Source organism: Aegilops tauschii, chromosome 7, assembly GCF_002575655.3.
Source record: "Aegilops tauschii subsp. strangulata cultivar AL8/78 chromosome 7, Aet v6.0, whole genome shotgun sequence".
NCBI lineage: Eukaryota > Viridiplantae > Streptophyta > Magnoliopsida > Poales > Poaceae > Aegilops > Aegilops tauschii.
Genome location: NC_053041.3, coordinates 550854199 through 550926287, shown reverse-complemented (window position 1 = coordinate 550926287; position 72089 = coordinate 550854199). Strand labels below are relative to the sequence as shown.

The 72089-nt window shown below is 49.2% G+C and overlaps 3 protein-coding genes across 3 annotated transcripts; 1 reads left to right on the top strand and 2 right to left on the bottom strand.

Annotated features, from left to right (window-relative positions):
* Window positions 1-32950: 32950 nt before the first annotated feature.
* On the bottom strand, window positions 32951-34005 carry LOC120969557 (probable mediator of RNA polymerase II transcription subunit 26a). Its single transcript, XM_040396782.2, has one exon. It carries the CDS (start codon window positions 33809-33811, stop codon window positions 32951-32953), a length of 861 nt encoding a protein of 286 aa, XP_040252716.1. The 5' UTR covers window positions 33812-34005.
* An 83-nt stretch (window positions 34006-34088) lies between these two features.
* LOC109782487 (putative cyclin-dependent kinase F-2) lies at window positions 34089-35117 on the top strand. The gene has a single exon (XM_020341107.3). It carries the CDS (start codon window positions 34089-34091, stop codon window positions 35115-35117), a length of 1029 nt encoding a protein of 342 aa, XP_020196696.1.
* A 337-nt stretch (window positions 35118-35454) lies between these two features.
* Window positions 35455-40807, bottom strand: LOC109782490 (adagio-like protein 1). Its single transcript, XM_020341110.4, has 2 exons — window positions 40227-40807; window positions 35455-37501 (listed from the first exon to the last, which is right to left on the bottom strand). Exons 1-2 carry the CDS (start codon window positions 40535-40537, stop codon window positions 35890-35892), a joined length of 1923 nt encoding a protein of 640 aa, XP_020196699.1. The 5' UTR covers window positions 40538-40807; the 3' UTR covers window positions 35455-35889.
* Window positions 40808-72089: the final 31282 nt, after the last annotated feature.

Here is a 72089-nt window from a genome sequence, read left to right as displayed (position 1 = left end):
AATGAGACGTGTTAGGTGTCGGTCACTGGCGCTTGATCGACGGGCTAGGCTGATAGGTTGGGCTCTGCCGAAAGGCGTCGGGTCACTGTGGGGCTATCTTACGCGAGAAGCTCGGCCGAGGTTAGGTTAAGGTCTGGTGGTTTGGTTAACCTAGGTTTATTGACCTGGCTAAGATAGGATTAGCCAATGGTCAGCCTGGCTCTGATACCAAGTCTGTTAGGACCGGGTTTTTCGGGATATTAATTTCCCAGAAAACGGCCTTTGTGCTCACCAGCCCCAGGGTTTCTGTTAGCTGATGAGGCACCAACTTGATACAAGAATTCCAAGCAAAGTACAAAATATGTAGTACAAGACCATTGTGGCCTAGGAGTACAACACTTGGTTTCTAGTGGATGATGGCAGAAGCGGTTTGTGGTACATCTGCGTCTATGGGACTCCATTTCCTCACAAGAACAGCTGACCAGGATAACTCCTATCTTCGCGAGGCTCCTATCACCTTAACATGGGTTCCGGGGCTGTCGTCGCAAAGCTCTCTCCGCGCAAGAAATCTGGCCAAGACAATAACCAGGGACAAGCCAGTGAGTACGTTTGAATGTACTCGCAAATATTAAGAACACGGGTATAATATAACAAGGGATAATCATGCTCTGAAATATTCATGATCATAACGTCTGTCACGAACTAGACGAAAATATGTGATGCACGCATGCAGGAAAAATATGAACATGCAATACGGGAGTAAAAATAGAATGCACTGACCGAGTGTCTGGAATGACTCCTCGATAGGTTGCAAATAAATTAACAATGCCTCAGTCGGGCATCTGAGCGACGCCACATAAAGGGCTCATGAAGAATAATTAAATAACCAGCATGCCGTCATCGGGCGTCTGAGCGACGCCACATAAAGGGCTTATAAATAGTAAAGAAATGACAAACATGCCGCAGTCGGGCGTCTGAGCGACGCCACATAAAGGGCTTATAAATAATAAATAAACAACAAGCATGCCGCAGTCGGGCGTCTGAGCGACACCACATAAAGGGCTTATAAAGGATAATTAAATAACAAGCCTGCCGCAGTCGGGCGTCTGAGCGACACCACCGAGAGGGCTTATATAAGAATAATCACAGTGAATATCCAGGAGGTAGAACCGTCCCAGGGATACTCAATAATTCAAATAAAGTACTGGTTAGTCCACAATAATAATAAACATAATCCTCATATGTCATAGGTCATAAACAAAGTTCTAGTCTAGCCGTTTCTCCATCTGAAGTCCGTCACTAGGTTCTAGTTTAGCCGTTTCTCCATCCGAAAACCGTCACTAGACTCTTCTCAGACCGAAGTCCTTACCCATGAACATGGCTATCCAAAAAGATATGACCTCTGCAGAGGGTGTACTCTTTACCCACGAGTAACGGATTTATTTAGTCCATCGGGACTAATTCCGCCTATGGCCTTTTTATTGAAAACACGCCTGACCTGCACACACCAGCTTAACTTACCGGTGTCTAGAATCACCCACGACACCTGTCAAGCAAAACTCTAAGTGAGGAGGCTACAACCTCGATGTAGCATGGGATCAAATTTATATCGCGTGCTCTAAGGGGTGCCCCCCTCTCGGTCCCAACCGGAAACACCCATGCCCCCGGACCAGGTGGCATGCCTACCGGATGCATCCGGTATCTTCCACCATGGCCTCTCTGTACGGTGTGTGCCTTGGTAAGGGGTTGACAACTTACTGAACCGTACCGTACCTGCGGCAGGGACAAGTGGTAGTACAAAACAAGTAGGGGAAGTTACTGAACAAGACTCGACCTACGGCCGTCTCAGGACGTCCAAGTATTCTCCGAATGATTAGCATAACCAAAATGTTTCCAATAAAAGACAGAATCACCGCTCACCAAGCCTCATCATACCATACCGGACACACTCGTCCCGACGAGGAACTAGGGACAAGCTCGTGTCTACCCAAGACCACGACTCTCCCGGCTTCCTGCCGGTATGCATGAAAAGCTTGCGAGAATGATCACTATCACCAGCATAACCATTTTAACAGTAAAGCATCTCCAATATGCACTCATGTGTGTGACTTTATCGTTACATAAAAAAATACGCATGCTCCAAGTCAAAGTGGTGTTGTAACCGTATCAAAACACCACACAAAAATATTATGCCAGAGTTCAGAATGCTTGCCTTCAAGAGTATGCAAGGGGGTGCACTTTTTGAAAGTTTACTTCTCTCTCCATTTCCTATTTTGAAAAATATTCAAATAAAAAATATTTCAAAAACAGTACAAAAAGTTGTTCCAAATATTTTTGAAATAAATCTTAAAATAAACTAGATGAAATTTGAGAGAGGTAGGAAAAGGAATCAACTCATTTGGAGTTTTATTTTAAAAGATATAGCCAGCCAAAGTGTGGTCAAAGTTCTGTTTTAAAATAAAACAGAAAAAGAAAACGTTTCGGAGGGGCTTACGCTTTCTGTTCAGCGAAGACGTATTTTGCGAAACACGTCTCCACTTAAAATACGCGTCGGCGGGGCTGGGTCGCTGACAGTGGGTCCAGGGGGCCCACTGGTCAGGTTTGACTATTCCCCCCTCTCCCTCCTCTTCCTCTGCCTGAACGGGGCGGGACTCCGGCGATCGCTGTCGACGAACGGCAGCTCTCCACGGATATCCGAGGGTGGGGATGGGCCTGCCAGACCGGGGCGGTCCTCTCGGTGGTCGTTGGGTCGACAGAGGTGGAGGGAGTCGCCGGCGGCGAGCTCCACGGCGGAGGGGGCTACGGGAGTGAAGGGGGTTTTGGGCTCTGGTGGTTTCCGATCGAGGCTGAGGCGCTGGGCAGCTCCGCAAGAACCAGGGGAAGCGAGTGGTGGCGCTGGATGGGTGGGGGAGTGTCTGGTTGCGACGAATGGCACCGGAAGGCAGCGGCGGCCGAACTGGCCGGAGGTGGGGGAGATGGCTTCTTCCGGTCAATCCACGGCTAGGGGGGCACTAGGTGGAAGGCCTGAGGTCGCCTGAGCGCTCGGAGGGGCTCGGGGTCTCCTTTTATAGGCGTTCGGGGCTGGTCCCGCAGTGGCCGTGGATAAGAACGCCGGCGACCACCGTGCTGTAGCTGCAGGGCGACGTGTCGGTGACGAGCGCGTGCCGACGGGTTCTGGATAAGCTCGAGCTGCTCCAGGGGGCAGCTGGCGCGCTGGTGTGGCTTGGGCGGCACCGTCCGTGGCAGGAGCTCACTGCCGACGCCGGTGTGTCGCCAAGGCTTCTGACGGCGGCGCTGTAGGGCGCCAGGGGCGGCTTGGAGGGTTCTGGCGAGTGGGCGAGTGTAGTGCGCGGCTCTGCAGGCGGGCAAGGGCTAGGGGCGGGACGTGGCGAGGGCGGCAGTGCGACGCGGCGGCTCGGTGCGCGCGCGTGCAAAACATGCGCTCTGGGCGCGCCCAGAGCACGCACGGGACATGTTCGACGAAATGCCAGGGCAGCCTAGAGTGCGCGAGGGAAGCTGGCAAATAACAGGACAGAGATAGGGATAGCTGGGAGCTTAGTAGACAAGGTTGCTGGGTCAGTGGAACAAGATCATAATGCAAACTAGAAACTCATGTCAAAACTGACTGTGCACACCAAGTGTTCGACAGAATGTTAAGTGCATTTAGGAAACTCTTGGAGTGGCCAAAACCTCCAGATCAGGGTCTCTCTAGATGTAGGTGATGATGGCAAGATCATTTGGGCAAAACCAGAAACTTGCTAGTGCAAGTTTTGCAAAACTACAGTTTTGGACAGAAAGAAAAAGGTCTCATTGCATGCACTTAAAATCCTCCAATGGGTCTACTCTCCTGGGCTTAAGGGTTTTGTAGGGAGGGCTACAAGCAGGAAAAAGCTCAGGGGCACTAGAGTAAAATAAACTAGGGTTGCAGTACAAATCATCAAACTGGACCAGAATGAACAAGAGGTTGGTGTAGAGCTCAAAATCTCCAATAACCAAAAGATATTTTTGCATAAAAGTGATGTGGAAACATCACATGACATCCCCAAATTTTGGTGGAAATTTTAAAGGCATTTGCCAAAAGGTTGCAGTGCAAAACAGGCTCCAAATTTATGAAAAAAACATTTTAAAAGAATAAAGCTCTGGGAAAAGCCAATCTTGCAATTTAAATCCACTGATAAAGAATTGTTTCATAGAGAGAGTATATAAGTCCAATAATACCTTTGGAAAGTTCCCACTTGAGGTAAAACCCACAATATCAAAAGGGTAAATCTAGACAAAAGGAAAAATTCAATTTCCTGGCAAATTTTAATTAATAAAACAAGGTCAAAAATTTTGGGGTGTCACAGCGTTATTCAATGACACGCAGGTCATACAAAAAATAAAGACAACTCCTATGGCTCCTGCCGGTTGTCATACTCATCGACATGCAAGTCGTGATTCCTATTACAAGAACATGATCAATCTCATACATCACATATATCATTCATCACATCCTTTTGGCCATATCACATCACACGCATATGCTGCAAAAACAAGTTAGACGTCCTCTAGTTGTTGTTGCAAGTTTTACGTGGCTGCTATAGGTTTCTTAGCAAGAACGTTTCTTACCTATGCCAAAACCACAACGTGATATGCCAATTTCTATTTACCCTTCATAAGGACCCTTTTCATCAAATCCGTTCCAACTAAAGTGGGAGAGACAGACACCCGCTAGCCACCTTATGCAACTAGTGCATGTCAGTCGGTGGAACCTATCTCACATAAGCGTACGTGTAAGGTCGGTCCAGGCCGCTTCATCCCACAATGCCGCCGAAACAAGATAAGACTAGTAGTGGCAAGAAAATTGACAACATCTACGCCCACAACAAGTTTGTGTTCTACTCGTGCATAGAAACTACGCATAGGCCTGGCTCTGATACACTGTTGGGGATCGTTGCAGAAATTTAAAATTTTCTACGCATCACCAAGATCCATCTATGGAGTTTACTAGCAACAAGAGGGAAGGAGTGCATCTACATACCCTTATAGATCGCAAGCGGAAGCGTTCAAGTGAACGGGGTTGATGGAGTCGTACTCGTCGTGATCCAAATCACCGATGACCGAGCGCCGAACGGACGGCACCTCCGCGTTCAACACACGTACGGAGCAGCGACGTCTCCTCCTTCTTGATCCAGCATGGGGGAAGGAGAGGTTGATGCAGATCCAGCAGCACGACGGCGTGGTGGTGGAAGTAGCGGGGATCTCGGCACGGCTTCGCCAAGCTCAGCGAGAGGGAGAGGTGTTACGGGAGGGAGAGGGAGGCGCCAGGGGCTGTGGTGCGGCTGCCCTCCCTCCCCTCCACTATATATAGGGGCCCTGGGGGGCGCCGGCCCCTGGGAGATCCAATCTCCAGGGGGGGCACCGGCCCCTGGGAGATCCAATCTCCAGGGGGGGCGGCGGCCAAGGGGTGGCTTCCCCCCCCCCCCAAGCCAAGTGGGGGGCGCCCCACCCCTAGGGTTTCCAACCCTAGGCGCAGGGGAGGCCCAAAGGGGGGGCGCACCAGCCCACCAGGGGCTGGTTCCCCTCCCACTTCAGCCCATGGGGCCCTCCGGGACAGGTGACCCCACCCGGTGGACCCCCGGGACCCTTCCGGTGGTCCCGGTACAATACCGGTGACCCCCGAAACTTTCCCGATGGCCGAAACTAGACTTCCTATATATAATTCTTCACCTCCGGACCATTCCGGAACTCCTCCTGATGTCCGAGATCTCATCCGGGACTCCGAACAACTTTCGGGTTACCGCATACTAATATCTCTACAACCCTAGCGTCACCGAACCTTAAGTGTGTAGACCCTACGGGTTCGGGAGACATGCAGACATGACCGAGACGACTCTCCGGTCAATAACCAACAGCGGGATCTGGATACCAATGTTGGCTCCCACATGTTCCATGATGATCTCATCGGATGAACCACGATGTCGCGGATTCAATCAATCCCGTATACAATTCCCTTTGTCAATCGGTACGTTACTTGCCCGAGATTCGATCATCGGTATCCCAATACCTCGTTCAATCTCGTTACCGGCAAGTCACTTTACTCGTACCGTAATGCATGATCCCGTGACCAAACACTTGGTCACATTGAGCTCATTATGATGATATATTACCGAGTGGGCCCAGAGATACCTCTCCGTCATACGGAGTGACAAATCCCAGTCTCGATCCGTGCCAACCCAACAGACACTTTCGGAGATACCCGTAGTGCACCTTTATAGTCACCCAGTTACGTTGTGACGTTTGGTACACCCAAAGCACTCCTACGGCATCCGGGAGTTACACGATCTCACGGTCTAAGGAAATGATACTTGACATTGGAAAAGCTCTAGCAAACGAACTACACGATCTTTGTGCTATGCTTAGGATTGGGTCTTGTCCATCACATCATTCTCCTAATGATGTGATCCCGTTATCAATGACATCCAATGTCCATAGTCAGGAAACCATGACTATCTGTTGATCAACGAGCTAGTCAACTAGAGGCTCACTAGGGACATGTTGTGGTCTATGTATTCACACATGTATTACAATTTCCGGATAACACAATTATAGCATGAACAATAGACAATTATCATGAACAAGGAAATATAATAATAACCATTTTATTATTGCCTCTAGGGCATATTTCCAACAACCACACCGTACGGCATGTATGAGGGCCCGGTGCGATGCTCCGGTGGCATTGCTACCCCCAGGGCCCACGTCCCGCCTAACCCTGTAGCGTTTGAGCACGGGATTTAGCCCTTTGACTTTGCACGGACGGGCTTTGACCAGTGGAACTCTCCACCCGGTTGTGTTAGGTCAGCCCAAAGGAACACTTTGGAGCAACATCCGGGCCAAAGCCACAGCAAGACCCCATCCGTGTAGACCCGACGCGTCCGTTTCTCCCCTCCAGGTGCCGGCGGCGGCGCCGTCCGTGAGGGGGGACACACCACGGAGACGCGGGCCGGGCGTTTCCAACCGACACAACACTTCCAGACTTGTGAGAGGCCGCCTACGCAAGATTTGGCGGCATGTGCTAGCCCCCGGAGGCCGCCGGCCACAGTCGTAGACACGCGAAGAGCAATCCGCGGAGAGGGAAGTGTTCAGATACTTCTCCATCACCAAAAATTATCGCACTCTGAGTATTTAATAATATTCACACCGCATCATTACGCAGAACGTCTACTACTATGTCATCGCCGTCCGTGAGGGGGGGCACACCCCGGAGACGTGTGCCGCCTCTTCGGACATGCCACCACACCGTACGGCATGTTTGAGGGCCCGGTGCGATGCTCCAGTGGCATTGCTACCCCCCCCCCCCCAGGGCCCGTGTCTCGCCTAACCCTGTAGCGTTTGACCACAGGATCTAGCCCTTTGACTTTGCACGGACAGGCTTTGACCAATGGAACTCTCCACCCGGTTGTGTTAGGTCAGCCCATAGGAACACTTTGGAGCAACATCCGGGCCAAATCCACAGCAAGACCCCATCCGTCTAGACCCGACGCGTCCGTTTCCCCCATCCATGTGCCGGCGGCGGCGCCGTCCGTGAGGGGGACACACCCCGGAGACGCGGGTCGGGCGTTTGCAACCGCCACAACACTTCTAGACTTGTGAGAGGCCGCCTTTGCAAGATTTGGCGGTATGTGCTAGCCCCCAGAGGCCGCCGGCCACAGTCGTAGACATGCGAAGAGCAATCCGCGGAGAGGGAAGTGTTCACATACTTCTCCATCACCAAAAATTATCGCACTCTGAGTATTTAATAATATTCACACCGCATCGTTACGCAGAACGTCTACTACCGTGTCATCGCCGTCCGTGAGGGGGGCACACCCCGGAGACGTGTGCCGCCTCTTCGGACATGCCACCACACCGTACGGCATGTTTGAGGGCCCGGTGCGATGCTCCAGTGGCATTGCTACCCACCCCCCCCCCCAGGGCCCGTGTCTCGCCTAACCCTGTAGCGTTTGACCACGGGATCTAGCCCTTTGACTTTGCACGGACAGGCTTTGACCAGTGGAACTCTCCACCCAGTTGTGTTAGGTCAGCCCATAGGAACACTTTGGAGAAACCTCCGGGCCAAAGCCACAGCAAGACCCCATCCGTGTAGACCCCACGCGAGCGTTTCCCCCATCCAGGTGCCGGCGGCGGCACCGTCCGTGAGGGGGGACACACCTCGGAGACGCGGGTCGGGCGTTTGCAACCGCCACAACACTTCTAGACTTGTGAGAGGCCGCCTATGCAAGATTTGGCGGTATGTGCTAGCCCCCGGAGGCCGCCGGCCACAGTCGTAGACACGCGAAGAGCAATCCGCGGAGAGGGAAGTGTTCAGATACTTCTCCATCACCAAAAATTATGAAAAATTACCATCAGTCCAATAGCACGTGTGCCCACGTCGTGTAAAAAACTCATGATTTTATTGCGCTCCGAGTATTTAATAATATTCACACCGCATCGTTACCGCAGAACGGCTACTACTGTGTCATCGCCGTCCGTGAGGGGGGCCACACCCCAGAGACGCGTGCCGCCTCTTCGGACATGCCACCACACCGTACGGCATGTATGAGGGCCCGGTGCGATGCTCCGGTGGCATTGCTACCCCCAGGGCCCCCGTCCCGCCTAACCCTGTAGCGTTTGACCACGGGATCTAGCCCTTTGACTTTGCACGGACGGGCTTTGACCAGTGGAACTCTCCACCCGGTTGTGTTAGGTCAGCCCAAAGGAACACTTTGGAGCAACATCCGGGCCAAAGCCACAGCAAGACCCCATCCGTGTAGACCCGACGCGTCCATTTCCCCCCTCCAGGTGCCGGCGGCGGCGCCGGCTATGTGGGGGCACACCCCGGAGACGCGTGCCGGGCGTTTGCAACCGCCACAACACTTCCAGACTTGTGAGAGGCCGCCTACGCAAGATTTGGCGGCATGTGCTAGCCCCCGGAGTCCGCCGGCCACAGTCGTAGACACGCGAAGAGCAATCCGCGGTGAGGAAGTGTTCAGATACTTCTCCATCACCAAAAATTATGAAAAATTACAATGAGTCCTATCGCACATGTGCCCACGTCGTGTAAAAAACTCATGATTTTATCGCGCTCCGAGTATTTAATAATATTCACGGCGCATCGTTACCACAAAACGTCTACTACTGTGTCATCGCCGTCCGTGAGGGGGCCCGGTGCGATGCTCCGGTGGCATTGCTACCCCCAGGGCCCCCGTCCCGCCTAACCCTATAGCGTTTGAGCACGGGATCTAGCCCTTTGACTTTGCACGGACGGGCTTTGACCAGTGGAACTCTCCACCCGGTTGTGTTAGGTCAGCCCAAAGGAACACTTTGGAGCAACATCCGGGCCAAAGCCACAGCAAGACCCCATCCGTGTAGACCCGACGCGTCCGTTTCCCCCCTCCAGGTGCCGGCGGCGGCGCCGTCCGTGAGGGGTGACACACCACGGAGACGCGGGCCGGGCGTTTCCAACCGACACAACACTTCCAGACTTGTGAGAGGCCGCCTACGCAAGATTTGGCGGCATGTGCTAGCCCCCGGAGGCCGCCGGCCACAGTCGTAGACACGCGAAGAGCAATCCGCGGAGTGGGAAGTGTTCAGATACTTCTCCATCACCAAAAATTATCGCACTCTGAGTATTTAATAATATTCACACCGCATCATTACGCAGAACGTCTACTACTGTGTCATCGCCGTCCGTGAGGGGGGGCACACCCCGGAGACGTGTGCCGCCTCTTCGGACATGCCACCACACCGTACGGCATGTTTGAGGGCCCGGTGCGATGCTCCAGTGGCATTGCTACCCCCCCCCCCAGGGGCCGTGTCTCGCCTAACCCTGTAGCGTTTGACCACAGGATCTAGCCCTTTGACTTTGCACGGACAGGCTTTGACCAATGGAACTCTCCACCCGGTTGTGTTAGGTCAGCCCATAGGAACACTTTGGAGCAACATCCGGGCCAAATCCACAGCAAGACCCCATCCGTCTAGACCCGACGCGTCCGTTTCCCCCATCCAGGTGCCGGCGGCGGCGCCGTCCGTGAGGGGGGACACACCCCGGAGACGCGGGTCGGGCGTTTGCAACCGCCACAACACTTCTAGACTTGTGAGAGGCCGCCTTTGCAAGATTTGGCGGTATGTGCTAGCCCCCAGAGGCCGCCGGCCACAGTCGTAGACATGCGAAGAGCAATCCGCGGAGAGGGAAGTGTTCACATACTTCTCCATCACCAAAAATTATCGCACTCTGAGTATTTAATAATATTCACACCGCATCGTTACGCAGAACGTCTACTACCGTGTCATCGCCGTCCGTGAGGGGGGCACACCCCGGAGACGTGTGCCGCCTCTTCGGACATGCCACCACACCGTACGGCATGTTTGAGGGCCCGGTGCGATGCTCCAGTGGCATTGCTACCCACCCCCCCCCCCCAGGGCCCGTGTCTCGCCTAACCCTGTAGCGTTTGACCACGGGATCTAGGCCTTTGACTTTGCACGGACAGGCTTTGACCAGTAGAACTCTCCACCCGGTTGTGTTAGGTCAGCCCATAGGAACACTTTGGAGAAACCTCCGGGCCAAAGCCACAGCAAGACCCCATCCGTGTAGACCCCACGCGAGCGTTTGCCCCATCCAGGTGCCGGCGGCAGCACCGTCCGTGAGGGGGGACACACCTCGGAGACGCGGGTCGGGCGTTTGCAACCGCCACAACACTTCTAGACTTGTGAGAGGCCGCCTATGCAAGATTTGGCGGTATGTGCTAGCCCCCGGAGGCCGCCGGCCACAGTCGTAGACACGCGAAGAGCAATCCGCGGAGAGGGAAGTGTTCAGATACTTCTCCATCACCAAAAATTATGAAAAATTACCATCAGTCCTATAGCACATGTGCCCACGTCGTGTAAAAAACTCATGATTTTATTGCGCTCCGAGTATTTAATAATATTCACACCGCATCGTTACCGCAGAACGGCTACTACTGTGTCATCGCCATCCGTGAGGGGGGCCACACCCCAGAGACGCGTGCCGCCTCTTCGGACATGCCACCACACCGTACGGCATGTATGAGGGCCCGGTGCGATGCTCCGGTGGCATTGCTACCCCCAGGGCCCCCGTCCCGCCTAACCCTGTAGCGTTTGACCACGGGATCTAGCCCTTTGACTTTGCACGGACGGGCTTTGACCAGTGGAACTCTCCACCCGGTTGTGTTAGGTCAGCCCATAGGAACACTTTGGAGCAACATCTGGGCCAAAGCCACAGCAAGAGCCGATCCACGTAGACCCGACGCGTCTGTTTCCCCCCTCCAGGTACCGGCGGCGGCGCCGTCCGTGAGGGGGGCACACCCCGGAGACGCGGGCCAGGTGTTTGCAACCGCCACAACACTTCCAGACTTGTGAGAGTTAGCCTGCGCAAGATTTGGCGGCATGTGCTAGCCCCAGAGGCCGCCGGCCACAGTCGTAGACACGCGAAGAGCAATCCGCGGAGAGAGAAATGTTCAGATACTTCTCCATCACCAAAAACAATGAAAAATTACCATCAGTCCTATAGCACATGTGCCCACGTCGTGTAAAAAACTCATGATTTTATCGCGCTCTGAGTATTTAATAATATTCACGCCGCATCGTTACCGCAGAATGTCTACTACTATGTCATCGCCGTCCGTGAGGGGGGCCACACCCCGGAGACGCGTGCCGCCTCTTCGGACATGCCACCACACCGTACGGCATGTATGAGGGCCCGGTGCGATGCTCCTGTGGCATTGCTACCCACCCAGGGCCCCCGTCCTGCCTAACCCTGTAGCGTTTGACCACGGGATCTAGCCCTTTGACTTTGCACGGACGGGCTTTGACCAGTGGAACTCTCCACCCGGTTGTGTTAGGTCAGCCCATAGGAACACTTTGGAGCAAGATCCGGGCCAAAGCCGCAGCAAGACCCGATCCACGTAGACCCGACGCATCCATTTCCCCCCTCCAGGTGTCGGCGGCGGCGCCGTCCGTGAGGGGGGCACACCCCGGAGACGCGGGCCGGGCATTTGCAACCGCCACAACACTTCCAGACTTGTGAGAGTTAGACTACGCAAGATTTGGCGGCATGTGCTAGCCCCGCGAGAGAGGATAGGTGAAGGAAATATGCCCTAGAGGCAATAATAAAGTTACTATTTATTTCCTTATATCATGATAAATGTTTATTATTCATGCTAGAATTGTATTAACCGGAAACATGATACATGTGTGAATACATAGACAAACAGAGTGTCACTAGTATGCCTCTATTTTACTAGCTCGTTAATCAAAGATGGTTATGTTTCCTAGCCATAGACATAAGTTGTCATTTGATTAACGGGATCATATCATTAGGAGAATGATGTGATTGACTTGACCCATTCCATTAGCTTAGCACTCGATCGTTTAGTATGTTGCTATTGCTTTCTTCATGACTTATACATGTTCCTATGACTATGAGATTATGCAACTCCCGTTTACCGGAGGAACACTTTGTGTGCTACCAAACGTCACAACGTAACTGGGTGATTATAAAGGTGCTCTATAGGTGTCTCCGAAGGTACTTGTTGGGTTGGCGTATTTCGAGATTAGGATTTGTCACTCCGATTGTCGGAGAGGTATCTCTGGGCCCACTCGGTAATGCACATCACTATAAGCCTTGCAAGCATTGCAACTAATGAGCTAGTTGCGGGATGATGTATTACGGAACGAGTAAAGAGACTTGCCGGTAACGAGATTGAACTAGGTATCGAGATACCGACGATCGAATCTCGGGCAAGTAACATACCGATGACAAAGGGAACAACGTATGTTGTTATGCGGTCTGACCGACAAAGATCTTCGTAGAATATGTGGGAGCCAATATGAGCATCCAGGTTCCGCTATTGGTTATTGACCGGAGAGGTGTCTCGGTCATGTCTACATAGTTCTCGAACCCGTAGGGTCCGCACGCTTAACGTTACGATGACGGTTATATTATGAGTTTATATGTTTTGATTTACCGAAGGAGTTCTGAGTCCCGGATGAGATCGGGGACATGACGAGGAGTCTCGAAATGGCCGAGACGTAAAGATCGATATATTGGACGACTATATCGGACTTCGGAAAGGTTCCGAGTGATTCGGGTATTTTTCGAAGTACCGGAGAGTTACGGGAATTCGTATTGGGCCTTAATGGGCCATACGGGAAAGGAGAGTAAGGCCCCAAAGGGAGGCCGCACCCCTCCCCATGGACTAGTCCGAATTGGACTAGGGAGGGGGGCGCCCCCTTCCTTCCTTCTCCTTCTCCCTTCCCTTCTCCTACTCCAACAAGGAAAGGAGGAGTCCTACTCCCCGTGGGAGTAGGACTCCCCCCTTGGCGCGCCTTCCTCCTAGGCCGGCCGCCTCCCCCCTTGCTCCTTTATATACGGGGGCAGAGGGCACCCCATAGACACAACAATTGATCCTTTGGATCTCTTAGCCGTGTGCGGTGCCCCCCTCCACCATATTACACCTCGATAATATCGTAGCGGTGCTTAGGCAAAGCCCTGCGTCGGTAGAACATCATCATCGTCACCACGCCGTCGTGCTGACGAAACTCTCCCTCAATACTCGGCTGGATCGGAGTTCGAGGGACGTCATCGGGCTGAACGTGTGCTGAACTCGGAGGTGCCGTGCGTTCGGTACTTGATCGGTCGGATCGTGAAGACGTACGACTACATCAACCGCGTTGTGCTAACGCTTCCGCTTTCGGTCTACGAGGGTACGTGGACACACTCTCCCCTCTCGTTGCTATGCATCACCATGATCTTGCGTGTGCGTAGGAAATTTTTGAAATTACTACGTTCCCCAACAGTAGGCCACGGTCAACAACTGCTTCTTCTCATGTTTTTTACTTTACACTCTTTAAAGTTGAGTTTTGAAAAAAAATCATCAAAAGTCATGGAATTTATAAACTTTGGTCGTAAAAGGATATGAAATATGAGATACAAAAAAGATAGTGCAAAACAAAGACAAAAAGAGAAGGGAAAAAATATTAGAGCAGTACTTACCGAGGGTCGACTACCGGCCCTCGGGAATGTCTACTTTTTCCGAGGGTGACTCTCGGTAAAGCATCTAACCTAGATCTAGGGGGACGTATTTTCCGAGAGCTGCTCTCGGTAAATCATCTAACCTAGATCTATAGTTGATTTCTTTTCTGAGGGCCGCACCGACAAGCACTCGGTAAATGTGACGTCGACTACTTAAGCATATTCCCCCCATGTTGTTTCTTCTCTCAGCTCCCCACCGACCGGCGCCCCTCCTCCTCTGCTCCCCACCGACCGGCGCCCCTCCACCGCCACCCCCCACACCACACCGAGCTCCTCCCTCCGGTGAGCCCCCCTCCTCCTCTCCATGTGTGTATAGATAGATGGATTGATAGATGGAGGCATAGATAGATGGATGGATTGATAGATGGATGCATAGATAGATGGATGGACTGATAGATGGATGCATAGATAGATGGATGGATTGATAGATGGGTGCATAGATAGATGGATGGATCGAGAGGGAATGTGTCCGGTTTGTGCAGGAAGTGCGGGTCCTGTTGCTCCGTTGGCCTCGAAACTTCTTGTGCTCTCAAAGGAGGCCATCGAATGTATATGCATGGGCTATCCGGTGTTCCCGGTGGTCTAGGAAGTTGGCCGGCACCGAGAGAGGGGGTAGGCCACGGTCAACAACTGCTTCTTCTCATGTTTATTACTTTACACTCTTTAAAGTTCTCTCTCGGTGCCGGCCTAGAAAGTTGACCGGCACCGAGAGAGGGGGTAGGCCACGGTCAACAACTGCTTCTTCTCATGTTTATTACTTTACACTCTTTAAAGTTGAGTTTTGAAATAATTCATCAAAAGTCATGGAATTTATAAACTTTGGTTGTAAAAGCATATGAAATATTAGATACAAAAAAGATAGTGCAAAACAAAGACAAAAAGAGAAGGGGAAAAAATTAGAGTGGTTACCGAGAGTCGATTCTCGGCCCTCGGTAATGGCCACCTTTTCCGAGAGTTGCTCTCGGTAAAGCATCTAACCTAGATCTCTTTCCTTCTTGTGCATTCTCGATAATATGTATTATACTTTTTTTTGTTGTTTTGTTTCATGCTTGGCAAACAACCTTAGCACATCATAATTACCGTCTTGTGTTTTCTTCTTCGGATGGGCCTCGTCCGGTTCTAGAGACCGGCACCCCTTCGGTGGCCCCGGCGGTCTAGGGCGTTGTTCGGCACCTAGAGGGGGTAGGCCACGGGGAATAACTGCTTCTTCGTGTTAGTGCATGTCATCGCGAGATGACAGACCAAGTCTAGCCCGTTCTGTCACGGGATCGCACACCGAAGACTCTGTCTCGGGGACGAACGCAGCCGGTCCTCGACGTTCCCGCCCGTGTGTGTGGTTTGTGAGGCACGTGCCACGTAAAGGATGTGCGCTGCTTATTCAAATAGCACTCCACCCCTGCATGCATATGCATGGGCCACGTTGCGTATAGGGGTGCCCTCCCCCCCTCGGGCGGTCTCCATATCGAGCACCCATCCGGTAGCCCCGGCGGTCTAGGGCGTTATTCGGCACCGAGAGGTTGTAGTCCACGGAGAATAACTGCTTCTCCGTGTTAGTGCATGTCATCGCGAGTTGACAGACCAAGTCTAGGCTCGTTCTGTCACGGGATCACCCACCGAAGATTCTGTCTCGGGGACGGATGCAGCCGGTCCTCGACGTTCCCGCCCGTGTGTGTGGTTTGTGAGGCACGTGTCACGTCAAGGACGTGTGTTGCTTATGCAAATAGCACACCACCCCTGCATGCATATGCATGGGCCACACGCATGTAGGGGTGCCCTCCCCCCCCTCGGGCGGTCTCCATATCGAGCACCCATCCGGTGGCCCCGGCGGTCTAGGGCATTATTCGGAACCGAGAGGGTGTAGTCCACGGTGAATAACTGCTTCTCCGTGTTAGTGCATGTCATCGCGAGATGACAGACCAAGTCTAGGCCCATTCTTCGAGATAGTCTATGGGTATCGAGAGGGAATGTGTCCAGTTTGTGCAGGAAGTGCGGGTCCTGTTGCTCCGTTGGCCTCAAAACTTCTTGTGCTCTCAAAGGAGGCCATCGCATGTATATGCATGGGCTATCCGGTGGCCCCGGCGGTCTAGGAAGTTGACCAGCACCGAGAGAGGGGGTAGGCCACGGTCAACAACTGCTTCTTCTCATGTTTATTACTTTACACTCTTTAAAGTTCTCTCTCGGTGCCGGTCTAGAAAGTTGACCGGCACCGAGATTGGGGGTAGGCCACGGTCAACAACTGCTTCTTCTCATGTTTATTACTTTACACTCTTTAAAGTTGAGTTTTGAAATAATTCATCAAAAGTCATGGAATTTATAAACTTTGGTCGTAAAAGCATATGAAATATGAGATACAAAAAAAGATAGTGCAAAACAAAGACAAAAAGGGAAGGGGAAAAATTAGAGCAGTGGTTACCGAGGGTCGATTCTCGGCTCTCGGTAATGGCCACCTTTTGCGAGAGTTGCTCTCGGTAAAGCATCTAACCTAGATCTCTTTCCTTCTTGTGCATTCTCGATAATATGTATTATACTTTTTGTTGTTGTTTTCTTTCATGCCTGGCAAACAACCTTAGCACATCATAATTACTCTCTTGTGTTTTCTTCTTCGGATGGGCCTCGCCCGGTTCTAGAGACCGGCACCCCTCCGGTGGCCCCGGCGGTCTAGGGCGGTGTTCGGCACCTAGAGGGGGTAGGCCACGGGGAATAACTGCTTCTTCGTGTTAGTGCATGTCATCGCGAGATGACAGACCAAGTCTAGGCCCGTTCTGTCACGGGATCGCACAACGAAGACTCTGTCTCGGGGACGAACGCAGCCGGTCCTCGACGTTCCCGCCCGTGTGTGTGGTTTGTGAGCCACGTGCCACGTAAAGGATGTGCGTTGCTTATTCAAATAGCACACCACCCCTGCATGCATATGCATGGGCCACGTTGCATGTAGGGGTGCCCTCCCCCCCTCGGGCGGTCTCCATATCGAGCACCCATCCGGTGGCCCCGGCGGTCTAGGGCGTTATTCGGCACCGAGAGGTTGTAGTCCACGGTGAATAACTGCTTCTCCGTGTTAGTGCATGTCATCGCGAGTTGACAGACCAAGTCTAGGCTCGTTCTGTCACGGGATCACCCACCGAAGATTCTGTCTCGGGGACGGATGCAGCCGGTCCTCGACGTTCCCGCCCGTGTGTGTGGTTTGTGAGGCACGTGTCACGTCAAGGACGTGTGTTGCTTATTCAAATAGCACACCACCCCTGCATGCATATGCATGGGCCACACGCATGTAGGGGTGCCCTCCCCCCCCTCGAGTGGTCTCCATATCGAGCACCCATCCGGTGGCCCCGGCGGTCTAGGGCATTATTCGGCACCGAGAGGGTGTAGTCCATGGTGAATAACTGCTTCTCCGTGTTAATGCATGTCATCGCGAGATGACAGACCAAGTCTAGGCCCGTTCTTTGAGATAGTCTATGGGTATCGGGAGGGAATGTGTCCAGTTTGTGCAGGAAGTGTGGGTCCTGTTGCTCCGTTGGCCTCGAAACTTTTGTGCTCTCAAAGGAGGCCATCGCATGTATATGCATGGGCTACCCGATGGCCCCGGCGGTCTAGGAAGTTGACCAGCACCGAGAGAGGGGGTAGGCCACGGTCAACAACTGCTTCTTCTCATGTTTATTACTTTACACTCTTTAAAGTTCTCTCTCGGTGCCGGTCTAGAAAGTTGACCGGCACCGAGATTGGGGGTAGGCCACGGTCAACAACTGCTTCTTCTCATGTTTATTACTTTACACTCTTTAAAGTTGAGTTTTGAAATAATTCATCAAAAGTCATGGAATTTATAAACTTTGGTCGTAAAAGCATATGAAATATGAGATACAAAAAAGATAGTGCGGAACAAAGACAAAAAGAGAAGGGGAAAAAATTAGAGCAGTGGTTACCGAGGGTCGATTCTCGGCTCTCGGTAATGGCCACCTTTTCCGAGAGTTGCTCTCGGTAAAGCATCTAACCTAGATCTCTTTCCTTCTTGTGCATTCTCGATAATATGTATTATACTTTTTTTGTTGTTTTCTTTCATGCTTGGCAAACAACCTTAGCACATCATAATTACCGTCTTGTGTTTTCTTCTTCGGATGGGCCTCGTCCGGTTCTAGAGACCGGCACGCCTCCGGTGGCCCCGGCGGTCTAGGGCGTTGTTCCGCACCTAGAGGGGGTAGGCCACGGGGAATAACTGCTTCTTCGTGTTAGTGCATGTCATCGCGAGATGACAGACCAAGTCTAGGCCCGTTCTGTCACGGGATCGCACACCGAAGACTCTGTCTCGGGGACTAACACAACCGGTCCTCGACGTTCCCGCCCGTGTGTGCGGTTTGTTAGGCACGTGCCACGTCAAGGACGTGTGTTGCTTATTCAAATAGCACACCACCCCTGCATGCATATGCATGGGCCACGCGCATGTAGGGGTGCCCTCCCCCTCCCCCCTCGGGAGGTCTCCATATCGAGCACCCATCCGGTGGCCCCGGCGGTCTAGGGCGTTATTCGGCACCGAGAGGTTGTAGTCCATGGTGAATAACTGCTTCTCCGTGTTAGTGCATGTCATCGCGAGTTGACAGACCAAGTCTAGGCTTGTTCTGTCACGGGATCACCCACCGAAGATTCTGTCTCGGGGACGGACGCAGCCGGTCCTCGACGTTCCCGCCCGTGTGTGTGGTTTGTGAGGCACGTGTCACGTCAAGGACGTGCGTTGCTTATTCAAATAGCACACCACCCCTGCATGCATATGCATGGGCCACACGCATGTAGGGGCGCCCTCCCCCCCCCCCTCGGGCGGTCTCCATATTGAGCACCCATCCGGTGGCCCCGACGGTCTAGGGCATTATTCGGCACCGAGTGGGTGTAGTCCACGGTGAATAACTGCTTCTCCGTGTTAGTGCATGTCATCGTGAGATGACAGACCAAGCCTAGGCCCATTCTTCGAGATAGTCTATGGGTATCGAGAGGGAATGTGTCTGGTTTGTGCAGGAAGTGCGGGTCCTGTTGCTCCGTTGGCCTCGAAACTTCTTGTGCTCTCAAAGGAGGCCATCGCATGTATATGCATGGGCTATCCGGTGGCCCCGTCGGTCTAGGAAGTTGACCGGCACCGAGAGAGGGGGTAGGCCATGGTCAACAACTGCTTCTTCTCATGTTTATTACTTTACACTCTTTAAAGTTCTCTCCCGGTGCCAGTCTAGAAAGTTGACCGGCACCGAGAGAGGGGGTAGGCCACGGTCAACAACTGGTTCTTCTTATGTTTAATACTTTACACTCTTTAAAGTTGAGTTTTGAAATAATTCATCAAAAGTCATGGAATTTATAAACTTTGGTCGTAAAAGCATATGAAATATGAGATACAAAAAAGATAGTGCAAAACAAAGACAAAAAGAGAAGGGAAAAAATTAGACCAGTGGTTACCGAGGGTCGATTCTCGGCTCTCGGTAATGGCCACCTTTTCTGAGAGTTGCTCTCGGTAAAGCATATAACCTAGATCTCTTTCCTTCTTATGCATCCTCGATAATATGTATTATATTTTTTTTGTTTTCTTTCATGCTTGGCAAACAACCTTAGCACATCATAATTACCGTCTTGTGTTTTCTTCTTCGGATGGGCCTCGTCCTGTTCTAGAGACCGGCACCCCTCCGGTGGCCCCGGCGGTCTAGGTCTTTGTTCGGCACCTAGAGGGGGTAGGCCATGGGGAATAACTGCTTCTTCGTGTTAGTGCATGTCATCGCGAGATGACAGACCAAGTCTAGACCCGTTCTGTCACGGGATCGCCCACCGAAGACTCTGTCTCGGGGACGAACGCAGCCGGTCCTCGACGTTCCCGCCCGTGTGTGTGGTTTGTGAGGCACGTGCCACGTCAAGGGCGTGCGTTGCTTATTCAAATAGCACACCACCCCTGCATGCATATGCATGGGCCACGCGCATGTAGGGGTGCCCTCCCCCCCCCCGGGCGGTCTCCATATCGAGCACCCATCCGATGGCCCCGGCGGTCTAGCGCGTTATTCGGCACCGAGAGGGTGTAGTCCACGGTGAATAACTGCTTCTCCGTGTTAGTGTATGTCATCGCGAGTTGACAGACCAAGTCTAGGCTTGTTCTGTCACGGGATCACCCACCGAAGATTCTGTCTCGGGGACGGACGGAGCCGGTCCTCGACGTTCCCGCCCGTGTGTGTGGTTTGTGAGGCACGTGTCACGTCAAGGACGTGCGTTGCTTATTCAAATAGCACACCACCCCTGCATGCATATGCATGGGCCACACACATGTAGGGGTGCCCTCCCCCCCTCGGGCGGTCTCTATATCGAGCACCCATCCGGTGGCCCCGGCGGTCTAGGGCATTATTCGGCACCGAGAGGGTGTAGTCCACGGTGAATAACTGCTTCTCCGTGTTAGTGCATGTCATCGCGAGATGGCAGACCAAGTCTAGGCCCATTCTTCGAGATAGTCTGTGGGTATCGAGAGGGAATGTGTCCGGTTTGTGCAGGAAGTGCGTGTCCTGTTGCTCCGTTGGCCTCAAAACTTCTTGTGCTCTCAAAGGAGGCCATCACATGTATATGCATGGGCTATCCAGTGGCCCCGGCGGTCTAGAGCAATTGCCAATTGATGTAGGAGATAAATATCCTTCGAAAGCAATCCAAGACTTGTCTATTGGCAAGATCCGTCCAACAGGGGTGAAGGAGAGTACCTCGTCCATCCAAGTGGAAGCTTGTACCTCACGACAAGGAGAACCAAGAGTTGATACGGAAGCATCCACGAGTGGGACATGTCAAGATGAAGAAAACGAGGAAGTACACCAAGATGAACCTCATCAACCTCCTTCTCCACCACGACAAGAGAACGACGACGTCAACAATGAAGAAGTCCACGGTCAACAACTGCTTCTTCTCATGTTTTTTTTACTTTACACTCTTTAAAGTTGAGTTTTGAACAAATCTAACCCAAAAAGCATATATATATCTATGAGTGCATCAAAAGTCTTTTATCGAAAAAATTCATCAAAAGTCATGGCATTTTCAAATTTTGGTCGTAAAAACATATGAAATATCAGATATAAAAAAGATACTGCCAAACAAAAACACAAAGAGAAGGAAAACAAAAAATTAGAGCAGTTGTTACCGAGGGTTGATTATCGGCTCTCGCTAATGGCCGCTTTTTCCGAGAGTCACTCTCGGTAAAGAATCTAACCTAGATCTTAACTGTTCCCCTTTCTTTCTATCTTCATTCTTCTCCTCTCTGTTCCCCGCGCCGCCGCCGCCGCCGCCGAAATCGCCACCGCCACCCTCAACCACCACCAACTGCCGCCGCCACCCCTCCTCCATCGCCCCCAACTGCAGCCACCGCCACCCCTCCTCCACCACCACCAACTGCGGCCACCGCCCCCAACTGTTGTCGCCACCAAGCTTCATGGCCGGCGGCCGGTGCGGTGGTTCTTCGATGCGGCCCAAGGACGGCCGCCACAACGGAGCTCCTCGGGTAGCGCGACAGCTGGAGATGCCCTCAGGTTAGTACAAAACCGGCCCCTCCTCCCTCTCTCGTCTCTTCCTCTTGTCCTCCTCCGCCGTTGAGAGTCGTGGTGGCAGGGGCATCCTCTTTCTCAGGCAATGCCTCTGGTGGAGCAGGCATAGGTGTCTGTATTGTCATGCCATGATCACTAGTTAGTGAATAAATATTCAATGCCATTAGTGAATGTTACTTGCAGGTATAGGGCGATTCCAGTAGTGAATGTACATGCAATCTGCAATGATGAAACAGATTTTCAATGCCATTTGCCACATTCATTTGTTTTACAAGTTTGTAGTTTTGGATGTGCGAAAATCTTGCCTCATGAGTTAAATTCGCCTCCTTTATATAAGTAGGATTGAATGCACCTGCAAGGAATCATACATTATTTGGTTTCAAAGTCGAACCATGGATAAATTGCTTGCTTGTGTAACGAAGTTTGGAATAGACCACAACAATTAAGCATTGTAGCTTTCAGCCATCTATCCAAATCTGGGGTCCTTCTAAGAGTACTTGAAAGTCCATGGTGCCATAATCCACATATGTTGAGTGAACTTTAATCTCCGCCTATCATCAAGAACAATGAAATACATGTTGTTATTGTGTCGGGATTTAGAGGAGCATGTTGCGAACTCTATATCCAAGTTAGATTTGATAAGATCTAAAGAGTGGGAATCATATATGAATTATGCTTGTTGGCATATATTACATCCAGTTAAAATGAAGCTTGAATAAACCATGGAGTATGCTTCAATACTTTTTATTGAACATTTTGGTTGTGCTTATACTCTTCTTTCATGTTGGCTTGGTTTGGTTTAATGAAAATCGGAAGGGGAAAACCCTTCTTTGATAAAAAAAAGTTTGATGCCTATTGAAGTAGTGTGGTTAATATTCACCATATTTATTTTGTTTTTCAGATTCTGATGGGGGCACTAGTAAGTACCGGAGAGTCCCGATTGGTAGGACCGAGTCGTCCGCCTCCCACCAGTCCACTCCCGACGACGAGTCATCATCGGATGGCGATGTCGGAGTGGACTTAGATGGACCAGATCCGCTCGCTACCGAGTCGGGCGACATGGAGACCTCGGACGGCTCGGGGTCTACCTCGAGCAACATTTCCAAGAGGAAGAAATCCGGGCGTGGTCTGGGGAAGGTCCCGGAACCCACTGCTGCCAGCAACCGTCCTGTCATTTGCCCAACAGGAGTGGGGTAAGCAAGCATTTCATTTCCATCATATTTTGGATGCCACAGCTTTGACACTCGCATATGCTTGTCTTTTATATCATGCAGTCAGTGGGAATTTATCCCGACACAACCTAAGGGGGCACGCCCGCCGAACCACGTCATTGGCTCCCTCTTGAGGAAGCACTTCCCTGGATTGTCCAAGCCGGGTGATGACGATCCGCCGTCACCAGGTTTGACCTGGGAGCATTACCTACACAACAAGGATGAGCACGATGTCACCATGGCCACTCGGGTCATCAATGCTTTTTTTGTAAGTATCTTCGCTCCGACCACTGCATTTTTCCATATCCAAATCCTTGCTTGCATGGATGGTGAGAAGATGTCATATGCTTTCTTGTAGCAAACATTTTCTTGCGTGGATGGTGAGAAGCAGAAGGCGGTCAAAGGCATCGTGAAATCTGCCCGAAAGATACTCTCTGACACCAAGCACACGCTGCGGTACAAAGCCGTGATGCAGTGTCGGCCGCTCGATGAGAAGGGGGAGAAGATGACAAGGAAGACTGCTTGCCAGACCAACTTGTCGCGAGAAGAATACCTGTCAGTGGTAAGTGACTACATCGGTTGCTAGTACTTTGATTCATCCCTCTTGTTCCTCAATTATTCGATTTTGTCTGACTAGGTGAAGGAACCCTGGATGAAGGAGGGTTGTTGGGAGGCCCTGGTTGACATGTGGTGTGACCCAGCATAGCAGGCGCAGCATGTGGAGAAAGGAAACGAACGAGCCAAAATGTCAGGCCCGGCTCATGTCCAGGGGAGCCGGAACCTAACCGCTCTCAAGCAACACATGGTATGTGGATTAAGAAGTTAACTTTTTCGCACGGTGCATCTTGGTTCATTCAACTTGATGGTTAATTTTGCAGGAGGCGAAGGTTGGTCGCGTGGTCCACATCCTGGAAGCCTGGAGAGAAGGCCACAAGGGGAAGGATGGCGCCGAGTTCTGCAGTGAGTCGGCGGAGGAGAAGTGGGGGACCTTCAAAGAGGTCTTCCAGGAGGTGCACGGGCAGGAAGCCGAACCTACGTCCAAGCCCCTTGATCCTGAGCTTCTCATCATTGCTAGCGAGGGGAAGGGCCATGGCAGCCACCTCCTTTGCAATGGGGCGATCGCCACCTCCTCGCATCGCAAGCTGCACGAGATACGCGCGTCGAGCACCAGCTCAACTCCGTCCATACGGAGTCGCCCAACCGCCGCATCACGTGAGATAGCGCGTCTCAAGGTTAGCATCCTAACCTTTCATTTATGTCCATGCCTCGAAATAGCACCGTTCCAGCCTATATGAGCCTAATGCCATGTTACAGGATTTAATGGCGCGGCGGGCTATTGAAGAGGAGCAAAGGCGGCAGGCTGAGCAGGAGTCCAGAGAAAAGAAACGGGAAGACACGAACAAGAGGTTGAAGCTGCTTGAGGATCAACTACAGGTAGAACATTATCTAAACTAGAGTAGAAGATTCATTACATAGGGACGAACCACCCTCACGTGACTCTCATCTTATAGGTTCTTATGCAATCTCGAAGCAGTGCAAGTGATGCCCCTCCTCCTCCTCCGGAATGTTAACCCGATGGCCTCTCCTCCTCAAGTTGATCTATATATGAACAAGTGTACTTCTATTGTGTCGTGCACGTGTTTTGCAAGTAGTGACAATATGTATGAATTTGCGACTTGTGTGTGACGTCTACTAGGATAATACATTCGACTTGTGTGTGACAATATGTGGACTATCCCTAATTATGCCTATATATGTGTGGACTAGATCAAATTATGCCTATGTATGATCAAATTGCACTGTAGTTGTTTTTATCTGCAGGGATCAGAAAAGAAATAGCTTGACAGCAGAATGGATGGGAAATATTTCCGAGAGCAACGCTCGGAAAACAATATACTACCGAGAGCTCCTCTCGGAAACATGGTCGTCTGGGACACTACTGTTGTGCCACAACTTTTCCGAGAGCAGCTCTCGGAAAAGAAGGCGAGCATTGCCGAGACTAGCTCTCGGCAAAGCTATGTAAAGTGTCAGCCCCCATGTGGGCCACGCTGTCGTACTGGTCAGAAGGATTGCCGAGAGCAGCTCTCGGCAAAGATACCGTCATTTTTTTTTAAATATTTAGCAAGTTATTTAAAACTTTTACTGATAAATGTGACCAGTGGGACCACATGTCAGTTAGAAAGAACACACACAAAAATACTCCCTCCGTCCCAAAATTCTTGTCTTAGATTTGTCTAAATACAGATATATCAAGTCACGTTTTAGTATTAGATACACCCGTATCTAGACAAATTTAAGACAAGAATTTTGGGACGGAGGGAGTAGGATGTTGCATATGCTTTGTCGAGAGTGACACTCGGCAAAGTACGCAGTAACTGACGGAGCCGTCAGTTGCGGACGGGCATGCCACGTGGCTCCTCTTTGCCGTGAGCGGCTCTCGGCGTGTGCAACTTTGCCGTGCGGTGCCTCTTTGCCGTGAGGCAGTGACGGCAAAGATGGCAGTTTGCCGTGACGATGGGTTTGCCGAGAGTGACAGTCGGCAAAGCTAGAGCATTTCACCCGGCGTACATCAAAATTCCAGCAGTGAGTGACTGAGTGTACGCTATGGTCAAATCCAGGTGGCCGGTAGAGCTATATATATACACCAGCCTCTCACAGCCCATCAGCACCGGCATACCCACCCATGCACCGCCGCGCTATATTTGCCAACTAGGCCGGCAATGGCCGCCGGCCTGGGCAGTCTTCCGCTCCCTGAAGCTAGCGACCAGCATGCATACTCCCCCAGCATATACACAGCCTCTACGGCTATATAATACCGCCATTGTTGCGCTCCTAAGATCCATCCAACCACAACAAGTCCCATCCACCACACCTGCTACTCACACACAAATCAATCAGTTTCCGGCTAGCTAGGTTGGAGTTCAATGGAGGGAGGTGGCCTCAGCAAGGCGGGCTCGCCGGAGGACAGCGCTGCGAGGCGGGCTCGGGAGTCTCACCTGTGCCGCATCTGCAAGAGGGGCTTCACCACCGCCCAGGCGCTCGGCGGGCACATGAACGTCCACCGCCGCCGCGAGGCCGAGGAACCGCCGGCTGCAGGCGCTCAAGTCGACAGTGGCCGCGCCGGTGGCGGTGGATCGCAGAAGGCAGGTACCGGGGTCAACGTCGACAAGGTGGACTTGGAGCTGAGGCTCTGGTTTTAGCCTCTGATCATCCGTTCGTCATTTCGGTTTACCAGCGACTCATATCTACAAGTTGATGCCTTAGTAATTCCTCGTGAATTCCCTAAACTCCTCCTTTATTTTCCGTGTAAATATGTGTGTGGACATACGTGGTCAACGTAGTGTACATAGTGTAGAAAGGTATACCAGCTCTGTACATATAGATGTGCTTCACCTCTGTAAATATGTGTGGAAATACGTGGTTGGAAAGGTATACCAGCTCTCTACATATATAGCTGAAGAATTTCTGGAGAGGAACGCTATTGATGCTTGTACAAATTAATATGTGAGATTTATTATATGATTCCTAAATGCAGCATTGTGATTCACCGCATCAGCTATATCCAGCTCTCTTGCTGGATCACCACCCCTAAGAGAGAAGAAAACCACCCTCAAAAAAAAGAGAGAGAGAGAAGAAAACCCATTCTGGTTGCGAAACAATAACAAATTACACGTCTCCACAACACGCAGATGCTCAAAAGATAGGGCTTAAAGAGGACGTTTGTTTTCTGCTTCTGTATGATAAGCAAACCAAACCTTCGTAGTACGTGCAAGGTATACTGCTCCTGGAGTTTTTCTTATGGAATATTTTGCAGGCCAGGTGCTAGCTATCTTGCTTCTTGCAAGAGGATTTTTTTTTTAGTTGTTATATGCTTCACTTAGGACTACTATAAGAATCCTACAGAGAACTACCGTTTTTTTTCTGATAAAAGCTTTTATAAATTCTTGCGCATGTGCAACTCTTTAGGATGATGTATATGTACAAGCACAAAAATATTCCACCTCGGGTCGGATATGCATATATAACCCACATGTACAAACACACAAAATGAGAAAAAATCTGATAAAAGTTTTAGTTACAAAAGGATCGAACAAGAAAAGACGCACTCCTAGTGCCACCAGAAGGATGTTGAGCAAATCAGCACAGAGGGTCTACCACAACAAGCGAGCGTTTCACTACAGAGGCGACTGTCAAAGCGATTGGCAAACAACCACAGGGTCTAAGGTTTCTTCGTTCGGGGGGCGTCTGATCTTTGGCTGCGGTGGCGGTTGTTGTAGCGTGGTCCTCCCTGAGGACTGGATTGGTGTTCTCTCCTCGGCCTGTGATTATGTGCTTGTAGGAGGTGTGGAGTATGGCAACCCCGACTAGGAGGCAGGAAAGAGAGATGGCAACAAGGGACCAATCTTGCGCCAGGTGAGATCATCTCTATCGATCCCCTATAATTCAAGAGTGGCCTTTTCTTAAAATTTGCTTCCCTATTTGGCCTAAAATAAAACTTTCTTCCCTATTTGACACCTAAAGTAATTTTCATTCCTTATATGACACTTCCGTCCATTTTAAGCACTAACGGGATTAAGTGTGACATGAAAGGACCATTTTGCCCCTAGTGCATTTTGTAACTATCTTGGATGTAGTTAAAAATCAATCAGTTCACCCATGTTTTAGGGATGTTGAACAGATGCTGTGCATGTATATGTATACTTCAATATTTTGTTTCTTTCTTTTTGCGATGAAATATTTTGTTTCTTAGATAAACTGGTACGTGCGCCTAAAAGCCATACAATACATCTATGATTACTTTTTTTGCGGATAAATACAGTGCCATATAAATACTTTCCGGCAAGATGCATGTGCTTTTGGACGAGACGTAGCTTGTAATACAGTCGAGTACTTTCCGGGGAGATGCAGTACGAGCTAGCCGTGGCTGATTACTTTCCGGCCGCCAATCGGGAGACTCGCGTACAAGTACATAAGCAGCTGGATCGATTTGCACTAGAATGCACTTGCACGTACTAAGTACAAGTCGCCGACTAGTAGATCGATGGCACAACTCGAGACACAGACACGCGAGAACAGGGGACGCCGCCAGATTGCCACGGGAGCGTGTCGCTCTCATTAATCTCTTCATTGCCTTTCTCTCACGGTATACAAGTTATCACATATATATACTAGCAGTATATAACTAGCTTATATATGATTTAGTTGTATGTGACTGTGTAATTCTATACTTTGCAACGTGTAATCAAATCCAGGACAAAGCGCTAATTGGAGGATTTAGTGGTATGTGACTATGTGTAATACTGTGCTTTAGAACATGTTGAACTAATCAAAATATGGTACTGTACTGATCATAGATGTGCTAGTACAAATTCTATGGATGTTTTGTACGGCTTTTACACACACAGACCAGATTACCTAAGACAAAATAGTGGAGCATACATATACATGTGCAGCATCCTTTAAACATCCCTAAAACATGGGTGAACTGATTGCTCTTTTACTTCACCTTGGACAGTTAGTGCACTAGGGGCAAAATAGTCCTTTCATCTCACAGTTAACGCCATTAGTGCCTAAAATGGACAAAAGTGTCATATAAGGAACAAAAATTACTTTACGTGTCAAATAAGGAAGAAATTTTATTTTGGGCCAAATAAGGAAGCAAATTTTAAGAAAGGGCCAAATAAGGAATTCTCTCATAATTCAAAGGAGCAAACGACAGTATATCTGCTCCTCTAAAACAATGTCGTTTCTAACCAAATTCCCAAACTTAACTCATCAAAAAAATGAACACAATTTCGGTGCAAATTTCATCCAAACAACTTCATCAACTTGATTCGAACACGATTCAACCAGTTGCATAAACTATTTTACATAAATTAAACAAAATTTAAATTAGATTGCATAAAAACTAAAAAATCTACTCGCTATCACTCTCATTCATCAACCTCTCCCGGTCCGATTCGGTCATGGCCTCCTCGCCCGCTCTACCGCCGCTACCACCCAGCCATCGGAGCAGGAGCCTGCGCTGGAGCAAAGGTCGATGGCCTTCGTCACCATGGACTTGTACATCTCGTACAACCGGCGCACCTCCTCGGCATGCTCCAGGTATGGACGGTGGAACTGCGCCATGTACGCCTCGCCGGCTTGTTATGCCTCGAGGCGTTTGCAGGCCTCCAAGTCTTCCCGCATCTCACGTGCAGTGGCCACCAAGGGGTTGACGGGCGCCAACTGCCGCAGACCATCGGGGAAGTTGCGTTGGGCATTGGCGCCTTGAAGGCGCACCAAATTATGTCGTATTCCTGTGCCTCCTGCACCGTCAAGTGGAAAGATCAAATGCAAATATTCTCATGTGTTTCACGGTTGGTGATCTCCGCGAACCACATCCCCCACCACGAATGTCGCATGTCAAGGTATTTCCCATGTAGCGGCGATGACGCTGGGAGGTTGGGAAAGCGGGAAGCACCACCGTGGGAGGAGGAAGTGTCATCACGACCATGGGCTCGGGACGGCTCGTGGCAGTATTGATCCGCGCTGCGGATCGGCAGTGGCTGGACCCGGCCATTTTGGCGGCGGCAGAGTGGATGGAGGCGTGTCGGCAGGGATTGTGCCGCGGCGGAATGGAAGAGGAGGGGAAGTGTGGTGTGGGGAATTTTTACTCCACGGGTGGGCGGTCTCCGCGGAGTAAATATCCTCCACTAACAGTTTTAAGGGTTCAACTAAGTGCAGTTTAGAGGTGAAAAAGTGAATTTACCCTCCTCTAACGAATTATAAGGGATCGATTAGAAATGCTCCCAGGCAAAATAACCAGACAAATCAATTAGTCTCTTGGCTCGACTTCTGGGTCCGGTTTTGATTGAAAATGAGACAACTGGGCTGATCTTCGAGGATCCAGAGAAGGGTCACCCTAGATCCTAGAAATGGGCAGCGGTGGGTTACATGTTCTCACCGCACCCTCATAACATTTGTGCCCTCGAAAGGGCTATGCAAGGGCTTGGGGCATGCACCGTGATGCGAAGTTCTAGGACATAGGCGACAATATCTTCGTGCTAAGGTTTGGCAGCAAAGGAGATTGGAACCATGCACTTCAGAACGGGCCATGTCAATCTTAGTGTTGAAGAACTATGATCGAAATACATGGTCCTCAGAGATGATCCTTGAAACTATTGAGGCATGGGTCCACTGGATAAGAGAACCGAGGCCATGACAATTTTATTTTCCTGTTTTGAAGTTGAATTTAATTTTTGAATCAGCCAATTCAATTTGGATAATTATAAAAATTCAGAGATATCAAATATATAATAGTTGGAGCCCGGGAAAAGTATTTCCAGCCCAAATATTAACTGAAATACATATAATAATTTTATGGACCCTACTTTGACCAATATAGATATTTTCGTAAATTTAAATTAGGTTTCTAAATTATTTGCAAAATGTTTTTGAACTCCAAATAAATAACTAAATAACAATCAAAGTATTTCCAACCTCTTAATTTAAATAAGCAAATAATAGTAAGTTTTTTATCCAATTTTTTGCTTTAAATGTTTTAATGATCCAAATTAAAATCCAAAACGAATAATTGGGAAGTGCTCTTATTCCTTGTCAATTTAAATATTCAATTAAAATCTTCAAATCCTACTCAAATTAGTTAAACTCAAGAAACACAAACATGTTTTAATTAAATCTATTTGGGATGTTACAACTAGTTATTCAACCACCCTACAAAATATTTACTCCACAATGGAGGCCCGGACGTGGGTAAATTCCCCGTGCGACCTCCAATCTGTTACTTGCAGCCACACTAGGTATCCTACTGATGATACTAATGGAAATCTGCACCGTCCGGCTCCGCCTCGGTTTTAGGTGTGCCGGAGATGTTGGCGTCCTACGTGGTGGCAGTGGCCCTGGCTCCCGCAAAGCCCCCTCTAGTTTGTATCTGGTTTGCGAGAAAACGGACACTCGGACGCGTCCGTAAACAAATATAGATCCGCGTTCGATGGCAAAGTGTGTCCGAACAGCCTGATACGGATGTTTGCGGGCTGTGTTGGAGAAAGCTCCTATACGCTGCTCATTGCAGCAAACAGTCGACCTTCCACACAGGGAATGAAACACAAACTGGCCCATGCAAAATTGCAAAAGGTGTGTTGTTGCAAGGAACTCGCGACGTGAAACACTTCTAAGCGTGCTGCTAGCCACTAAACATTATACCTGGTGGTGACAAATGAAAAAGGCGAACGTTTAAAATAACAATGAGTAGCGGAATATTTATTGTAGCACGCTATTTACTATACCATGTACTGTGGTGTATTGTGTATAGATTTTTGAATTATTTGAACACATTTCGGAAAACTAAAATCTTTTTTTAAAATATGAACAAAATTTGAAATTCCAAAATAGTTTTTGAAAAGCACGAACCTTAATAATTTCGAACAATTTTTTTATAAAATGTAAACATTTTTCTAAAGAAAAAAGAACAAAATTTCTAAACCTGAAGTTTTCTAAAATTCCGAACATTTCTGAATTTGTTTTTGAAAATTGGAACGTATTTTGAAAAGTGATTTTTTTAAATAATTAACATTTATTAAAAAAGTTAACAAAAACTTCTAACTCTGAACATTTTTGTCGTTTTTGAACAAATTTTGAAGATTTGAACATTTTTTGAAAACAAAGAACAATTTTAGTAATTCTGATCATTTTTATAAAATGCGAATAATTTTTCTGAAATTCCTAAACTGTTTTGTGAAGAAGGGAACACTTTTCAAATTCAGATCATTTTTTGAAATTTGGACCTTTTTGAAATTTTTGAATTTATAAAAAATAAAAAGGTAAATAGAAATAAAAAATGAGAGAAAGAAAGAAAGAAATGAGAAAATTTCTAAAAAGAAAAAAAATGAGTGGATCGATCAAACTGCACGAGGTTGTTGCATCCCGGGCAGTGGCGGAGCTATGTGCAAGCCTGGGGTGCTGTGGCCCCCCCAACTTTGGACCAAACTATGAAGATTTTTTTTTTTGAGGAAAGGACTTAGATGATTTTTTTTAGCAGTTTACACCCTCAAACAGCCATGATTTAGCCTCGGCCCCCCAGCAGTTCCTACCTAGCTCCGCCGGTGATCCCGGGTCGCCTGTCTCAAGCGAAACGAGAGGTGGTGGAGGTGCTGTTTGCGCCTTTAGGTTTCTCGAGTCGAGATTTGTGGCCTACTGGTATACATTAGGAGTTGTACTATTTTGAGTCAAGTATGTACTTTCATTTGAGCTGAAGTGCAATTTTGTACTCTCACGCTCAAAGTTTGGTCTAACCATTTTGCCATAATTATTGAAAACATCCTTCTATAACGAAAAGGAGGGTAAATTCGCCGTTTCCACATTGATCAATGCGCACAACCATTTTATGTGTGCACATTCATGTGTTCTCATTTCTTTCCCCTGCATCCGTCGAGCCAATTTCCTGTAAATTTGTTAGCCTGAAAAGACATGTCATTCACAATTGGAACGAGAGAGTTTATACTCCATTTTTACATACATGTGTACCGTGAGATTCTTAGGTCCATCTGAACCTATGTACAACAGAACATTATGCTAACAGCCAAATTTCGGTGTGATTTTTTTTCGCATGAGGAAACAGCCAACATCACAAGTTGGAGGATGACACACTTGCGAAGCCAGCGTTGCAGCGTTGGGTTCAGTCAACTCCAAGGATGAAAATCAGTCCAATTTTATAGAGTAAATTGCTGCTCATTACCAAATTTGCACTGGTAATGAAACCCACAGGCATCACCTCTGTTCCAAATGCTGCGAAGGCTTCTCCTCAGCCATCTCCAACAATTCTTAGAGTGCAGTATCGCACTCACACAGAATATTTTCTTACGGAGAATTGAATCCTAGCTAGAGCCCTAAATCTCCTGACCTTTTCGGGCTTGTATACCATGGTTTGCTGCACATATACTACGTGTTTATAAGTTTAATTAAATCGTTTGAAGTCCAAGCGTAGCGAAGTTCTGAATATTTTCTTGAGAATTGGAATTGCAATTAAGTTGGAAAGTTGGAATACAGCATACACAAGAACCCGATCAAATTGCTCTTCTCAAAGTTTGTATTCTGCAGATTTCAGCAGATTCTGTAAGACCATCACACGCTTACAGAGGAGCAACTGTTGTGATGGATCAACTGCCCATGGGAAACTGCCTCGTGACCGAAAACGTCTTCTTGACCATGGAGCTGGCGCACCTCGCCAGGCTCCTCTCCCTCAGGATGGGGTGCATCTTCCTCTGCCTCTGCTTGAGCATCTCCGGCGACTCCACGACCTGCACCCTGCGCTGCCGCTTCGCGTCCGATGCTTGCTGGTACCTCTCATGGAGTTTGCGCTTTGCGGCCTCCATTGCCTTCGCGTCTGGATCGGCCGAGACATTGACATGCTGACCGACGGTGACCTCCTTGGGCTTCGCCATGTTGATGCCGCCGACGAGATCGGACGCCTTGCTGCTGATCTCCACCGTCTTCTTCTTCTTCGCGTCAAGATCGGCCGAGGCATGCTGCTGATCGTGACCGGCGATCTCGATGGAGGAAGGCCGCTCCGTCGTCGTTGCGCAGACACGCTGCTGCTCGACGGTCTCCTTGGGCTGAGGCGCGTTGAAGTTGTCCGGCTCTCCGGCGAAGTCGTGCAGGGCGGACGCCCTCCACCCGCTCATGATGCCTCTGGCGAGGGCGCGGACCCGCTCGGACTCGTGCTTCCGCAGCGCACGGACGGCCTTGGCGAGGTCCGTGGTGGCGAGCACCTTCGGCGTCACGAGAGTCAACCGCAGCGTCTCGAGGGACTCTGCCATCAAGCCGTCGAGAACCCCGCAGAGCTTCTCCGCCTTGCCGTCGTCGGCGGTGTTGCAGAGCCCTTCAAAGATGTCGCCCCTGGCGCGCCGGAGCTCGTCGCGGCACATGTCAGGGTCGGCGGTCTCGATGGCCGCGTCGACGGAGTCGAAGGCGCCGAAGAAGCGCTTCCACCGGCGGAGCGGGCTCATCTGCGCGGCCATGGCAGCGGATCGGGGGAGGAAGAAAGCGATCGCGTACAACGAGGTCCTCGAAGATCAAGTTTATATAGATCTTCCGGTGAGGCGGTGAGCAAACCGAGTGCCATTCCAGATCAGTCGGAGGCGAGCCGAGCAGCAGTCGGAAGCGCGTTGAGCGTTGCGCGCGCGCCACGAAAACATCTTCGACCGGCAATCGGTTTGCATGTGCCGCACCTCGTGTACGTAACTGCAGTCTACATATTCCAACACGCACCAGCGGCAGCAAGCGTTACCCGCATCCATGGCCACCATGTCGCGAGCTGCCGCAGCTGAAGCCGCCATTGGCGCCATGATGGACGACCACGCCGCCGGCTCCCGCAAGAGACGGCGCATCGGGAGCACCGACGACTACGAGCTGACGCGCGTGCTCGGGGCGGGCGGCTTCGGCGTCGTCGTCAAGGCGCGTCACCGCGCCACCGGAGAGGACGTCGCCCTCAAGTTCCTGGTCCGCTCACCCGACGGCGGCGGCGGCAAGAGGAGGCGCCACCGTGCACACGCGGTCCACCGCGACCTGCTGCGCGAGGCGTGCTACCTCGCGGCGTGCCGCGGTCACCCCTCGGTCGTCGGCTTGCACGGCATCGCGCGGGACCCCCGCACCGGTCAGTGCAGCCTCGTCCTGGAGCACGTCGGCCCGAGCCTCGCCCACGTCCTGCGAGCTCGCCACCGGCCGTTCACCGAGGAGGAGACGCGCCGCGTCATGCGGCAGCTCCTGAGCGGCGCCGGGAGGATGCACGAGCGCGGCATCGTCCACCGGGACATCAAGCCCGGGAACGTCCTCGTCGGCGGCGAGGGCCTGGTGAAGATATGCGACCTCGGGCTGGCCGTGTCCATGGCGGGCGCGCCGCCGCCGCGCGGCCGGGCCGGCACCCGCTGGTACATGGCTCCGGAGATCCTCCTGGGGAGGCCGGACTACGACGAGCTCGTGGACACCTGGTCGCTCGGCTGCGTCATGGCGGAGCTGCTCGCCAGCGAACCACTGTTCCCGGGACAGAATGCGGTCGACCAACTCTTCCGAATCTTCCGCGTGCTCGGCGACGCGTGTGTAGGATTCACGCACACGCACACGCCGCTCGCCGCCGCGGGGCAGATGCCGCCGACACGCCGAGGCGACAGCCGGCTGCGAGAGCTGTTCCCGGAGGAGCGCCTGTCGCGCGATGGATTCGAGGTTTTAGACGGGCTCCTCAGGTGCGACCCCAGCGAGCGCCTGCCGGCGGCCGTGGCGCTCCAGTGCCCTTGGTTCACTGGCACCGCCGACTTCCCTGCTGCGTAGGATGCGTGCTCTACCGCCATTCTACATCATCACTTCGGAGTCCATTTCTAGTCCTCTGATGATATGTTTTGAATGTAATTTAGTCAGTAATGGAATTGTACCAAACTTGCTGTAATGGAATTGTAGATCTCCCTCTCTGTTACACAGAAGTAATGCAATCTTGGAAGTGTCAAAATGTTACAGAAATGGCGTTTAGAACATGACAGTTCAGCATTGTTACACACAAAACGAACTGTACATTATTTGTGTACAACAAGAGGAAAACAGACAAAGTTAACACACACACACAACTAAAAGCTTACCTGAGAGGAAAACTTGCTACAGCCTGTTACATGTCTAACAAAAAAAGAGGATTGATCCAAGACCATCCATACATATCATAACTATCACGGTTTCACAGAATACAAGAGAGGGTTCATCTGTACAGAGTAGTCCTTTTTTTAACCTAACAGAATGGATGTCAGAATAGTCTGAGAATACATAAAACTGATACTCATTCCATGAGAGTAGCTTATGAATTATACTTATCTGGTAAAAGACCAAACAAACAGCAACAAGAGAGAAAACATATCACTACGCATTAGCTAAATAAAGCGAGCAACCCCAGTTTAAGAGGTTTAATCTTTACTCGAGACCCAACCATATCTCACTTCCAAGCAAATACATCCATTCAGTGCTCTGGCCCGGTGGTGAAGACAATCAAGCTTAACGCCACTTGAAAGGTCTAATTTGTTTTCATGGAAGCTTTGGTTGAAAGACCTTTATATAGACTTCAAACAGAGTTACTACTAGCCAGAGAGAGCTCATGTACTTCGGTGAGCATCCACTCTTCTCCAGTTTGTCCTCCAAGCACTATCGCTTTTGTACCTCCAACGACACAGGTACTGTGGCCCCACGCAAACCGCGGAGGTCGCCCGGGAACATTAAGTATCCTCCACGTAGGTTTCTCTTCAGTCGGATCCAAGAGATACAGCTGTGACGCCGAGTGGAGGCCTGCCACTGATCCACCAAATATCAACACTCTTCCCCCTGGCAAACTCACAGCAACATGATCAAGACGAGGAGGTGGACCAGCTCCAGCCGGATTTCCCGCCCCAGGCATTCCACTCCCGGTTAGGCACCGCCAACAGGGCTCTTCTTCGCTTAGGTCCATTGTGAACACATCACTAGATCGTAGTCGGAGAGGACCACTCTTAGCAAGACCGCCGAACATCAGAATTTTCCTACCATCATACACAGACATTGAGTGGCCCAATCTAGAAGGTGGTGTCCAAGATGCAGGTACTTCCCTCCATACAGGTTTGTCCATGCTCACATCAAGAAGAAACGTATCACTGAGTAGTACACCCGAGTCTGCACAGCCACCAGAAACCACCAACTTATTCCCATCCAAAGTGCAGGAGCTGTGCCATGAACGCGGAACCGGCGGTGCAACACCAGGGATCTCCCGCCAAGTTGGGTGTTTCGCATCCAAATCCAACATGAATACATCATTAAGAAGGCCCTGCCTTCCACATCCCCCGAACACAACTAACCAAGATCCATTTAGGCACGATAGTGTATGGCCCCAGCGGCCCGGAGGAGCTGAGCTTACATTGACATGTCTCCACTCCGGATTGCTAGCATTCAAATCCAACACAAACGTGTCATTCATCGGTTGCATGTTAACACCTTCCCCGCCAAAGAGAACGACACGATTCCCTACAGCACAAGCACTGAAGTTGCATCGAGATGGCTCCACTGCACCTCCAACAGTCAATTTCCTCCAGGCAACAGCTTCCAGGGTGGTTAGTTCTCTGGCCAGCCGACCCCAGCCCAATCTTTTCGCAGCAGGCACTGTCTCAAGAGCTCGAGTAGTCTCACTACCCCATGCATTACGGCAAACCATTCTCCAAAGATCTTCATTTTTTGTTAAGTCATACAACCGTCGACATACAGAGCTCACAGATGCGACATCTCTTGGAGACAACCTTGACAAAATACTCTGGCAAAGTACTTCATCAGTTAGCTGGAAGAGACTGGAATACTCCCGGCAGAAGTTGTCCTGCTCCAGTCCGGTGGTTATGGGCCGGAAGAAGTTATCCGGAGCAAACCGTGTAGATCTCACAGGTTCCCTTGTAACTGAGCCAGGTACTGGTCCCAAATCAACATTAGCATTGGTGAAGAACTGAATGCCCATATAATGGGTGATGATATCATCATCTCCATATATAGGAGTCAGATGCAACCTATTCATCAATGGAAATCCGTCTTTTCTGAAATTCAACAAATCACCACGGAACTGAGTACCGTTGTCTACACATCTCTGAATCCCAGAAACTACTGCATCATCAACCAAGGGGTGCCTTCTCTGAGCAAACGGTCCTCTGCATTGCAGAAACCGGCTGAAAGAGGGACAAACAGCAGTGTATAAGAACATCAAGGATAGTAAGTTCAACAGTAAACTACTGCGCACAAAGCTACATCATGGACAGCTAAAAAAGGAGAAATAGTTCAAGAAAAGAGCAGCACTTGCATACAGGATATATTTTGTTGCCATTAATTACAAAATGCCATTTCCAAATTTAATTAGCATGCAAGAATCTATATATCCCAGGAATGCCATGTAGTATTATAAGGACCCCTTGGTGGTAGGGTCCTGTTTTCTCAGGAGTTTTCATCGGCATTCCCTTAATTATCATGTGTGTTTTGAGGTTCATAATGATGTAGAATGACAGCCAAAGGCAGCAAACGACTTTAACAAATTCAATGTTCATGGTCAAGATGCACAACAGTTGTACGGCAGAACATTGTAGACCATGTTTTCACAAATTCAATTTACTATTTATGTTGTAGCAAACATCCCTTGGGACCTTGGAATATGCTTCAGTAAATAATGACTAGTATTATTTATTTCCTAGGACAAAGGTCTACAGGCTGAGGTAATTGTGATATCAATAGTAGTAGGTATATAAGTGCTAGACTGCCAATATAGCACAAGATAATCAATGGAGTACAGTCTACTATAGGTCCACAAAGTTTGCATGAGTTATCACATAGACTATTGAACTTGGAAATTGCACATTTAGATCTCCAAATTCGTACATGCAAGGCAAGCAGGCTTTATGATTATGAGAGAACAGATATTGAGCACTGCTCTCTTCAGGTAGTGGGGTCAGTGTCTGTAAAGAGGAGGGGGGGATCTATACAGGCATGCTGTCGATATCGAATAAATAATTGTCATCTGCCCAGCAAGATTGGCACATATTTTGATACAAACAGAAAACTACTTAAGATTACATGTATGGCGAAGCATGATAACTGAGCAGGCGTACTCCACCCATTCGTTTTCTATCAGAAACTCAAAATATTAAGCCTTCCAAACTTTGGAAAACAGTTGTTCCATCACATAAATCAGTTGCACTAAATTTGTTGTCCAAGTTACTGTCACCATCATAGTAATATACTATTGGCCTTATTTTTTCTTATGATGTAGTATACAGATATCTATGGGTCCCTCCGTAACAAAATATTACAAGATAATCATATGTGAGGTCATTCTAAAGAGCAGATGGTACTTAAGAGAACTTCAGAATATTACTATTACTATTTCTGCAAGAGCAGAATTGGTCACAACTCACAATTTATCACTTATCCAAGTATACCTTAGATCCTTCAGCTACAGATATTACTATTTTTGTGTTCTTCCTTTAGTGTTATGCGCCTATGGCTCATTTTTTTTATTAAGGCTACATACCTTAAAAGTTCCATTCCACAACCTGCTCTAGCTCTACAGGTATCATTATTTTCCATGATACTATTGGAAAGTGCAAAATAACATTGTCAACTGTCAGATCATCAAACACCTGGGATTCTGGCATACTTAACATGACAGACAAAATTTGATTAGAATACTACTTTTAACTGAGCAGGTTCACTCCCATTCTGTCATAGAGATCATGATAAATATATGTTCATTTCCATGTGAAGTTGCTAAGTTCCAACAAAAGTATGTTTGCTCAAACCTCAAAGGATACTACATACAACCTTGTTGCCTTAAAAAATGATTAAAAGTACTTACAAACATGCTTCTGTTTTTCATTACTTATGTAGTATCATGCCAAAAGGAGTTATAACTGACACAAAAAATACCCATTTCGAGGCATCACTATTTTGAGTTATGCACTTATGGCTCATCTTTCATTAAGGCCAACTACCTTAAAGTCTCTTTTCACAAACTGCTCTAACTCTACAGGTATAATTTCCATGATTCATTGAAGAGTGCAAAATAGCATAGTATGATCATATCATCAAACACCTGGGGGATTCCGGCAGACTGGACATGACAAACAAATTTTGATTGAAAATACTTCTTTAACTGATCAGGTCCACCCCTTTCTGTTCTAGTCTTCTAGAGACTGTCATGACAAATATTTGTTCATTTTCATGTGAAGTTGCAAAGTTCCAACAACTATGTTTGCTCAAAGGATACTACATCAGACATGATTACCTTAAAACAAAAAAAAAGATTAAACTACATACAAACATGCTTTTGTTTGTCAAACGAGAGTTCAAACAACATGGTCCAAAAACTAGCATATCAGGCCAAGATGTTGTTCAGCAGCTCCAATATAGAGTAAATAAAGCCTCAAGATATGGTCCAAACTCAACAATTTAAGGTAGGAAAACTTCTCCTGGGACTGATGATGCAAGACATCATGGCAGTTTTTGGTGCTAAGTTACTAAGTTCAATCTATTTGGTGCACACAAATAATCGGAAGTCCTACGAGCATTTGTAGCGACTGTTAACAGAAAGCAAACAATGCTGCTGGAGAGTACTCACAGCCAAATAAGCACAAACAGGCACAGGGAATCCTACAAAACCCACGTCACAGCTTGATATTTGGTCCAAAGAAGATGCGTGTTAACAAGTAGAGTGTAAACCGAAGGATTCCCCAATCTAAGCCACATTTCTATTGCTACAAGTCACCACTATCAAAGCTCAGGACGTAACAAACCAAACAAACAAAAATTAAGTTCTGGTCGATCCTGAGTGGCATCGATTCCAACAATACATGCACGAATCGAACCGAAGGGAAGCAAAAGTAGGAGGACGGACGGGGGACGAACCAGTTCCTGCCGAGCACCTCCTCGGCGCGGTACCCGGTGGCCTCCTCGAAGCCGCGGTTGACGTAGATGATGGGGCAGTCGGGCTCGAGCGCGTCCGTGACGACCAGCCCGTACGGCCCCGCCCCACGGAGCATCCCCTCGATGGCGAACGTGAACATCCCGCCGACCCCGTCGCCGCCTCCTAATCCCCCGCCCTCGCTCCCGCTCCCGCTCCCTCCAGCTTCCCCAAGCACCATCTCCCCTCCCTCCTCCTCCATCTCGTCCCCGCTCCCCGCGCTGCCGCCGCCGTCGGACTCGCTGTCCCACTCCATGGCGCGTGGCAGCCGAAAACCCTAGGTCCGGATCCGGGCTCCCCCGCCGCCGCGGCTCATCCCATGGCCGCCCGCGCTCGTGGAGGGTGGGCGCGCGGATTGGGGATCGGTGGCTGGGGGGCTGGGTGAAGGTGGAAGAGGTTTTGGGCTGGAGGGAATGGTGGGCTGGGGCTGGGGCTCGGGTTGCTTCTGCCTCGCTGTCGGGGGCGTGGGGGAGGAGAAAGAGGGGAGACGAACGAGTGGACGGGGAAAGGGCGGCGTGCGCAGCACAGTGGCGTGAGCCCAGCCTCGTCGACGTCGTCGTCCACTGGCGCCCCGTCCCGCTCGGTGGACGGGCCTGTGCCGTCGGATGGGATCTGCGGGGCGCGTGGACGGACTGGATCGGCTGTTTCTCGAAATGTCGAGGCGTGCACGCGCGAAGCACACGGGACCAGGGCGACCAGCTGCGCGCCCCCGGAGTGGCGTGGTCGGTTTGGTTCCCCTCGGCCTCTCGGTAGCACGCCGCAAACACTACACCCGCTTTACAAATGAGTTGAATTTCAGCTCAATTCGTCATATTCCAGGATTTGTTTGAAACTTCTAGGGGTGGTTTTCGGGTTGGGGGTGTCAGGAGCCCCAAAGGCATGGGCCTAGGAGCACTCTCTCCTCCGCTCCGTCGCTACCCATGTACCGAATGTTGTGCACGGTGATGTACAAGGTCGAAACTCAGACCATGAAAACCCCCGCAACTGGTTCCTCTCCTAGTGCCGCCCCGTTACCCTCTTCTGCCGCCTCCTTTTCTTCCTTCCGCCGTACCAGGCCTTGATTTTCCATCGCCGCCATCGTAATCCGGGGAAGTCAAGGCGTCGCCATATCCCAATCATACAAGCGCGCTTGTAGGATCAGCAGGGGCTCATTAGCATTCTAGCAACAATGGCCTGCACCACTGGCCTCATCACCGACATCGTCACACTGAGGTCAACTAAGGCATCTTCTTCCTTTCCCGCCTTCCTCCTTCATCTCATTCTCCTACCATCTGGTGTCGGGTGGCCTCATCACTTTGCCTCACATCACCACCTTGGAGGCTAGGTTGGCCCTCCTCCTGCCTCCTCATCCTCTTCTTTCTCCTTCCTCCTCTTAGATCTCTCCTCCCTTGCGGTCTAATACGGCAACAAAGGAATTTCGTTCAGAGTATACCTACCGATAGTTTGGTAAGTAGATAGTTTGATTTAAATGTCATGCCAAAAAAATTTGCGAAAAGAATTCAAATCTATTATAAAATTTTATCAGAAGTACAAAAGCACTCCAAACATTATAAAAATTACATTAAGGTCCCTGGACCACCAAACGACTACTACTGCCGCCATAATGACGTGTCATTGTCGCCACTCCCATACCATAGCCGACCTAACTTTGTCGATAGCAACCAGAAAGTCTTTGTACATGTGCCCCTAAGGAACAGTGCCCCAAAGTCGCAATCATTGTCGTTGAACCCTTGAATCAATCTAAAGAATTTGACATCAAATCTCGTCGTCGCGTACACATGATGAGAAATCCTAACCTCGCCACCCCGAAGAGCTAGCAGGAATCTACACCGAAGCTTCGTCTAGTCCGTCCCACCGGACAAACTTGAGGAGGATCAATACCCGGAAGATTAACTCAAAGAAGAAGCATCGTCATCCATCCGAGTGCCGCCCTCCGAGGACTAAAACCCTAACCATCTACCGGCCAGAGTCGAGGCAACAGGGTTTTTCTCTCACCACCGGCCACCGGAGCGGTGGGAGAGCTGAATCCACGGGCTCGCTAGCTGAGATCGAGGGGAGGAAGGCTTTACCCTAGTCGCTTTGCGAGAGGGGATGGAAAGTCTCTTCATAATGTCGGCGTGCCAACTTAAATCATATGCAAAGATTGTTTGATTGCTAAAAGAGAAAATACATAAATCTTCCAAAAAAAAGTTACTAATAGTCAACTTAAATAAACATGAAATACTATGAATGAATCCTTACAAACAAAATTCCATGTAATGCAACCCTACAAACCAAAATCAAAGAGGTGACACAAAAGAAAGAAAAGAGTCCTAATAAAAATCCTTTGGAATTTGGAGACCCTAAGAAAGTGATAATAGATAGTACTCTACAAGATTGTTTGGTTTATGAGCACGTGATGGCCTGCTGTCCCCTCTTGCTTACAAAACAAAGTATCAAAAGAGGTTAGCACGTATAACCTGTTAGAGCAAAGTGTTACGCTGAGGGAAACCTAACACGTTTTTGTATCACCAAACGGCAGTTTTCTCATCTGAGTCCATCTCGCAGCAATAACACGTTGCCTTGCAAAAGAGAAAGTGGTGAGAAGCTGATGTGATGTGAGAAACTATACCAGCCAACTTGAAAACAAACAGCAACTTAATAGCAACAGTTGTGATGGCAAATAACTTTGACGTGAGCCGGTAACCAGATGCATAAAGCTCATGTCCACACCTTCTCGTTCACTCCTCTCCTCCACTGTCAAAAAGAAAGTAAGAAAAAAAACTCAACCCAGAACAAGGCAACATGTCCAACACCACCTTCAAGTGGATGGGTACGTGAGAAACCCTAACCTAGCTGCCTTGAGAAGCTTTTTTTTAAAGGAGGATAACCCTGGCCTCTGCATCAGGATGATGCCTGCAACCATATATTATTAAAAGAGCAAAATCCAGCGGCCGAACACCATCGACCCAGAAAAAAAGCGAAAAACAAACACTGAGGCCATATACCTCGCGACAGTAACTCCCCCAGATAACCACTAACCCTATGATACAAGACACATCATAAACGAAAAATACACAGCTCCTAAGCTACCCCTTCGAGAAGGAATCGTCGCACGTGCACGGATGATGGCGAGTCCACCACAATGGTTGAACTTCGGATTCTCATCCCCAAAGCAAAAGCTTCAATCCACCACCTTCAGCAAGGACACAAAGCAGGCACGCGACGACATAGCCCGATCAGAAATCTTGTGTTTCCACCGGAGTGCATAAGCTCGTCGTTGAAGCTATCTGTACCATCCGGCTTTATCCATCCACTGACGCTTCGATAGCTGGATACCTCTGGAGGAGACAACGGAAGACAAAGATGTCCCATACCGCCTGCCTCCCGCTATTGTCGCACCACCTTCGATCCAACAACAACACACTAAACTTGACACCTCCTCCAGAGCCGCCGTGCATCACCTGCCGGTAGGAGGCATGACTTGACGTCTCCGTATAAAACGTCGTGCATAGCTGTTGGGGAACGTAGTAATTTTAAAAAAATTCCTACGCACACGCAAGATCATGGTGATGCATAGCAACGAGAGGGGAGAGTATTGTCCACGTACCCTCGTAGACCGTAAGCGGAAGCGTTATGACAACACGATTGATGTAGTCGTACGTCTTCACGATCGACCAATCCTAGCACCAAAGGTATGGCACCTCCGCGATCTGCACACGTTCGGCTCGGTGACGTCCCATGAACTCACGATCCAGTAGAGTGTAGGGGAAGATCTTCGTCAGCACGGCGGCGTGATGACGGTAATGATGAAGCTACCGGCGCAGGGCTTCGCCTAAGCACTACGACGATATGACCGAGGTGGATTATGGTGGAGGGGGGCACCGCACACGGCTAAAAGATCAATGATCAACTTGTGTGTCTATGGGGTGCCCCCTCCCCCGTATATAAAGGAGTGGAGGAGGGGGAGGGGGCCGGCCTCCTAGGCGCCCCCCAAGGGGAGTCCTACTCCCACCGGGAGTAGGATTCTCCCCCCCCCCTTCCCTAGTTGGATTAGGAGAGAAGGAAGGGGAAGGAAGGAGGAAGGAAAGGGGGGCCGGCCCCCCTCCCAGTTCGGATTGGGCTTGGGGGGGCGCCCCCTCCTTTGCTCCCTTCTCCTCTGTGACGCCCCCGATTCAATCGTACACTAATCATACACGCAAACATGTACGATCAAGATTAGGGACTCACGGGAAGATATCACAACACAACTCTAAAAATAAAATAAGTCATACAAGCATCATAATACAAGCCAGGGGCCTCGAGGGCTCGAATACAAGTGCTCGATCATAGACGAGTCAGCGGAAGCAACAATATCTGAGTACAGACATAAGTTAAATAAGTTTGCCTTAAGAAGGCTAGCACAAACTGGGATACAGATCGAAAGAGGCGCAGGCCTCCTGCCTGGGATCCTCCTAATACTCCTGGTCGTCGTCAGCGGCCTGAACGTAGTAGTAGGCACCTCCGGTGTAGTAGGAGTCGTCATTGACGGTGGCGTCTAGCTCCTGGGCTCCACAATCTGGTTGCGACAACCAGGAAGAAAGGAAAGGGGGAAAAGGGGGGAGAAAAGCAACCGTGAGTACTCATCCAAAGTACTCGCAAGCAAGGATCTACACTACATATGCATGGGTATCTGTGTAAAGGGGCAATATCGGTGGACTGAACTGCAGAAAGCCAAAATAAGAGGGGGATAGCTAATCCTATCGAAGACTATGCTTCTGGCAGCCTCCATCTTGCAGCATGTAGAAGAGAGTAGATGGTAAGTTCACCAAGTAGCATCGTATATCATACTCCTACCCGGCGATCCTCTCCTTGTTGCCCTGTTAGAGAGCGATCACCGGGTTGTATCTGGCACTTGGAAGGGTGTGTTTTATTAAGTATCCGGTTCTAGTTGTCATAAGGTCAAGGTACAACTCCAAGTCGTCCTGTTACCGAAGATCACGGCTACTCGAATAGATAAACTTTCCTGCAGGGGTGCACCACATAACCCAACACGCTCGATCCCATTTGGCCGGACACACTTTCCTGGGTCATGCCCGGCCTCGGAAGATCAACACGTCGCAGCCCCACCTAGGCACAACAGAGAGGCCAGCACGCCGGTCTAAATCCTATGGCACAGGGGTCTGGGCCCATCGCCCATTGCACACCTGCATGTTGCGTGGGTGGCCGGAAGCAGACCTAGCCTAGCAGGCGTTCCAGTCCAATCCGGCGCGTGCCGCTCGTCGCTGACGTCACGAAGGCTTCGACTGATACCACGACGCCGAGTGCCCATAACTGTTCCCGCGTAGTTGGTTAGTGCGTATAGGCCAGTGGCCAGACTCAGATCAAATACCAAGATCTCGTTAAGCGTGTTATTATGAAGTAACCGCGAATGCCGACCAGGGCCAGGCCCACCTCTCTCCTAGGCGGTCTCAACCTGCCCTGTCGCTCCGCCACAAAGATCCACCCAGAGGGCCGTCGGGACAAAGGTCCTTTCAGCCCCCAATCCGTGAATCACTCGCGGGTGCTCCACGAGCCGACCCGACTTTAATCACCACATGTATCATGTATAAAGTATATAGTATATATCCGTGATCACCTCCCGAGTGATCATGGCCCGATAGTATAGCATAGCAGACGGACAAGAATGTAGGGCCACAGGTGGAATACTAGCATCCTATACTAAGCATGTATGATTGCAGGTAAAGGTAACAACAGTAGTGGCAAAGACAGGCTATGCAGCAGAATAGGATTAACGAAAAGCAGTAACATGCTACACTACTCTAATGCAAGCAGTATAGAGAAGAATAGGCGATATCTGGTGATCAAGGGGGGGGGGGCTTGCCTGGAAGCTCAGCCGAGAAGGAGGGATCGTCAACACCGTAGTCGTACTGGGTAGCAGCGGCGTCGGTCTCGGTGTCTAGCGAGAGAAGAGGAGGAAGAAACAATAAATATAATGCAAACATATGCATGACGATGCATGACATGATAACGAGCGGTGCTAGATGTGCCCTAACGCGGTAGGAGGTGATACCGGCGAAGGGAGGAAACATCTGGGGAAGTATCCCCGGTGTTTCGCGTTTTCGGACAAATGAACCGGAGGGGGAAAGTTGCGTGTTCGCTATGCTAGGGATGTGTGGCGGACGAATGGGCTGCGTATCCAGATTCGCCTCGTCGTTCTGAGCAACTTTTATGTACAAAGTTTTTCCATCCGAGCTACGGTTTATTTTATATTAACTTTCAAAGTTTTTAAATCATTTTCTAATTATTAATTATTAATTAAATTCGAAAATAGTATTATTGCATCAGCATGACGTCAGCATGATGTCATCAGTCAACAGAGGTGTTGACTGGTCAAGCTGACGTGTGGGTCCTATATGTCATAGGCTTAGGTTAACTAAATTGGTTTAGTTAATTAAATAGGTGATTAGGTTAACAAATTATGCTTAAATTAAGTTAATTAATTAAGTAATTAATTATTAATTTTAATTATGTTTTTATCTTTTTTTTTAAACGTTTTGGAGGCAAGGCCCCATTTGTCATTGGGCCAGGGGGTTTAGCGGGCGCCGGGTGTAGCGGGCAAACGGGCGCGAGCGCCTGGAGCGGGCGCAGCCCGGCTGGGCAGACCCGGGGCTTCGCGGTGTGCCGATGGGTGGGCGAGGCCGCCAGGCGCGACCGGGGCGGCCGGTACGCGTGCGGGTGCCAGGAACTGGCGGGAGGGGCGGCGTGCAGGCGAAGGCCACGACGCAGAGGGGCGGAGGGCGGCGGTTAGCGGCGGGCGCGGCGGCAATAGGCAGCGGGCGGAGCGGGAGGCAACAGCGAGGTGGGCGCGCGCTGGGCGGCAGCGGGTCGCGGCCAAGGGGGTCAGCAGCGGGAGCAAGGGCGCGGTGGGGAAACGGTGGGCGCAGCCGGCGCGGCCGAAGGGGCACAAGCGCGCGCGGGAGCAATGCTCCGGGCGTGGCGATGGCAAGCGTGGTCGCGGGCGACGTCGAGCAGTGCGTGGGTGAGGAATAGAGGGGAGAGGAGGAGCGGGAGGTGCTCACGGCGGCCGTAGGGAATGGGCAGTGGGGCTCGGGGTGGTCGACGGGGACGACGACAATGCAGAGGAGGAGGTGACGAGGGCGTCTGGCGAGGAGGAGGGCGGCGACGCAGCTCCGAGCGGCGGGGATCGCCGGCGGCGTCGGCGCGGTCCAATGCGGTTCGTTCCCTTCTCCCGATCCAGATCTGGATCAGGGGGGAGAGAGCGACGTGGGGGGAGTGGGGGTGAGTGGTGCGTTGGGGGGGGGGTTAGGGTTACGGGGGTACATGGGGTTAAGGGAGTGAGGGGGGCCGACCTGGGCCGGTTGGTTCGACGGCCAGTTGGGTCGTTCGGCCCAGTTGGCCAGGGGGGTTTCCTCTTTCTTTTTTTGTTTTTTTATTTTCTTTTTGGTCCTTTTTCCTTTTATTTATTTTTCCTTTTCTGTTTTCTCTTATTTTCTAAATATTTTAGTTTTGGTAAAATACAAAAGTTGTACCTAATTTAGTATATTTAATTATGTCGAACATTTTAGTTATAGCGTTTGAAAACTTTTGATGTTTGTCTTTATTTTAAATTTGAATCGTTTTTGAAGCATCGCGAGATTAACAACAGTAACCGAGGTGACGTGGCATCATTAGCGTGATATTACTGTAGCCTAATTATCTGGGCGTCACAATTCTCCTCCACTACAAGAAATCTCGTCCCGAGATTTAAGAGGGGAGTAAGGGGGGAAAAGGTCTAGTTACGAAATTCTAACGGATCTCCTCGGCCTTGGTTGCTCTTCTCGAAGAGGTCGATCCATTACATTGATGTCTTCATTTCTCTGCTTCAGGTCACCATGGTGAAGTCGTCCTTTTCTTTGGAAACTCCAACGTACTTACGAATAGGTAAGGGGTAGCTCGGCTACGACAGAATGCTTAGGAGGGAATCAATCTGGGTTACCCCATGAATGGGCGTAATATTATCTCTCGAGTTGAACATATAGAATACATCAAGAGTAAGGTACGAAGATACACTAAGAGGTTCCAAGCGGATAGATAGTTGCTCGAAGTCTGAACCAGAGTGAGAAAAGGGTTCAGAGCAGCGAGAGGAAGTATTGCATCTGATACCAGAATAGAGCACTAGGATGGTGGCCCGTGAATTAAATATGAAGCCAAGCGTGAGGAATAACCATTAGAAACAGGGTTGCACAGGAGAGTCAGGTTTCGATCCTGTGGAACTATGGGTTATGGGCCCACAATGTGGGTTAAAAGCAGGAAGGGTGGCGACGTCTTGCACGATCATGTAAGCAAGGCATGTTAGAGGATAGTCTGTCGGTTATGTCGGCAACAACATCGGTACCAAGGGCGAGGGACGAAGAGAACCATCTTCCTGCTTGTTGAATGAGGCGGACCAATAGGCAAAGTTCTCGTCCATCGGTGGTTACCGGAATGTCATCAACAATAGTAACAGGGTCTTGCTGACAGAATTGTACACCAAGGTGTTTACATAAGCAGTGAATCTTTACTGCTTAGATTATATAGATCACAAGAAAGGTCAAACAAACCAATGAAAAGGAAAATGTGATCATCAGGTTAAACAGAACAATGGAAAGGGAAATGCGTTTAAACACATATTCCAGGGGTATATCTTTCCCAAGGACAAGCAGAGCATGATATCCATGACATGATAGAAAGCAGAAAACCATTTAGGTAAGGGGAGAGAAATTTCATGACATTACCCATACAGCGGTGTTTGGATAATTGAGCAGGAAACATTTAGCATTGGGCTTCAAATGTTCTTGTTGAAAATCGGAGTATCATAGACGTGCTTCAAGATAGCATTGATATGGTCATCAGGTGAGGATCAGACTTTGGAAACACAATGGATCCATCAGGAACAACTTATAGAATAAGTCTTACAATTTCCTCACTGAAGAATGACTAACCTTGCCAAAAAGGAAATTATAACAATAGGTCCTCCGGCCAGGTGTGCTAGGCATGACATCATCTTACCGGGTCATACAAAGACCAATGTTATAACTCTTGGAAATATGTTCCAACCATCATATCTGACCGAGATTCAGATCTGATTAGTGTCAGGATACCTCAGAGTCAGGATGCCTGAGAAGAGAAAGGTGCGACACAAATTGTCGAGATGACATTGTAAGATTCTCGGGGAAATGAACTATGGAAGCGAGTTCCAAAACAAGAGTTCACCAGTATCCAAGGAGAGGAAGAGGATGTGGCTGATGGACTCGACGACAATTTATCAAGATTAACAAAAGATGGATTTCCACAATTATGTGAACAAGGAGATAACAATTGTCAGATCAAATGATATAATGATGTATGTTCGAGGAAAACATCCACAATTAAACATTGGTTGACAGGTGCACCCGAAATATGGCTGGGTCGCACAAACAATGTCAGAATGGTGACTTAATGAACAAAAGAATTAGAATGAAACTATCGATCATTCACTTCAAAGCATTAGGGTTGCTAGAAGATTTGAATTCACACCTCAAAGTTCAATTGCCGGTATTCCGATTAAAATCAACACGGGGACCAAGAAATGAATGGAGATGGCGAGAAGTAATACTATAACAAGAATACTTAAGAGGTGGGGCATTCCCATGACATTCTCGACATAACAGATGGTAATACTCCAAGGTAGAACACAACATAAGCTGGATGGCAAGGAACCCAAGGTGTAATACAAAACACGAACAAGTTTGTGTTGGAGGGAAGGCAAGGATGTTGTCGATGGTAACTCAAATTACCAAGGAACAAGGGTGGTACTTATCATCATGAATTCGATTGGTATTCTGGAAGGATTCAAAATGTTGATGATGACCACGACAAATTTTGTCGAGAGATTTCATGAGGATGTAATCGATCAGCGATGACATCAAGTCAAAGGAATGATGAAGCAAGAGGTCAATGGAAGCACAGGTACGACACAAACTTGAAATCAAGCTTGCTGTTCAAGGTGAAATGATATGACAAGGAAAATCGACGTAAGCTTAGCTCATCGTCAAAAATTGTGCTCCGGGAAGGACCAGGTAGCACGGTTAAAATTTAGCATGATAATGATATAACAATCAGGCTAGGGATGACTTGAAGGATTATTAAACTCATAAGCAACGAAGATTACTTAGAGTTATCGAACCAAAGTGCTGAATCGGTTCACTTACCGATGTTCTTGAGCGACTAACAACTCAGAACCCATGAAAAATTGGAACAAGTGAGAAATAATAGCTGATGAAGGCTCATAAGATGCGACACAGTTCTTAGATATTCTCGAGATTCCAGAGTGTAATACTTGATGGTAGATCAAAGTAAAGGTTGGGCTGGGGTATTGATCCGCGGAAGACAAATGTTTAAACTCTGCCCGAGAAATGGGAACAAAGAAGAACAGCATGGTCGAAACCATAACTACAAGGGGTCCAATTTAATGACACCGAAAGAATTACTCAAATGAGTAAATATTTGGCAAGAAGCTTCCATGATAAGTTCCACATCGGGTCCATGGGCATGAACACAGAGTTCAAGGTCAACTCCCACTTCTCCAATGCATACCCTTTAATTCACTCCTCATTTTCGACGAAGTCGTAGTGTTGAGATTTTATCTGGCATAACACCAGTAGAGTATGACCCGTAGAAGTTTCCGGGTTCACACAGATTATGGAAGGCATAGATTCAACCCATCGGGGTACCTAAGGAACATATACCATAATCTTCTGGAGTAATTAACACAAGCTCGGAAGTAGAGCATGGTTGAGGAAGCAGAGGATACAGCTTACCAAAGGCATTATGTATCCGAGGAAAGGCTCACAAGGTTATTGAATATGAAGGACGATGTCGGATAAAACTCATAAAAGGATCCGGTGGTCCACGAGGGACCTGATGTGAGCAACGGTACTCAACCAGAAGAAGAAAGAATGCAAGGAGATCAGATTATAGCAACAACTAACTAATTCAAAGCTCAAATGTAATGGAACTACGATTCCTAAATAAGGGGATCAGAAGAAGAGGCTTTAACCAAAGACAAGTTGAATAGACATAGATCGACAATCAATCAAGGTTAGATTTGTCGAACACCAGCTCATGTCCAGGGTGACGTGTGAGCCGGAGGCAAGGATTCTAATTTGTAATTTATGATTGCGAGCATTCACAACATATCGAATCAAATCAAAATTACGATGTCAAAGGATGCTAATGAACATTGCTAAACATATGGTAGTAACCATAATGTAAGCAGGTAAGGAGGAACAAGAGTAATAGGCTACTGAAGATTTTTGGAAAATCGAATAGCATTCCAAAGAAATTTGTGAAACACATGAACTTTGGACGAACGGATACTCGGCAAGCGCGAGTAATTAACCGTAGGAGTATTCATGTGGCAAGGAACTGCAGGGCAGTAAGCATAAAGAATTCTCGGAATATCGGAGAGTAGACATCTTGTAATAACAAGAGCAACTAGGGATGACAATATGAATGACAGATGTAAGTAGTTATCTAGAGGGAATTATCGATGGAAGTGAATTGCAAAAGCGATGGCACATAGTCTCGAGAGCACATCGTAGAGTATCTTCGGAATCTTCTGGCGCAGCAGGCGGTCATCGGTAACACGGGGCTCTCCGGGTGGAAGTGATAATGAGATCCTAAAGTTAGAGTTAGAAAAACTCATTTAACCGAATAGAAGAGAGATCAGAGTCCCAGAGTATAGACGGGGAGTAAAAGATCCTAATACCACCCAATGGCGACGTGGGCTCGTAAGCCGCACAACCAAGTTAGTAAAAGTTTTTCAATGACTAGACTCGACTTCGGCCAAGGAGTGTGGAAGGGGGATTCCTACAGGTAGCCGGCTCTGATAACAACTTGTGACGCCCCCGATTCAATCGTACACTAATCATACACGCAAACGTGTACCATCAAGATCAGGGACTCACGGGAAGATATCACAACACAACTCTAAAAATAAAATAAGTCATACAAGCATCATAATACAAGCCAGGGGCCTCGAGGGCTCGAATACAAGTGCTCGATCATAGACGAGTCAGCGGAAGCAAAAATATTTGAGTACAGACATAAGTTAAACAAGTTTTCCTTAAGAAGGCTAGCACAAACTGGGATACAAATCGAAAGAGGCGCAGGCCTCCTGCCTGGGATCCTCCTAAACTGGGATACAAGTCAATCACATCATTCTCTAATGATGTGATCCCGTTAATCAAATGATAACTCATGTCTATGGCTAGGAAACTTAACCATCTTTGAATCAACGAGCTAGTCAAGTAGAGGCATACTAGTGACACTCTGTTTGTCTATGTATTCACACATGTACTAAGTTTCCGGTTAATACAATTCTAGCATTAATAATAAACATTTATCATGATATAAGGAAATATAAATAACAACTTTATTATTGCCTCTAGGGCATATTTCCTTCAGTCTCCCACTTGCACTAGAGTCAGTAATCCAGATTACACAGTAATGATTCTAACACCCATCGAGTCTTGGTGCTGATCATGTTTTGCTCGTGAGAGAGGCTTAGTCAACGGGTTTGCAACATTCAGATCCGTATGTATCTTGCAAATCTCTATGTCTCCCTCCTTGACTTGATCGCAGATGGAATTGAAGCGTCTCTTGATGTGCTTGGTTCCCTTGTGAAATCTGGATTCCTTTGCCAAGGCAATTGCACCAGTATTGTCACAAAATATTTTCATTGGACCCGATGCACTAGGTATGACACCTAGATCGGATATGAACTCCTTCATCCAGACTCCTTCATTTGCTGCTTCCGAAACAGTTATGTACTCCGCTTCACACGTAGATCTCGCCACGACGCTTTGCTTAGAACTGCACCAACTGACTGCTCCACCGTTCAATATAAATATGTATCCGGTTTGTGACTTAGAGTCATCCGGATCAGTGTAAAAGCTTGCATCAACGTAACCATTTACGACGAGCTCTTTGTCACCTCCATAAACGAGAAACATATCCTTAGTCCTTTTCAGGTATTTCAGGATGTTCTTGACGGCTGTCCAGTGATCCATTCCTGGATTACTTTGGTACCTCCATGCTAAACTAATAGCAAGGCACACATCAGGTCTGGTACACATCATTGCATACATGATAGAGCCTATGGCTGAAGCATAGGAAACACCTTTCATTTTCTCTCTATCTTCTGCAGTGGTCGGGCATTGAGTCTGACTCAACTTCACTCCTTGTAACACAGGCAAGAACCCTTTCTTTGCTTGATCCATTTTGAACTTCTTCAAAACTTTATCAAGGTATGTGCTTTATGAAAGTCCAATTAAGCGTCTTGATGTATCTCTATAAATCTTGATGCCCAATATATAAGCAGCTTCACCGAGGTCTTTCATTGAAAAACTCTTATTCAAGTATCCTTTTATGCTATCCAGAAATTCTATATCATTTCCAATCAACAATATGTCATCCACATATAATATTAGAAATGCTACAGAGCTCCCACTCACTTTCTTGTAAATACAGGCTTCTCCAAAAGTCTGTATAAAACTGTATGCTTTGATCACACTATCAAAATGTTTATTCCAACTCCGAGATGCTTGTACCAGTCCATAAATGGATCGCTGGAGCTGGCACACTTTGTTAGCATCCATTTGATCGATAAAACCTTCAGGTTGCATCATATATAACTCTTCTTCCAGAAATCCATTCAGGAATGCAGTCTTTACATCCATTTGCCAAATTTCATAATCATAAAAGTGGCAATCGCTAACATGATTCTGACGGACTTAAGCATCGCTACGGGTGAGAAGGTCTCATCGTAGTCAACTCCTTGAACTTGTCGAAAACCTTCCGCAACAAGTCGAGCTTTGTGGACAGTAACATTACCGTCAGCGTCAGTCTTCTTCTTGAAGATCCATTTATTCTCCATGGCTTGCCGATCAACGGGCAAGTCAACCAAAGTCCACACTTTGTTCTCATACATGGAGCCCATCTCAGATTTCATGGCCTCAAGTCATTTTGCGGAATCTGGGCTCATCATCGCTTCCTCATAGTTCGTAGGTTCGTCATGGTCAAGTAACATGACCTCCAGAACAGGATTACCATACCACTCTGGTGCGGATCTTACTCTGGTTGACCTACGAGGTTCGATAGTAACTTGATCTGAAGTTACATGATCATCATCATTAGCTTCCTCACTAGTTGGTGTAGGAGTCACAGGAACGGATTTCTGTGATGAACTACTTTCCATTAAGGGAGCAGGTACAGTTACCTCATCAAGTTCTACTTTCCTCCCACTCACTTCTTTTGAGAGAAACTCCTTCTCTAGAAAGGATCCATTCTTAGCAACGAATGTCTTGCCTTCGGCTCTGTGGTAGAAGGTGTACCCAACAGTCTCCTTTGGGTATCCTATGAAGAAACATTTCTCCGATTTGGGTTCGAGCTTATCAGGTTAAAGCTTTTTCACATAAGCGTCGCAGCCCCAAACTTTAAGAAACGACAACTTTGGTTTCTTGCCAAATCACAGTTCATAAGGTGTCGTCTCAGCGGATTTAGATGGTGCCCTATTTAACGTGAATGCAGCCGTCTCTAAAGCATAACCCCAAAACGATAGCGGTAAATCAGTAAGACACATCATAGATCGCACCATATCTAGTAAAGTACGATTACGATGTTCAGACACACCATTACGCTGTGGTGTTCCGGGTGGCGTGAGTTGCGAAACTATTCCGCATTGTTTCAAATGAAGACCAAACTCATAACTCAAATATTCTCCTTCACGATCAGATCGTAGAAACTTTATTTTCTTGTTACGATGTTTTTCCAGTTCACTCTGAAATTCTTTGAACTTTTCAAATGCTTCAGACTTATGTTTCATCAAGTAGATATACCCATATCTGCTCAAATCATCTGTGAAGGTGAGAAAATAACGATACGCGCCGCGAGCCTCAACATTCATCGGACCACATACATCAGTATGTATGATTTCCAACAAATCTGTTGCTTGCTCCATTGTTCCGGAGAACAGCGTTTTAGTCATCTTGCCCATGAGGCATGGTTCGCAAGTACCAAGTGATTCATAATCAAGTGATTCCAAAAGTCCATCAGAATGGAGTTTCTTCATGCGCTTTACACCAATATGACCTAAACGGCAGTGCCACAAATAAGTTGCACTATCATTATCAACTCTGCATTTTTTGGCTTCAATATTATGAATATGTGTATCACTACTATCGAGATTCAACATAAATAGACCACTCTTCAAGGGTGCATGACCAGAAAAGATATTACTCATATAAATAGAACAACCATTATTCTCTGATTTAAATGAATAACCGTCTCGCATCAAACAAGATCCAGATATAATGTTCATGCTCAACGCTGGCACCAAATAACAATTATTCAGGTCTAAAACCAATCCTGAAGGTAGATGTAGAGGTAGCGTGCCGACCGCGATCACATCGACTTTGGAACCATTTCCCACACGCATCGTCACCTCGTCCTTAGCCAATCTTCTCTTAATCTGTAGTCCCTATTTCGAGTTGCAAATATTAGCAACAGAACCAGTATCAAATTGTTGGGGAACGTAGTAATTTCAAAAAAATTCCTACACACACACAGGATCATTGTGATGCATAGCAACGAGAGGGGAGAGTGTGTCCACGTACCCTCGTAGACCGAAAGCGGAAGCGTTAGCACAACGCGGTTGATGTAGTCGTACATCTTCATGATCCGACCGATCCAAGTACCGAACGCACGGCACCTCCGAGTTCAGCACAAGTTCAGCTCGATGATGTCCCGCGAGCTCCGATCCAGCAAAGCTTCGCCGAAGAGTTTCGTCAGCATGACGGCGTGATGACAGTGATGATGATGCTACCGACGCAGGGCTTCGCCTAAGCACCGCTACGATACGATCGAGGTGGATTATGGTGGAGGGGGCACCGCACACGGCTGGGAGAGATCAACAGATCAACTTGTGTGTCTAGAGGTGCCCCCCGCCCCCGTATATAAAGGAGCAAGGGGGAGGCCGGCCGGCCCCTGTAGGGCGCGCCAGGAGGAGGAGTCCTCCTCCTAGTAGGAGTAGGACTCCCCTCTTTCCTACTCCTACTAGGAGGGGGAAAGGAAGGGGGAGAGGGAGAAGGAAAGGGGGGCGCCGCCCCCCCTCTCCTAGTCCAATTCGGACCAAAGGGGGAGGGGCGCGCGGCCTGCCCTAGGCCAGCCATCTCTCTCCACTAAGGCCCATAAGGCCCACTATTTCTCCCGGGGGGGGGGGTTCCGGTAACCCTCCGGCACTCCGGTTTTCTCCGAAACTACCCGGAACACTTCCGGTGTCCGAATATAGTTGTCCAATATATCGATCTTTACGTCTCGACCATTTCGAGACTCCTCGTCATGTCCGTGATCATATTAGGGACTCCGAACTACCTTCGGTACATCAAAACACAAAAACTCATAATATCGATTGTCACCGACTTTAATCGTGCGGACCCTACGGGTTCGAGAACTATGTAGACATGACCGAGACACGTCTCCGGCCAATAACCAATAGCAAAACCTGGATGCTCATATTGGCTCCCACATATTCTATGAAGATCTTTATCGGTCAAACCGCATAACAACATCCGTTGTTCCCTTTGTCATCGGTATGTTACTTGCCCGAGATTCGATCGTCGGTATCTCAATACCTAGCTCAATCTCATTACCGGCAAGTCTCTTTACTCATTACGTAATGTATCATCCTGCAACTAACTCATTAGTTACAATGCTTGCAAGGCTTATAGTGACGTGCATTACCGAGAGGGCCTAGAGATACCTCTCCGACAATCGGAGTGACAAATCCTAATCTTGATCTATGCCAACTCAACAAGTACCATCGGAGACACCTATAGCGCACCTTTATAATCACCCAGTTACGTTGTGACATTTGGTAGCAGACAAAGTGTTCCTCCGGTAATCGGGAGTTGCATAATCTCATAGTCATAGGAACATGTATAAGTCATGAAGAAAGCAATAGCAGTAAACTAAATGATCATGTGCTAAGCTAACAGAATGGGTCAAGTCAATCACATCATTCTCCTAATGATGTGATCCCGTTAATCAAATGACAACTCATGTCTATGGTTTAGGAAACTCAACCATCTTTGATTATCGAGCTAGTCAAGTAGAGGCATACTAGTGACACTATGTTTGTCTATGTATTCACACATGTATTATGTTTCCTGATTAATACAATTCTAGCATGAATAATAAACATTTATCAGGATATGAGGAAATAAATAATAACTTAATTATTGCCTCTAGGGCATATTTCCTTTAGCCTCCCACTTGCACTAGAGTCAATAATCTAGATTACACAGTAATGATTCTAACACCCATGGAGTTTTGGTGCTGATCATGTTTTGGTCGTGGTAGAGGCTTAGTCAACGGGTCTGCAACATTCAGATCCGTATGTATCTTGCAAATCTCTATGTCTCCCACCTGGACTTGATCCCGGATGGAATTGAAGCGTCTCTTGATGTGCTTGGTTCTCTTGTGAAATCTGGATTCCTTTGCCAAGGCAATTGCACCAGTATTGTCACAAAAGATTTTCATCGGTCCCGATGCACTAGGTATGATACCTAGATCAGATATGAACTCCTTCATCCAGAGTCCTTCATTTGCTGCTTCCGAAGCAGCTATGTACTCCGGTTCACACGTAGATCCCGCCACAATGCTTTGTTTAGAACTGTACCAACTGACATCTCCACCGTTCAATGTAAACACGTATCCGGTTTGTGATTTAGAATCGTCCGGATCAGTGTCAAAGCTTGCATCGACGTAACCATTTACGACTAGCTCTTTGTCACCTCCATAAATGAGAAACATATCCTTAGTCCTTTTCAGGTATTTCAGGATGTTCTTTACGGCTGTCCAGTGATCCACTCCTGGATTACTTTGGTACCTCCCTGCTAAGCTAATAGCAAGGCACACATCAGGTCTGGTACACAACATTGCATACATGATAGAGCCTATGGCTGAACCATAGGGAACATCTTTCATTTTCTCTCTATCTTCTGCAGTGGTCGGGCATTGAGTCTGACTCAATTTCACACCTTGTAACACAGGCAAGAACCCTTTCTTTGCTTGATCCATTTTGAACTTTTTCAAAACTTTGTCAAGGTATGTGCTTTGTGAAAGTCCTATCAAGCGTCTTGATCTATCTCTATAGATCTTAATGCCCAATATGTAGGTAGCTTCACCGAGGTCTTTCATTGAAAAACTCTTATTCAAGTATCCCTTTATGCTATCCAGAAATTCTATATCATTTCCAATCAGCAATATGTCATCCACATATAATATCAGAAATTCTACAGAGCTCCCACTCACTTTCTTGTAAATACAGGCTTCTCCAAAAGTCTGTATAAATCCATATGCTTTGATCACACTATCAAAACGTTTATTCCAACTCCGAGAGACTTGCACCAGTCCATAAATGGATCGCTGGAGCTTGCACACTTTGTTAGCTCCCTTTGGATCTACAAAACCTTCTGGTTGCATCATATACAACTCTTCTTCTAGAAATCCATTCAGGAATGCAGTTTTGACATCCATTTGCCAAATTTCATAATCATAAAATGCGGCGATTGCTAACATGATTCGTATAGACTTAAGCATCGCTACGGGTGAGAAAGTCTCATCGTAGTCAACCCCTTGAACTTGTCGAAAACCTTTCGCAACAAGTCAAGCTTTGTAGACAGTAACATTACCGTCAGCGTCAGTCTTCTTCTTGAAGATTCAATTATTCTCTATGGCTTGCCGATCATCGGGCAAGTCAACCAAAGTCCACACTTTGTTCTCATACATGGATCCCATCTTAGATTTCATGGCCTCAAGCCATTTTGTGGAATCTGGGCTCACCATCGCTGCTTCATAGTTCGTTGGTTCGCCTTGGTCAAGCAACATGACCTCCAGAATAGGATTACCGTACCACTCTGGTGCGGATCTTACTCTGGTTAACCTACGAGGTTCGGTAGTAACTTGATCTGAAGTTACATGATCATCATCATTAGCTTCCTCACTAATTGGTGTAGGAGTCATAGGAACAGATTTCTGTGATGAACTACTTTCCAATAAGGGAGCAGGTACAGTTACCTCATCAAGTTCTACTTTCCTCCCACTCACTTCTTTCGAGAGAAACTCCTTCTCTAGAAAGGATCCATTCTTAGCAATGAATGTCTTGCCTTCGGATCTGTGATAGAAGGTGTACCCAACAGTATCCTTTGGGTATCCTATGAAGACACATTTCTCCGATTTGGGTTCGAGCTTATCAGGTTGAAGCTTTTTCACATAAGCATCACAACCCCAAACTTTAAGAAATGACAACTTTGGTTTCTTGCAAAACCACATTTCATAAGGTGTCGGAGTAATTGGACACGGGTATCCCGAAGACGGCAAGACAATATTTCAAGACATCGGGGCTAGCAAAGCCCCTCAGTCCGACTGCTCGGCTGCTCCTGCCGGCTCCCCATCCGATTGCTCTGCCCGGCCGGCTGCCGACTGCAGCCCGACCCGACATCGACAAGACACCGACGAGACGGCCGTACCCGAGCACTATTCACGTGTCACCCCCGCCATCATGTATAGTGTCACTTGTCCCCTGGCACTATTTATGAAGTGACCCAGGGGACAAGCATGACATGCACCATGCCTTACCCATGCCCACTAGCTAGCTTACATACTAAGCTACCCTCTCCTATAAAAGGAGACACACATCCATCCATCCATGGATAGACTCACACACACACAAGCAAGCTAGCTAGCAAGAGAGCTAGCTAGCCATCCATCCATCCATCCCCACGGGCAAGCATGCCCAAGCACACACATGCGGCCATGCTCACGGCCGGCCACCAAAGCATGCTTTGTGCATGCATATATGGAGCCAGATGCCCATGGCACTGCCCCCAGATACAGCTCTAGGAGCACTTTGTATTGCCCGATGTACACCCCAGATATATATACTCAGACATGCAGGAGTAGGGGTATTATCTCTCCGGAGAGCCCCGAACCTGGGTAAACTAGCGCGTGCAACTCGCATACCCGCTCCCGGTCCTATCAGCAGCAGTCTTACCCTCACACAAAGCCCTTGTGGCATCTGTCGCCTCACAGTCCCCCCATGAGAATACCACGACAGTTGGCGCCCACCGTGGTGTGGTTCTACTACTATGCTACCACGCTGCTGCTGGTTTCGCAGTCCGGGCGGGACCATCTTCGCCGTCACCACCGCGGCGTCGCGCCGTCCCTCCGATAGCGGTCGAGGGCTCGATATCGACACACCCTCGGAATGGCCGCGAGGGGCGGCACGTCCTCGCCGTAGGCCTCGCCTTCGTCATCATCACCGCGGCGTCGCGCCGTCCCTCCGATAGCGGTCGAGGGCTCGATATCGACACGCCCTCGGAATGGCCGCGAGGGGCGGCGCGTCCTCGCCGTCGGGACCATCTTCGCCATCACCGCCGCGGCGTCGCGCCGTCTCTCCGGTAGCGCTCGGGGGCTCGACTTCGACCCGTCCCCGTAGCGGCCGCGCGGGACGGCGCGTCCTCGTCGTCGGCCTCGCCGCCTTCGTCATCATCACCATTGCAACGCCGATCGTCCGTCCGCACACGCGCCGCGCGTGCGGTGCCTCGCTTCGGTCGGCCGTATCGGTGCGCGCGCCGTGCCACGTCGCTCGCGTCTGCTCCCCTCCGCATTATGCCTTGCTCTGGCCGAAAAACGCAGCCACACTACCCGTATATTGGCCGGATGCAAGTCAAACCATAGTCATATACCACTCATACACTATCCACGCATTAGTCAAGGCGAGTCAAACACTTCCAAAACCATGGCAATGCTGCCTCGCTGTAGCTATTCCTGCCGCGTCCTCGAACGGCTTCGCTCGTCTCCATCCCAAGCGCCAGTAGCGGCTGAACGCCTGCTCCTCCACCAGCGCGGCTGCCCGTCCGCCCGCACCGCCGCGGGCTGCCCCGCTGCTGCCCTGCAGCTCCCGACGCCCACGAGCTCCACCTCGCTGCTCCAACCCCGCACAGGCTCCCTGCAGCTCCGCGGCTACCCCCGCGTCCGGCCTCTCGTCGCCACCTGGGGCCCTCCCGCGCCAGGCGTCCGCACCCGGACGTGGCGACCACCACGCCCTGCCGCCTCCTTGCACGCGTGCCGGCTTGGCCCCCCGCGGCCGCGCGCCAGTTCGGCCGGCTGATGTCCTGCCCGCCACCGGTCCCGCGCTTGCGGTCCGCCTGGCCGCCCTCGAGCCACTCCGGCCGTCTCCCGCGGCTGTCCCGCGCCGGCTCCGCGAGCTCGGGCCGCCTGCTCCGCCTGCCGGGTCCGCGTCCCGCCTGGCCGGCTCCAACATATGACTCCGACCCCGCGTGCGCCGACTTCGTGTCGCCATCCAGCACCCGGCCTCCCGCGGCCGTGCGCGCGCCGACTCCCCCACCCGTCCAGCTTCGCGCGTGCCAGCCTCCCGCCCTCCGCGCAACCCGGCCCGGCCGGCTCCGCGCCTCCCGGGTTCGGCTCCCCCCGCGCCGACTCACCGCCTTGCCCGCCCGCCGGCTCCCGCGGGCCGGCTTCGCCTTGCCTCGGCCGCCTTGCCCCGCTAGCCGGCGTCCGCCTCGTCGCTCCTCCACGCGGCCGAGTGCCCCATGCCCGCGCCGGCTCCCCTCGCTCATCGCCTGCCGGCTCCCGCCACTCAGACGGCCCGCTCTGTCACCCGGCCGCCCTCCCCCAGCCGGCTCCAGTTCCCGCCGACTCGCCGCCCCACGGGCCGGCCTCCGCGCGGTCGCGCCGCTTCGCCCGCATCGCCTCGCCGCGCCGACTCTGGCCGCGCGCCGGCTCCTTCAGCCCTCGCCGCGCCGGCTTCACCGGTGACCCGGCCTGCCGGCTCCCCCCCAACTCGGACGACCGGCTCCGCCGCCTGCCGTCTCCGTCGCCACCCGGCCGGCTCCGCTGCTTGCCGGCCCCGCCCGCATCCCGGCTAGCCGGCTCGCCGCCCCCCGCGCCGGCTCCGCCCGCATCCCGGCCTCCCGCAGGTCGGCTGGCCACGCCCGTGCGGACTGCGCCGTACAAGCTCCTCTGCCGGCTGGAGCAAAAGAGAAAGAAGAAAAGTCAAGCCGGCTGAAAAAAAGAGAGAGAGAGAAAGAAGTCGGCTGGGACAAAGAGAAGAAAAGAAACACCGGTCCGGATGATTCGTCCGCCTACTTTGCCACTCGGATGGTCAGTCGTGACCCACGCTGTCGGTAGTGCCAAGCCGGCTGGTCTGCCTCCTGCTCCGACGGCACACCCAGCGGGTGCGCTGACGCGCGCCCGCGAAGAAAGAGAAGACAAAGTAGTCGCCGGGAGATCCGGCCCGACTGCTTAGCAGTCGGCCCGAATCTCGGGGGCTACACCCAGCGGGTGCGCTGACGCGCCCCCGCGAGGAGAGAAGACAAAGTAGTCGCCGGGAGATCCGGCCCGACTGCTCAGCAGTCGGCCCGAATCTCGGGGGCTACACCCAGCGGGTGCGCTGACGCGCCCCCGCGAGGAGAGAAGACAAAGTAGTCGCCGGGAGATCCGGCCCGACTGCTCAGCAGTCGGCCCGAATCTCGGGGGCTACACCCAGCGGGTGCGTTGACGCGCCCCCGCGAGGAGAGAAGGCAAAGTAGTCGTCGGGAGATCCGGCCCGACTGCTCAGCAGTCGGCCCGAATCTCGGGGGCTACACCCAGCGGGTGCGCTGACGCGCCCTCGCGAGGAAAGAAGACAAAGTCGTTGCCGGAAGATCCGGCCCGACTGCTCAGCGGTCGGCCCGAATCTCGGGGGCTACACCCAGTGGGTGCGCTGGCGCGCCCCCACAGAGACAAGAGAAGAGTTTCGTCCGGCTGCCAGCAGCCGGCAGAAGAGGAATAAGGGCGCTGCAAGACGCCTCGCCGCCTGGCCGGTCGAGCCTGACCGGCCGGGACCCTCCTTCGAGCGACCGGGGGCTCGAAGGCTACACCCAGCGGGTGCGCCGACTCTCTTCGGCAAACTCCGCCTCGGCTACGCGAAAATTAATGTGAGCTCCTCACCCGCATATTTTTTCACCGCGAGAGCACGGATAACCCCGAGCGATGCTCGGGGGCTATCTCCGCATTTCATTACAGTTGCATCACTGTTCGCCCCGGCGCCAGCCAGAGTTGGCCCGGGGGCTGGCCGCTTGGCCTGAGACGTTAGTTCCCGCAGACGGCTTAGTAGCGTGCACGGTATGAAAAGCCCACTCTTAGTCACAGACCGCAGAGCGGCTGTCCGACTGGCAAGAGTGAACGCTGGAGGCCACCCACGCGAAAAACGTCCGGGAAGAAAAACGCTTCGGGCGACCCGACCGTTTTCTTTATGAGTATCTACTCGGTTAAATTCGCTCCCAGAGTCTGAGTATTGTACACTCCACTCCGCGGCCCACTCTCAGCCACAGACCGCGGAGCGGCTGTCCGGCAAGCGAGAGCACAAGCCAAAGAGCGGAGGGAGGGAACATGAAAAAGATTGATGGGGGCTCGGACGAAACCGAGTCGGCACCCTCCGCATAAAACTTGCAACGCTAAAAGCAAACATTTGATATATCTGCGTGGACTAACTTCGTCCTTTTTATGATCATTTCCATGAACACTCGCGAAAAAACCTCCGCCCAACTTTGCCAAGTTGCCCGGAGGCTTGGGGGCTACTGTCGGAGTAATTGGACACGGGTATCCCGAAGACGGCAAGACAATATTTCAAGACATCGGGGCTAGCAAAGCCCCTCAGTCCGACTGCCCGGCTGCTCCTGCCGGCTCCCCATCCGACTGCTCTGCCCGGCCGGCTGCCGACTGCCGACTGCGCCAACCAGCCGGCTGTCGACTGCAGCCCGACCCGACATCGACAAGACACCGACGAGACGGCCGTACCCGAGCACTATTCACGTGTCACCCCCGCCATCATGTATAGTGTCACTTGTCCCCTGGCACTATTTATGAAGTGACCCAGGGGACAAGCATGACATGCACCATGCCTTACCCATGCCCACTAGCTAGCTTACATACTAAGCTACCCTCTCCTATAAAAGGAGACACACATCCAACCATCCATGGATAGACTCACACACACACACAAGCAAGCTAGCTAGCAAGAGAGCTAGCTAGCCATCCATCCATCCATCCCCACGGGCAAGCATGCCCAAGCACACACATGCGGCCATGCTCACGGCCGGCCACCAAAGCATGCTTTGTGCATGCATATATGGAGCCAGATGCCCATGGCACTGCCCCCAGATACAGCTCTAGGAGCACTTTGTATTGCCCGATGTACACCCCAGATATATATACTCAGACATGCAGGAGTAGGGGTATTATCTCTCCGGAGAGCCCCGAACCTGGGTAAACTAGCGCGTGCAACTCGCATACCCGCTCCCGGTCCTATCAGCAGCAGTCTTACCCTCACACAAAGCCCTTGTGGCATCTGTCGCCTCACACCCCCCCCGTGAGAATACCACGACTTAAGGCGTCGTCTCAACAGATTTCAATGGTGCCCTATTTAACGTGAATGCAGCCGTCTCTAAAGCATAACCCGAAAACGATAGCGGTAAATCAGTAAGAGACATCATAGATCGCACCACACACCGTAACGTTGTGGTGTTCCAGGTGGCGTGAGTAGCGAAACTATTCCACATTGTTTCAAATGTAGACCAAACTCGTAATTCAAATATTCTCCTCCACGATCAGATCGTAGAAATTTTATTTTCTTGTTACGATGATTTTCCACATCACTCTGAAATTCTTTGAACTTTTCAAATGTTTCAGACTTATGTTTCATTAAGTAGATATACCCATATCTGCTTAAATCATCTATGAAGGTGAGAAAATAACGATACCCACCGCGAGCCTCAATATTCATCGGACCACATACATCAGTATGTATGATATGCAACAAATCTGTTGGTCGCTCCATTGTTCCGGAGAATGGCGTTTTAGTCATCTTGCCCACGAGGCATGGTTCGCAAGTACCAAGTGATTCATAATCAAGTGATTCCAAAAGTCCATCAGTATGGAGTTTCTTCATGCGCTTTACACCAATATGACCCAAACGGCAGTGCCACAAATAAGTTGCACTATCATTATCAACTCTGCATCTTTTGGCTTCAACATTATGAATATGTGTATCACTACTATCGAGATTCATCACAAATAGACCACTCTTCAAGGGTGCGTGACAATAAAAGATATTACTCATATAAATAGAACAACCATTATTCTCTGATTTAAATGAATAACTGTCTCGCATCAAACAAGATCCAGATATAATGTTCATGCTTAACGCTGGCACCAAATAACAATTATTTAGGTCTAAAACTAACCCCGAAGGTAGATGTAGAGGTAGTGTGCCGACGGCGATCACATCGACTTTGGAACCATTTCCCACGCGCATCGTCACCTCGTCCTTAGCCAGTCTTCGCTTAATCCGTAGCCCCTGTTTCGAGTTGCTAATATTAGCAACAGAACCAGTATCAAATACCCAGGTGCTACTGCGAGCTCTAGTAAGGTACACATCAATAACATGTATATCACATATACCTTTGTTCACCTTGCCATCCTTCTTATCCGCCAAATACTTGGGGCAGTTCCCCTTCTAGTGACCAATCTGTTTGCAGTAGAAGCACTCAGTCTCAGGCTTAGGTCCAGACTTGGGTTTCTTCTCTTGAGCAACAACTTGCTTGCTGTTCTTCTTGAAGTTCCCCTTCTTCTTCCCTTTACCCTTTTTCCTGAAACTGGTAGTCTTGTTGACCATCAACACTTGATGCTCCTTCCTGATTTCTACCTCCGCAGCTTTGAGCATTGCGAAGAGCTCGGGAATTGTCTTATCCATCCCTTGCATATTATAGTTCATCACGAAGCTCTTGTAGCTTGGTGGCAGTGATTGAAGAATTCTGTCAATGACACTATCATCCGGAATATTAACTCCCTGTTGAATCAAATGATTGTTATACCCAGACATTTTGAGTATATGTTCACTGACAGAACTATTCTCCTCCATTTTGCAGCTGTAGAACTTATTGGAGACTTCATATCTCTCAATCCGGGCATTTGCTTGAAATATTAGATTCAACTCCTGGAACATCACATATGCTCCATGACGTTCAAAACGTCGTTGAAGCAAGCATGGCACACTGAACTATCGAGTAGTCATCAGCTTTTCGCTACCAGACGTTCTTAACGTCGTCAGTTGCATCTGCAGCAGGTCTGTCACCCAGCGGTGCTTCCAAGACGTAATTCTTCTGTGCAGCAATGAGGATAATCCTCAAGTTACGGACCCAGTCCGTGTAATTGCTACCATCATCTTTCAACTTTGCTTTCTCAAGGAACGCATTAAAATTCAACAGAACAACAGCACGGGCCATCTATCTACAACAACATAGACAAGCAAAATATTATCAGGTACTAAGTTCATGACAAATTTAAGTTCAATTAATCATATTACTTAAGAACTCCCACTTAGATAGACATCCCTCTAATCATCTAAGTGATCACGTGGTCCATATCAACTAAACCATAACCGATCATCACGTGAAATGGAGTAGTTTTCAATGGTGAACATCACTATGTTGATCATATCTACTATATGATTCACGCTCGACCTTTTGGTCTCAGTGTTCCGAGGCCATATCTGTATATGCTAGGCTCATCAAGTTTAACCCAAGTATTCTGCGTGTGTAAAACTATCTTAGACCCGTTGTTGATGAACGTTGAGCTTATCACACCCGATCATCACGTGGTGTCTCGGCACGACGAACTTTGGCAACGGTGCATACTGAGGGAGAACACTTTTACCTTGAAATTTAGTGAGAGATCATCTTATAATGCTACCGTCAAACAAAGCAGAATAAGATGCATAAAGGATAAACATCACATGCAATCAATATAAGTGAGATGATATGACCATCATCATCTTGTGCCTTTGATCTCCATCTCCAAAGCACCGTCATGATTACCATCGTCACCAGCGCGATGATACGTCTCCGTCGTATCTACTTTTTCTAACACTTTTGCCCTTGTTTTGGACTCTAACTTGCATGATTTGAATGGAACTAACCCGGACTGACGCTGTTTTCAGCAGAATTGCCATTGTGTTATTTATGTGCAGAAACAAAAGTTCTCGGAATGACCTAAAACTCCACGGAGATCATTTTTGGAAATAATAAAAAATACTAGCAAAAGAATCAAGGCCAGGGGCCCCACACCCTTTCCACGAGGGTGGGGGCGCGCCTGCCCCCCTGGGCGCGCCCCCCTGCCTCGTGGGCCCCCTGGAGCTCCACCGACCTCAACTCCAACTCCATATATTCGTGTTCGGGGAGAAAAAAATCAGAGAGAAAGATTCATCGCGTTTTACGATACGGAGCCGCCGCCAAGCCCTAAACTCTCTCGGGAGGGCTGATCTGGAGTCCGTTCGGGGCTCCGGAGAGGGGAATCCATCGCCATCGTCATCATCAACCATCCTCCATCACAAATTTCATGATGCTCACCGCCGTGCGTGAGTAATTCCATCGTAGGCTTGCTGGACGGTGATGGGTTGGATGAGATTTATCATGTAATCGAGTTAGTTTTGTTAGGGTTTGATCCCTAGTATCCACTATGTTCTGAGATTGATGTTGCTATGACTTTGCTATGCTTAATGCTTGTCACTAGGGCCCGAGTGCCATGATTTCAGATCTGAACCTATTATGTTTTCATGAATATATGTGAGTTCTTGATCCTATCTTGCCAGTCTATAGTCACCTACTATGTGTTATGATCCGGCAACCTCGAAGTGACAATAATCGGGACCACTCCCGGTGATGACCGTAGTTTGAGGAGTTCATGTATTCACTATGTGTTAATGCTTTGGTCCGGTACTCTATTAATAGGAGGCCTTAATATCCCTTAGTTTCCATTAGGACCCCACTGCCACGGGAGGGTAGGACAAAAGATGTCATGCAAGTTCTTTTCCATAAGCACGTATGACTATATTCGGAATACATGCCTACATTACACTGATGAATTGGAGCTAGTTCTGTGTCACCCTATGTTATGATTGTTACATGATGAACCACATCCGGCATAATTCTCCATCACCGATCCAATGCCTACGAGCTTTTCACATATTGTTCTTCGCTTATTTACTTTACCGTTGCTACTGTTACAATCACTACAAAACCCAAAAATATTACTTTTGCTACCATTACCGTTACTTCCATACTACTTTGCTACTAAATACTTTGCTGCAGATATTAAGTTATCCAGGTGTGGTTGAATTGACAACTCAACTGCTAATACTTGAGAATATTCTTTGGCTCCCCTTGTGTCGAATTAATAAATTTGGGTTGAATACTCTACCCTCGAAAACTGTTGCGATCCCCTATACTTGTGGGTTATCACGCGACACCTTGATCACCATCGTAGCATCGTTGTCGTCTCGCCAACTATTGCTTCTACTAATATCGCTACCGCTTAGTGATAAAGTAAAGCAATTACAGGGCGATTGCATTGCATACAATAAAGCGACAACCATATGGCTCCTGCCAGTTGCCGATAACTTCGTTACAAAACATGATCATCTCATACAATAAATATAGCATCATGTCTTGACCATATCACATCACAACATGCCCTGCAAAAACAAGTTATACGTCCTCTACTTTGTTGTTGCAAGTTTTACGTGGCTGCTACGGGCTGAGCAAGAATCGTTCTTACCTACACATCAAAACCACAACGATAGTTCGACAAGTTAGTGTTGTTTTAACCTTCTCAAGGACCGGGCGTAGCCACACTCGGTTCAACTAAAGTTGGAGAAACTGACACCCGCCAGCCACCTATGTGCAAAGCATGTCGGTAGAACCAGTCTCACGTAAGCGTACGCGTAATGTCGGTCTGGGCCGCTTCATCCAACAATACCGCCGAACCAAAGTATGACATGCTGGTAAGCAGTATGACTTGTATCGCCCACGACTCACTTGTGTTCTACTCGTGCATATAACATCTACGCATAAACCAGGCTCGGATGCTACTGTTGGGGAACGTAGTAATTTCAAAAAAATTCCTACGCACACACAGGATCATGGTGATGCATAGCAACGAGAGGGGAGAGTGTGTCCACATACCCTCGTAGACCAAAAGCGGAAGCGTTAGCACAACGCGGTTGATGTAGTCGTATGTCTTCACGATCCGACCGATCCAAGTACCGAACGCACGGCACCTCTGAGTTCAGCACACGTTCAGCTCGATGACGTCCCGCGAGCTCCGATCCAGCAAAGCTTCGCCGGAGAGTTTTGTCAGCACAATGGCGTGATGACGGTGATGATGATGCTACCGACGCAGGGCTTCGCCTAAGCACCGCTATGATATGATCGAGGTGGATTATGGTGGAGGGGGGCACCGCACACGGCTGGGAGAGATCAACAGATCAACTTGTGTGTCTACAGGTGCCCCTTGTCCCCGTATATAAAGGAGCAAGGGGGGAGGCCGGCCGGCCCCTGTAGGACGCGCCAGGAGGAGGAGTCCTCCTCCTAGTAGGAGTAGGACTCCCCTCTTTCCTACTCCTACTAGGAGGGGGAAAGGAAGGGGGAGAGGGAGAAGGAAATGGGGGCACTGCCCCCCCCTCTCCTAGTCCAATTCGGACCAGAGGGGGAGGGGCGCGCGGCCTGCCCTAGGCCAGCCCTCTCTCTCTCCACTAAGGCCCATAAGGCCCACTATTTCTCCGGGGGGGGGTCCGGTAACCCTCCAGCACTCCGGTTTTCTCCGAAACTACCCGGAACACTTCCGGTGTCCGAATATAGTCGTCCAATATATCAATCTTTACGTCTCGACCATTTCGAGACTCCTCGTCATGTTCGTGATCATATCCGGGACTCCGAACTACCTTCGTACATCAAAACACAAAAACTCATAATACCGATCATCACCGAACTTTAAGCGTGCGGACCCTACGGGTTCGAGAACTATGTAGACATGATCGAGACTCGTCTCCGACCAATAACCAATAGCGGAACCTGGATGCTCATATTGGCTCCCAAATATTCTACGAAGATCTTTATCGGTCAAACCGCATAACAACATACATTGTTCCCTTTGTCATCGGTATGTTACTTGCCCGAGATTCAATCGTCGGTATCTCAATACCTAGCTCAATCTCGTTACTGACAAGTCTCTTTACTCGTTACATAATGTATCATCCCATAACTAACTCATTAGTCACATTGCTTGCAAGGCTTATTGTGATGTGCATTACCGAGAAGGCCCAGAGATACCTCTCCGACAATCGGAGTGACAAATCCTAATCTTGATCTATGCCAACTCAACAAGTACCATCGAAGACACCTGTAGAGCACCTTTATAATCACCCAATTACGTAGTGAAGTTTGGTAGCACACAAAGTGTTCCTCCGGTAATCGGGAGTTGCATAATCTCATAGTCATAGGAACATGTATAAGTCATGAAGAAAGCAATAGCAGTAAACTAAACGATCATGTGCTAAGCTAACATAATGGGTCAAGTCAATCACATCATTCTCCTAATGATGTGATCCCGTTAATCAAATGACAACTCAGGTCTATGGTTTAGAAACTCAACCATTTTTGATTAACGAGCTAGTCAAGTAGAGGCATACTAGTGACACTATGTTTGTCTATGTATTCACACATGTATTATGTTTCCCGGTTAATACAATTCTAGCATGAATAATAAACATTTATCATGATATGAGGAAATAAATAATAACTTTATTATTGCCTCTAGGGCATATTTCCTTCACAAATACCTAGGCACTACTGCGAGCATTAGTAAGGTACACATCAATAACTTGTATATCACATATACCTTTGTTCACCTTGCCATCCTTCTTATCCGCCAAATACTTGGGACAGTTCCGCTTCCAGTGACCAGTCCCTTTGCAGTAGAAGCACTCTGTCTCAGGCTTAGGTCCAGACTTGGGCTTCTTCACTTGAGCAGCAACTTGCTTGCCGTTCTGCTTGAAGTTCCCCTTCTTCCCTTTACCCTTTTTCTTGAAACTGGTGGTCTTGTTGACCATCAACACTTGATGCTCCTTCTAGATTTCTACCTCCGCAGCCTTTAGCATTGCGAAGATCTCGAGAATTGTCTTATCCATCCCTTGCATATTATAGTTCATCACGAAGCTCTTGTAGCTTGGTGGCAGTGATTGAAGAATTCTTTCAATGACACTATCATCAGGAAGATTAACTCCCAGTTGAATCAAGTGATTGTTATACCCAGACATTTTGAATATATGCTGACTGACAGAGCTTTTCTCCTCCATCTTGCAGCTGTAGAACTTATTGGAGACTTCACATCTCTCAATCCGGGCATTTGCTTGAAATATTAACTACAACTCCCGGAACATCTCATATGCTCCATGACGTTCAAAACGTCGTTGAAGTCCCGGTTCTAAGTCGTAAAGCATGGCACACTGAACTATCGAGTAGTCATCAGCTTTGCTCTGCCAGACATTCATAACATCTGGCGTTGCTCCTGCAGCGGGTTTGGCACCTAGCGGTGCTTCCAGGACGTAATTCTTCTATGCAACAATGAGAATAATCCTCAAGTTACGGACCCAGTCCGTGTAGTTGCTACCATCATCTTTCAACTTAGCTTTCTCTAGGAACGCATTAAAATTCAACGGAACAACAACACGGGCCATCTATCTACAACAACATAGACATCCAAAATACTATCAGGTACTAAGTTCATGATAAATTAAAGTTCAATTAATCAAATTACGTAAGAACTCCCACTTAGATAGACATCCCTCTAATTATCTAAGTGATCAC

Bases quoted from the DNA above. Each gene is read 5' to 3' on its own strand.
- LOC120969557 (XM_040396782.2), bottom strand. From the start codon at position 33,811: ATGGCCGCGCAGATGAGCCCGCTCCGCCGGTGGAAGCGCTTCTTCGGC.
- LOC109782487 (XM_020341107.3), top strand. From the start codon at position 34,089: ATGGCCACCATGTCGCGAGCTGCCGCAGCTGAAGCCGCCATTGGCGCC.
- LOC109782490 (XM_020341110.4), bottom strand. From the start codon at position 40,537: ATGGAGTGGGACAGCGAGTCCGACGGCGGCGGCAGCGCGGGGAGCGGG. The intron at 37,502-40,226 runs GTTCGTCCCCCG...TCCCTCTTTCAG, and splicing joins GAGGTGCTCGGCAGGAACTG to CCGGTTTCTGCAATGCAGAG.